The 72089-nt window shown below is 40.2% G+C and overlaps 1 protein-coding gene and 1 pseudogene across 1 annotated transcript; both read left to right on the top strand.

Moving 5' to 3' along the window:
• Window positions 1–11674: 11674 nt before the first annotated feature.
• Window positions 11675–40157, top strand: GGH (gamma-glutamyl hydrolase). The gene is made up of 9 exons (XM_004463908.4): window positions 11675–11864; window positions 16331–16445; window positions 20219–20269; window positions 27541–27625; window positions 30130–30268; window positions 31615–31721; window positions 31804–31894; window positions 38092–38229; window positions 39778–40157. Exons 1-9 carry the CDS (start codon window positions 11756–11758, stop codon window positions 39897–39899), a joined length of 957 nt encoding a protein of 318 aa, XP_004463965.1. The 5' UTR covers window positions 11675–11755; the 3' UTR covers window positions 39900–40157.
• Window positions 40158–46302: 6145 nt separating this feature from the next.
• Window positions 46303–46440, top strand: LOC131273385 (small nucleolar RNA SNORA31; annotated as a pseudogene).
• The last annotated feature ends 25649 nt before the right edge of the window (window positions 46441–72089 follow it).

The raw sequence follows: 72089 nt of genomic DNA, 5'->3' as shown, positions 1-72089 counted from the left end.
CTTGCCTCATTTTATTCTTTGGTTTTTGTATGTCATATTTTTGTCTGTCTTTTTACTCTTTTGGTTATCCTTCCTGCTATTCTTTCTTCTATACTCTCCTCCAAGCCTGTCTGTCCTGTCTTTTTCTTTGAGGTCCTAAGGCTTCCTTGAATATTTTCTGTATATGTGCATTCTTTTCTGCAAACTCTCTTAGTTTCTGTTTGTGAATATTTTATACTTACCTTTATATTTGAAGGACAATTTTGCTGGATAAAGAATTCTCAGTTGGCAATTTTCCTCTTTCAGCATCATCCTAATTATATCAAACCACTGTCTTCTTGCCTCCATGGTTTCTGAAGAGAAACCTGTGCTAAGTCTTACTGGGCATCCCTTGTATGTGATGATTTGCTTCTCCCTTGCTGCTCTGAGAATTTTCTCTTTATCTTTGACACTTGGCATTCTGAGTAGTATGTTTCTTGGTGTAAGTCTATTCATATTCATTCTGATTGGGCAACGGTGTACTTCTTGGACATATAAGTTAATTTCTTTCATAAGAGTTGGGAAATTTTCAGCTATGATTTCCTCAAATACTCCTTCTGTTCCTTTTCTCTTCTCTTCTCCTTCTGAACTCCCATAATATGTATGTTATTGCATTTTGTGTTGTCATTCAACTCTCTGAGCTCCTGCTCATTTTTTTCCATTCTTTTCTCTCACTGTTCTTTTCTCTCTTCAGTTTTAGCTGTCTGTCTTCATTATCACTTATTATTTTTTCTTTCATTTTGAGTACGCTCTTGTATGCCTCAAATGTGTTTTTGATCTCATCTTTTGTGTCTTTCATTCCCATGAGCTCTGTTACTTTTCTGTTCAGGATTTCACATTCTTCTTGATGTCATTTATCTCTTTGAACATGCTATCTTTCAACTAACTAATTTGATTTTGGAAATTTGTGTGCATCTTGCTGATTAGTTCTCTCAGATTCTGCATCTCTTCTGGGGCTTTGATATATTCCTTTTCTTGAACCATGTCTTCTATTTTCTTAGTATGGCTTATAATTTTTTGCTGATATCTAGGCATCTGATTAGGATGTAATTTACTCAGATGCTCAATTTCTTTCTCTTTTGTATCAATTTAGTGGCAGGAGGCTGTGTGTTACCAATGCTCTTTGATTCTTGGCTCAGTCTGGATTGATAGGATTGTCCTGCTGCTGCTCAAAACTGGGCACTGGGTCCAGTAATTCATTATAGAATAAATTCCTAGGGCCTTGGGGAGAGAGGCTATAGAGGCCAGAAAAAGCCTCTCCTAGTTATTTTTAATTTTCTTGCATGCACTTCTGTAGTCTGTCAGCAGATGGTGCTCTTTAGCAGCTCTCAGTTCAATGCCAGGTCAGAGTGTATTTGTTGCAACACAGACTGTATTAATGTGATAGAGCTTCCTCTCTGGAGGCTATGAACTTTGTAATTCAAACTTTCTCTGAGATAGTTCTCTAACCTTCTCTGGCAACCCCTTCCTTCCCTCCTCCCCCACCCCTTTAGAAATATTTCCACTCCCCTTTGAGTCCTCAATAGTCAATCAGTCCATTAATAGAAGAGAAGATTAGGTGGGTCATATATCTTTAGCCCCTTGCCAGCTCCAAGGCAAACAATGGTGCAGACCCACCCAGCCAGGAAGGGTTCCTGGGGCACAGCAGACCAGATTTGTGAGTCAAAAGCTGAATCATCCTTAGGCTGTGTCCCTCTGTCTCCTTTTCCTGGGGTGGTGGATCCCTGGAGCCCCTATTGTCTGTAGTGACAGTCCCAGAGACCTGAGAATTCTCAAGTGTCTTCAGTGTGGGAGATGGTGCCTGCAGCAGCTGCTGCTGGTTTCAACTCACAGTTCTGTGGTCACAATTTCCTTCCTCTGCCCCTCTCTCCTCTGGGTGGTGTCCAGCCTTTACTTGATGTATTAAACCCTGGAAGATCTTTTTCTAGGCTGTTTCAGCCTGTCCTCTAGCTATATTTTCTGGAGGAAAAGAGTCCCATGTCATTCTAGTCCACCATCTTCCCAGAAGTCTATATTAAAATATATATATATATATATATATATATATTTAAAGATACTTAGATTACACAAAATGTTTATACAAAAAAACAAGAGCCCACAAGCATTCCCCCAACTCCCACCCCTCCCCACATCACAACCTCCTTCATTAGTGTGGCATATTCATTGCAACCAATGAACACTTTTGGAGCACTGCCACCAAGCATGGACTACAATTTATACTACAGTCCATACTCTTTCCCACCCAGTTCCATAGGCCATGGTAGGATATATAATGGCCTGTATCTATCGTTGCAATGCCATTGAGGACAATTCCAAGTCCCGAAAATGCCCCCAATTACACCTCTTTTTCCCTCTCCTTGCCTTCAGCACTTCCAGTGGCCACTGTCTCCACATCAATTATACAATTTCTTCCATTGCTAGAATCACAATAAGTCCATAGTAGAATACCAGTAAGTCCATTCTAGTCTATATTTCATTTCCCAAGGGAGAGTTTTAAGTGGATTTAATGTCATCAACATATCTGAAAACCTATTTACTAACAGACTCCAGACAGATATGATCAGGTTAAAATCAGAGGGTCAGGACTTTTTCTTTCACTTAAAAAAAAAAAAACTTAAAAAAATTGTAAAATATGATAGACACACCAGTGAATACATCAAACTTACATGTAGGAAATCTAAGCAAGGACCAAGATGGCAGTGTAAGACACTCCAGTGTGCTGTCTCCTCACAGAATCTTTGGACAACTAGCAAAAACTGACAGAGCCATCTTCCTCAAAACTCTGGAAAACAGATAAAGGGTGGTAGTAACTGCATAAGTGCTAGTCTGGAAAAGACAGACTTATGAATCGTAGGAGAAGCTTATGACACTTTTTCTGGCACCTCCCCCACCTCCTCCCTGGCAAGGGGTAGAGACAGCCTGAGTTCCCATTGTGGATCCCTGGCCCTATTTCAGAGGGGGTAGACTAATCCCTATGCACAAGCTGGGGTGCCTGTATCTCCATGCCAATCTATCAGGTGGCAATGTGAAAGACTGACCCAGCAAATTCTTCTCTGGCTTGCCCTACCACAACTTGCCTTGCAGGTAGAAGCGGTTTGTAGAAAGCTAAAGCAGTAAGGAACAATTAAGTCAAAGTGGCTGGAGGCAGTTACATACCAAACAACACACTACAATTATACTGGCATTTATAATTACCGAAATGGTTACCTTTACCTCAGGTCTTTATTTCTTTATGCCACTTTGAACCACCGTCTAGTGTCCTTTCCTTTCAGACTGAAGAACTCCCTTCAGCATTGCTTGTAGAGAGGTCTATTTTATCTAAGAATGTCTTAATCTCTCTCACATTTTTTGAAAGAAAGTTTCACCAGATATAAAATTCTTGGCTGGCCCTTGTTTTTTCTGCACTTTAAGTATTTCAACCCACTGCCTTCTAGCCTCCACGGTTTCTAATGAGAAACCAGCATTCAGTCTAAATGACGCTCCCTTGTATGTAACATGTTGTTTTTCTCTTGTAGCTTCCAGAACTTTCTCCTTGTCCTTTGTATTCGATAGTATAATCAATATATGGCAAGATATATTTTTCTTCATGTTTATCCTGTTTGGTGTTCCCTGGGCTTCCTGGATGTGCCTATGCATGTCTTATGCTAAGTTTGGGAAATTCTCTGTCATTATTTCTTTGGATATTCCTTCTGCTGCTTTCTCTTTTTCCTTCTGGGACTTCCATTATGCATATATTGGTGTGCTTGACGGTGTCCCAGAAGTGTCTTAGGCTATTTTCACTACCCCCTCTCCTGAGATGGCTCCCTTGTCTGTTTGCTTGTTGTTTTTGCTCATTGTCTGCTCATTGTTTTTTGCTTGTTGTCTTTCATTGTTCGTTTTTCTTTAGGAAGCACTGGGAACCAAATCCAGGACTTCCCAAGTGGGAGGTGGGTGCCCAATTGCTTGAGCCACATCTGCTCCCTATTTTCACTTTTAATAATCCTTTTTTCTTTCTTCTTCTCAACCTGAGTCATTTCAAGTATTTAGTCTTTGAGTTCACTGATTCTTTCTTCTGCCAGCTCCAATCTTCTATTGAAATCCTCCTTGGCATCTTTCATTTCACTTATGATTTTCAACTCCAGTAGTTCTGTTTAGTTTCTTTTTACAAATATCTCTTTACTAAGACATTACTAAGACATTGCTCATTCACTGTTTTCCCATTATCCTTTAGTTCTTTCTCCGTATTTTCCTTCGACTCCTTAGATATTTTTAAGACATTGTTTAATAGGCCTTGTTTAGTATGTCCACATTCTCTTCTTTGTTGGTGTTTTCTCAATGTTTATTCTCTTCCTTTGGATGGGCCATTATTTCCTGCTTCTTTGTTTGTCTTGTATTCTTCCTGTACAATGTATATTTTAATATTTTAAAATGTTAACTCTGTGATTTATTCCCTGATATGCCCATTTCTTGATATTGTAACCAGCTGACGAAAAGATAGAGATTTTCTTGAACTTCAGCCTTTCTTTCAGGAAGATCTGCCTAATGTGAAGGCAGTATGCAGGGTTTTCCCTGTTATTCTGGGCTTCTGTCTTGTCCTGGGTTTTTGCTTGTTAGTTGCTTTGGAGTTCCCCAGTTTATAGGAGTTTGGTTGTCCCCTCTATTTTCCAGAAGATGGACCTCCCTCACCTGAGTGTGTGAAGCTGGAGGGCCTTTCCCCCAGACTTTCTGCCTCTGTAGTTTCTCATACTCCTTTGATTATCTCAAGCTGCTTTTGCTGGGAGAGCAAATTCTGGGAGGAGGGGTATGCCAGAAACGACTTTTCCAAGTCAGACTTTCTCAGTCAAAACAGGGCCAGGGCCCCACAAAGGGGATACAGACTGGCTCCAAAGTGTTCTGGGGAGAGGATCAAGCAAGGTTCCAAGAGTTTCTCCAATGGTTATCCAAAGCTGTGCTCTCCTGGCCTGCACAGCAAACGCAGCCCTTCAACTCACAGTCCCCTGCAACCCAGAGGAAGCCCTGCATCTTTTAATCTCCACCACCACCACCCCTGTCCATGGAGGGTTGAAACAATGGCTGCTGCAGCCTTTGTCTGGGCCAAATGAAACTGGCTGTCCTTAAAGCTGGGCCTCCGGCAATCTGGCAATCTGAATTTGCTTATCAAAAGCCATGATCAGTGATCAGTTGTGCCCACACCTGTCCTTGGGGAAGTGGATTTTTATGTTCCTTTCTGTCACCAGCAAGCTAGCCAGGGTCCAGACCCCATAGTGCCCTGTTGCAAGAGTGGAGAGATGGATGCCAGGAGCTGCCACATGGAAGGAGCGATTTATTGTTTGTTGTCATAATTTATCAATCTCTTCCTCCCACACTTCCATGGGTACTGTAGAGTGTTCTTCTGGCCTCTGGAGGTTCAAAATAGCCATTTCAGACAGTTCCTGCCATTTTAATCATTGTTTTGGTGGAAGGATTGAGTCCTGGAGCTCTCTTCTTCACCATCTTCCCACAATCTTCCTTGCACATTTAATCCTGTCTTGGTGACTGTTTCCTGGAGAATCCAGACTAATTTCAAGACCTCTGGTACAGAATTCTCCTAATTTTTGATATCTGAAAAACTCCTTAATTATATCTTTACTTAAGAATATTTTCACTCAAAATAAAATTCTAGGTTGGTAGATGTCTCAGTTTGCCAGGCTGCTGTGACCAATACCACACAATGTGCTGGCTTAAACAAGAATTTATTGGCGTATTCTATTCTATTCTACTCTACTCTATTCTAGTCTATTGCCACCCCCCCTCCCTGAGACAGCTTCCTCATCTGTTTGCTTATTGCCTTCTCATTGTTTTTTGCTCATGGCCTGTTTGCTTTTAATTTAGGAGGCACCAGGAACTGAACCCAGGATCTCCCATGTGGGAGGTGGCACCCAACTGCTTGAGCCACATCTGCTCCCTACTAGTTTTTTCCCTCATTGTGTGCTTGTTGTTTTTTCTTGTTGTCTGCTAATTGTTTTTATTTGATGTCTGCTCACTGTTTGTTTGTCTTCTTTAAGAGATCCCAGGAACTGAAACCAGGACCTCCCATGTGGGAAGGAGGCTCCCTACTGCTTGAGCCACATCCTCTCCTGGTTCATAGTTTTTGAGGCCAGAAATCCCTGATCAAGTTTTGGCAAGGTCATTCCTTCTCACTGAAGTATGAGCATTCTTGTACTGGTTTGCTACAGTCTTTGGCTTGCATTTCTGGCTTCCATCAGATGGCAATGTTTTTCACCTCTCCCATATCTTACCCTGACATCTGTCACAGTGGAAATTCCTCTGTTTATAAGGAACTCTAGTAATACAGATTAAGGCCTGCCTCCATATAGTTGGGCCACCCCTAAATAGGATCTTAAAAAGTCCTATTTACAAATGTGTCCACCCTTAATTGATAATATATCAAAAGGTCCTATTTACAAATGGGTTCACACCAACAAGAACATGGATTAAGATTACAAACGTGTCTTTTAATGAAGTACATAAACCAATCTACCACAGATTTTTTTTTCCTCCAGCACCTAAAGTATGTCATTCTTTTGTTCTAATCTCCATAGTTTCTGTTGAAAACTCAGATCTAAGTGTTACTACTGTTTTTCTGAATGTAATGCATCTTTTTCCACTAGAAGCTTTTAAGATTTTTTCGTGTCTTTGGTTTACAACAGTGTAATTTGGGTATGCCTAGATGTAGTTTTCCTTGTATTTATCCTACCAAGGGTTTGCTGAGCTTTTTTAATTTGTAGGTTTAAATACTTGATCAGTTTTGGACTTCTGTTATTCATTATCCCTTCAAATATTGCTTCTGACCTATTTTCCCTCTTTTTCTTTTTCTGAAACTCTAATTACATGTATGGTAGAACTTTTGATTTTGTCCCTCATGTTTCTCCTGCTCTGTTATGGGCTTTCCATTTCTGTTTTTCTCTTTGCTTCAGTTTATTTATTTATTCATTTTTAAAGATTTATTTTATTTATTCCCCCTCCCCCCTTGGCACTTGTGCTTGCTGTTTGCTCTGTGTGTCCATTTGCTGTGCATTCTTCTTTGTCTGCTTGTCCTCTCTTCTTGTCTTCATTTAAGAAGGCACCAGGAACCAATCCTGGTACTTTCAGATACGGAAGAGAGGCACTCAATTGCTTGAGCCACCTCAGCTCCTTGGTGTGTTATGTCTCTCATTGTCTTTCTTCTGTGTGTCTTTTTCTTGTTGTTGCATCATCTTGTTGTGCCAGCTCTCTGCACAGGCCAGCTCACCTTCACCAGGAGGTCCTGGGAATAGAACCTGGGACCTCCCATATGGTAGACAGGTGCCCAATTGCTTGAGCCACATCTGCTTCCCTGCTTCAGTTTAGATAGTTCTGATTTTTATTTTACTAAACAGTCATCTGAAAGTGTCTGGATTGCTCTTACACCAATCCAAATGATTTGTTTTCATATCTTGAATTTTTCTGATTCTTGATGGTCAATTTGATTCTTTCTATACAGATTCTAATTATCTGCTTCAACTCTTCACCCATTTTGCCTTTTTCTTTATTTTAAATTAACCATATTTTATTTAAAATAAAAGCCTTGTCTGCTAACTTCAGTATCTATATGCCTTCTAATTTATTTTTCCTTTTAGATTACTGCTAACTTTTCCTGCTTTTTCATATGGCAGGCACTATTTTACTGCACATTGGACACTGTGTTTAACTATAGACGCTCCAGGCAATATATTTCAAGTGAATTTCTTTCTTTCTTTTCCCAGATAGGGAGAGAAGCTAATTAATCCATCCAGGCTTTGGACTGTGTTGGACCTGGGTTGCAGATTTAGTAAGACTAGGTTCACCTCTGGTTTATCCCCATCCCTCAGGATTGGTCCTTTTGGGCTTTTGATTGATATCCTGGCTATTCCTTTTTTTTTCTCAGAATGAAATTTCTGCCTTTTGCAAGTTTTAAATGTTGTTCATCAGCATCTGACCCTTTGAAGTTTCAAAATATGGAAAATGTCTTGAATAAGATGCTGCAGGGCCCTTCCTTGTAAAAAGACAATTAGAGGTTTTACTCTGTCTTTCCCACCCAGCCCTCCCAGGCCCTGGCATCATCCCAGAATTCAGCACATGTCCCATGGGAAAACTGGCCATGTGTTTTATATTTTTCAGTATTTTTTTTTCGTGATCCCACAAAACTACAAAGAGTGGCACTGATTTCTTTTTTCCCTAGTAGTCTAGTAATCTTTCAGTTTGACTCAGATCTAGCTCTACATGTATCTATCTATCATTATTTCTCTGATTGTATAGATACAAAAATAGATATTTTGAACTTTTATAATGTCTTAATGCTTTGTATCTTACTCAACTTTTTCTAACTGGTCAGGCTATTTTGACTCTATTTTCTATACTCAGTCAATGAACTTATTTTACTTTCCCTTCCCTCTCTCCCCTTTCCTCTTCTTTTCTTTTTTTTTTTTCTTTATCATTTATATATTTGAGAAATTGTTTGTAAGGGTGATATGGCTATGACATGTGTTACCCATTGCTCACCAGGGTTAAATCAACTTATCAAGTTGTCTAGGCAAGTGTCCCCTTCCCCATTCACTACTCCATGTATGTCCCTCCTGAAGTTGTGAGCTTCATTAAAGAGGAAAATCTACCCCAATAGAGGAGGACTGTGCATTGGTCAAGGATACATAAATGACTGTGTCCCCCACTAGAATCTCCAAACAAGCTTTCAAGGTCCTTTCATTTCATAGTTGCAGTCTATGTGGTAGAATAATATGATGTTTACACTCTATTCTTTGCCCTATGTCCCCACCATGCTTAGTGTTACCATTAAAAATATATTAAATGTTCATTGTTGGGAAGCAGATTTGGCTCAATGGATAGAACATCCACCTACCACATGGGAAGTCCAGCATTCAAACACAGGGCTTCTTGATCTGTGTGGTGCCCATGCTGATGCGCGCAAGGAGTGCTGTGCTATGCTGGGGTGTCCCCCACGTAGGGGAGCCCCATGTGCAAGGAGTGCACCCCATAAGGAGAGCTGCCCCGTGTGAAAACGTGCAGCCTGCCCAGGAGTGGTGCCACACACACGGAGAGCTGATACAGCAAGACAATGCAATAAAAAGAGACACAGATTCCTGGTGCCACTGACAAGAATACAAGTGGACATAGAAGAACACAGAGTGAATAGACACAGAGAGCAGACAACTGGGGGGGGGGGGGGGGAAGAAGGGGAGATAAATAAATTAAAAATAAAATCTTAAAAAAAAATTCAGCTTTTTTTTTTTTTTTTTTTTGCTAAATTTCCCTAGTCATTTCTGTTTGGATGAAGCTCATCTTCTATTTGATTTTCCAGGAAGGGCATGTGAACATAGTATATTCTGAGTGTGTTCCATGCTCAACACTGTTTCTATAGCCTTGAAACTTGAAATACAGTATGGGTGCATACAGAATCCTTGATTAAGAATCTCCTTGTGTTAAACAAAAATGCTACCCCATTGTCACTCTGCTTTTCATGTTGCTCTTGAAAAGTCTGTGACCATCCTAATATTGTTACCCTAATATGTATTTTTTTCCTTTTGTTTCCTTTATATGTAACAATAAAGGTACATATACATACCTTTATATGTAAGTTGACCTGGTGGACCAGATGATTTTTCTTTTTCCTCAAATTCCAATAATTTTACTAGAGTTGATCTTTCCATGTCAATTTTACCAGTTTTATTTACACAACATTTTGGTTATAATGATATATAATGCATTGCTTTGTGTTTTTTCTTTTTCCAAGACTCAGTAATAAGTATATTGGACCTTCTTTGCTTGTCTTACATTTCAAGCACTTTCATTCTGACCATTTTTACATCTTCACTTACATTATTTTCATTCCCTTTGTTCTTTCCTTCCTTTACAACCCTTTAATAAATTTCTATTTGAATCTTTTCTGCCTTGGTAATTCGTCATTTTTGAGATGATTGTCTTTTCCTGTTCTGATCAACTTTTGTGTCCTTTCTGTTTTTGTACATTTCTATTTTTACTTTTTGCATTTTGGATCCTAGATTTGAAACACATACCCACATACTTAACATATATCATCTAACGCTTGCTTGAGGATATTTAATTTTAGTTAGGAGCTTAGCTTACAGCTTTCTTGCTGTGTAGTTGGATTTTAGGGGATGTGTGGTCCCTTTAAAATTCTGTATTTCGTAAGTTTGTGCCTTAGCTTTAACTTTGCTTATGGTTACAGAGAAGTTTTTTAGTTGTAATATCATCAGGTGTATCAATTTATTCCATTAACATTTGTATTTTTTCTGTCGTATTTTATGAAATTCTTATTACCATCATCAAAAAAGATACGCTCCTGTATTTTCTTATAAAAGTTTAATATTTTGCCTTGCATATTAACATCATTACTTTACCTTGAGTTTATTCTTAGGTATAATGCCAGGTAGTAATTTGTTTTTTCTCCTAGGTGGATAGTCAATTACTCCAGCATCATAAATTCCTACTTACAAACGTTGTGTGTCTATTCAATCATGTAATGTACTTAAGGCCTTTCACAATATTTCTCACCACATCCTTTGAAATTTATCTGTCACTACACCCTTCTGGATTAACATTACTTTCTTGTTAAACTAGACATATTGCATTCACTCTCCTTGAAATATGTTGAAACTTTGCCCTTGTTCTCTCCACAGGTCATGTTGTCACATCTCTGCCTTTTTTCCTTACGAAATTGTAAACTTGTGAAAAAGATATTGTCCAATCCATCTTTTCAATTCAACCTCATTTCTTAGCACTGACTTAATAGGATTTTAAATACTCTTCAAATGAATTTTATTCTGAATTTAACTTGTTCCTTAAATATGAGAATTTCTATTTAGGTTTCCTTTCCAGCAAAGAGAACATTTCCCGTCTTTTACACACCTTTCCGTCCGAATATCGAATGATTCTAAATCTCTCCTAAAAATTTAAGCAGAAACCCCAAAAATACTTTTAATGTACAGGAACCAAATTCATCATTTCTGCCTGCTTACTGGACAGACGAAGCTGTGGTAGGTGCAAAGAGGGACATATATCACGGGTTGGCATCGTTTTGGGCAAGGCTTGGACTTGCCCCTTGGCAGGACATGCCAAAAGCCTGGCTCTCCTTGAACCAGTTTCGAAATGAGGCGACCTGCATGCTCACCATCGTCGTCCTCCCGTCTTTTTCCTTCCTCTGAATTTTCGACCCCTCAAATCATAGTTTTCCTTATATCAAGCTCTGGATGGTCAAACTCGGCTGCTACCATCGCTAAAGAGATGGCCCTGGCCTCAGGCGACTGGTCGAATCACATTCCAGCCACTTTGGCTGCCGGGTTACCTGACTGGAGCTGCCAAGGACCCGGCCTCGTCGCTTCATCTTTGTTACTTAAGACCAAATCGATATTCAGGGTAAAGGGAAGGGTTAGGAGGAGCCCGTGGGAGCCACCCGGGCCGCAAACCCAGCGTTTCTAGCGGCTCAGAAGAAGCCGCCTGGCGGGACCGTGCGTGTGGCCGGGCGCAGGGTCTCGGGGAGAATGCCGAACAAACACGCCAGTACAACTAAGCGGCCCCCGGCTTCCCGCCCTGCGGCCGCCGCGCATGCGCGCAGGGCCCGCGCTTCCCATAGGCCCCCTCGGCGGAGCCCCCGCGGCGCCGCCTGCGCCGCCCAGCCTGGCCCCGCCGCCCCCGCCCCCGGGGCGCCCGCAGTGTCTTTGAACCTCGGCGGGAGGCTGGGAGCGCGATGGCGAGCCTGGGCCGGCTGCTGGGCTTGCTGGGCTTGATCCTCTGCGGAGTGGCGAGCTTCCGGCTGCCCCCATCCCCGACCCCCGGCACCAAGAAGCCCATCATTGGTAAGAGGGTGTGCGAGGACCGGGGGCGGCGCGTCATCCCTGGCCTCTCCCGCTCGGGGCTTGCGCTAGTGCTCTTCCCCCCACCACCCCGTTTCGCCCCCCTTGGAAAGATTCCTCCGAAGACGGGGCTGTGACACGTGCCTTCATTTATATTTAAAGTTACAATCGGGCCTGACACGGCCAGGGTCCTGCTAAAATGTACCAGATGCCTCCGATTTCACTTCGAGGAATCAAGCCTTTAGGTGGAAGGGAGAGGGGTGCACTGGGAAGAATCGTACGGAATTGCATTTTTCTTTTTATACATGCCAGGGATATCTACAAATTAATTTCTGAACACGAATTATATTTTTACAATTTCCCTGGCTGAGGGCATATTTCAGGATACCATGTAGTATACATATAAAAATGGAATCGACCTGATAATCAAGAAATTAAGGTATGCCTTGGACTTTTTCATCTTCGGCAGTGGAGGGCAGCAGTGGCAGGAATCATCTGTGATGGGAGCTTTCTTTCCAGCAAATTTATATTTTAAAAACAGTAAAGTCAGTTTGTATTACCCGAACAAATATCTAGGATAGGGCAGAAGAAAGCTACCCAGGGATAATCAGCCTGGGATTAAACTTTGCCAAAAGTAATTTATGGGTGGACAAATCAGACTTTTATTTTAACTGTAGTTAATTTGTCATTCACACCATTTTATTCTCCTTCCATGAAGAGAAGCACTGCGTTCTGTAACTCAGCAGAAAGTAGATGAGCGTTTTTCATATGTATGGATTGTGTAACAATAGTTGGAACTTGGAATACCTTCTTTCACAGCTATTTCATATGGTGGTTAGATTCTCCAAGGAGCCCAAAGAGCCTTTCTAAAAAATATTAATATATATTTTAATTATTAGAGAAATTGTGTTTCGGTTGGGTTTACAGAACAATCATGCATAAAATACAGAATTCCCATACACGATCCCATCACCAGTAACTTGTGTTAGTATGAAATATTTGTTACAATTGATGATAGCACATTTTTATAATTGCACTATTAACTAAAGTCCATGGTTTAACTACTCTTTGAGTAGTGTAGTTCCATGGATTTTTTAAAAAATTTAATTTTGTTACCATATATACAATCTAACATTTCTCCTTTTGTTAATGTTCAGATACATATTTCAGTACTGTTACATTCTCAATGTTGTGCTACCATCACCACCATCCATTACCAAAACATTTCCATCATTCAAAATAGGAATCCTGTACATTGTAAGCTTTGACCTCCCATTTCCTATCCCCATCCTGTCCACTGGTAGCCTGTGTTCTAGATTCTGACACTATGAGTTTGCTTATTCTTATAATTTCAAATCAGTGAGATCATAAAAATAATTGCTCTTTTATGACTGGCTTATTTCACTCAACATGATGTCCTCAAGGCTCATCCAGGTTGTTGCATGTGTCAGGACGTTTTTTTTATGGCTGAATAATATTCCCTTGTATGTCTGTACCACATTTTATTTATCCATTTATTGGTTGATGGGCACTTGGGTTGCTTCCATCTTTGGGCAGTTGTGAATAACGGTGCTGTGAAAATTGGTGTGCAATGTCTGTTCTAGTCCCTGCTTTGGGTATATACCTAATAGTGGGATTGCGTGATCATATGGTAGTTCTCTACTTAACTTTCTGAGGAACTGCCAAACTATCTTCCACAGCAAAGGGCCTTAAATTTCTTTAAAAAACTCAGAATGTAATTATGTTGGATATTGTGTGTCGAGAGGAGGAGAAAGGGAAGAAGAGAGGGGGATTCTTTTCTATTTCTGAGAATTGGGTAGTTCTGGATCAAATATAGAAAAAGGGAGTAAGCTTTTTTGGTTACCATGATCAATTAAGACCAAATTGTTAACTGAGCACCTATTTGTGTGAAGCTTTGCTTTAGGAAGTGCTGAGGACTCAAAAGACAAGGAAACCATAAACATTGTGAGATGGCTTTAGAGTTTAGGGAAAAGTTAGTATTGTAGGATGGGAAGGGGGAGCTGAGGAATGTGTGTGGGACTTACCTACTCTAATGTCTTTTCCCCATGACACGCCAAGCCCCGCCCCCTTTTTTTTGTGGCACCTCATCCCTGCCTGCCCTGTGCTGCTCCATTTGATATGACACTCCCTAATTCCTCCTCCAGCCAAACTTCCTTTTCCTCAGGGATGACGATCATTCCTACCAGTGAGGAAAAAAACAGTCTTACTGAACAAATTCATACTAATATGTGGATGTGAGCCTCTCCAGAGATACTTACATTTTATTTAAAAAGTGTTTGTAAACTCAAAGGAATTTCTTGGTTGTTTATGTATTTTGGCATAAGAAGTGTATGTTGGGGACAGCTCTTCCTGTCAGGCGACCCACAGAGACGTTGAAAGTGTTTGTGCCCCAAATGAAAGATAAGGGCACAGGTTCAGTTTCCAGCAGACATGTTTTGATTGTATACTGGATGCCAGAGTTGTGCTGGGGCTGAGGTCTCTCAAGCCTCTTTCTTAAATGGGTAGAGAGATGTTAATCAAGTAACTGCATCCATGAGGTAAAATGACTAGTGAATAGGTGTCTGAAGGAGACGTAAGTTGTTCTTTGAGGAGTTTAATGACAATTTAACCATGCTTGTCTGGGGAAGGTTTTCATAAAGAGAAACTCTGAGGTATGAGCAGAGGTAACTAGGTTTTGGAGGAGTTAAGGGGGTTAGAAGGAAAGCATGTGCCAAGTCCCAGAGCCCCCAAAAAGCCATTGTGGCTGAGCACATAGAGAGGAGGAGCAAGAAGGGAGAGGAGACTGGAGAGGTATGAGGGGCAGAGCACATGGGGTCTTGTAGAGTTGACTGAAGTTTGGGAACCCATTGAAGCGCTGGGTAAAATGGTGGCTGATCTTATTTGTTATTGCCTTCTCTCCTCACATGACTTGTCTTAGGGACAGGCCGACATCTGACTCAGGACCTTTGCGCTTGGGATTCCCCAGCTGTGGACTGCACTTCCCCCAGATATCTTGCCTGTAGCTTTTTGCTCTCTCGCCTTTTTGAGATCTTGGCTCTAATGTCATGCTTTCATGCTCTGCCTTCTTGGGAGAACTTGCCTGGCTGCCCTGTTGCAGACACCTTCCTTCCCTTCCTCCTTCCTCGCTTTACTTTTTCTACCAAGCACTTGCCACCCATCACATCGCAGATTTGATCTTTTTATCTTGTTTATTGTTTGCCCTCCTCTCTCTAGTCCCCACTGAAACTAAAGCCCAAAAGGGCTGGGATTTGTTTGTGTGTTTTTTTTTTTTTTTTGTTTATTCATGTATCTCCAGCACCTAGTGCAGTATCTGGTATACAGTATCATTCAATAATATGTATTGAATAAAAGAATGGAAGAAAGGGCGGAGGGGAGGGGATGGGGGAGAAGAGAAAGGAAATGATCAGATTTACTTCCATGTGGAGAACTGATAGTGTTGTAGAGAAATCGGGTGTGTGACATGAGGACTCCGAGAAGGAAGTTGGTTTATTTTGAAAGTTGGTTTATTTCGAAAGTTGGTTTATTTCAACCGGCAGAGCCCGCCGGCTCTTGTCCTAATAAAAACCGAGCCCCGAATAGCCTTTTTCGGACCCTTTCATACAGAGGAAATAGGATTAGGGAGACAAATTGTGCTTGTATGCAAACAGCCTTTTGTTCAGTGTTTTATCTGAGTATCAGATAGGTTATTTCCGCCAGGTAAGTTTGATTTAACACATATTCTCCACATTCCAAGCCAGCATGGATTTAGCATATCTTCCACATTCCGTCTGGGTGCAACCTTGAATACACATTCAGTCTTACATCTTTTCTGAACATTCAAAGACTGTAGGGCCTGTATTACTTATTTGGACTTTTAAGGACTACGTACATTTGGAAACAATTTTGAATTTACGCGCAGGCTATATCAATTGGAGTGGTGGAGATTTAAGAAGGATAGGAGAAGTCCTCTTCAGAGGCTGTTTTAATAGTCTGGGGTGGATATGTGGATCGAGTGCATTAAGGTAGTGCTGGTAACATTGGAGAGATGTGGATAAGAGATATTTCCACCCTTTTGCATGGTTGTCAAGGAAACAGAGGAAAGTAAAAGAGTAGCAGACTCTGGATCTGTGTGGGAAGGGATCTATCCCCTTCCAAATTCAAGGACCTCTACTCTGAGATTGAGTCTAGGTCTTAGGTTGTGTGAAGGATGCCGTTGGTATATTAAACCTGCTTTTGGGACTTGGTTTGCTTACTTGATGAGGTGAAAGAGAGGAGGCTGCTTAAAAGCTAGTCCCCCTTTCCCACCTTTCTTAAAGTCTCTGGATGTCCATGCAGGGAAAACTTCATGTTTAATTCTGAGAATTGAAAGAGTAAAGTATTGATACTTTCACTGTGACATGTTTTTAAGCAGGGAAAAAAGGAAATTGCTTGAAACTAAACTTTTTTTGTTTTTATTTTTGGTCATTTAGGAGTATTAATGCAAGAATGCCTTAGTAAGAATATGCGAAACCTTGGAAAATACTATATCGCTGCGTCCTATGTAAAGTATCTGGAGTCTGCTGGTGCAAGAGTTGTACCAGTAAGGTATGGTTCGTGTATAAAAATTACTATTCATTATCTCTAAAATTAAGACTATGATACATCATTTAAATTTAGTAGCATTGCATCTAATTTTCCCCACAAATGTAATGCTTGAAGTCTCTCATTAGATTGCTTAATGTCTGAATCTAAGTGTATCTGTAACATCATTCAAGGTATGTCGCAGGCATTAGCATCAAGAGTGAAATGGTAATTTCCTTCACCCCAGAAAAGGTGTTCCTCATCAGACAGCATGAGAGTACTGGTATAAAAGTAGCTAGGTTTATTCCACATATTAGGATCACGAAACACTTAGGTAATTAAGGAGCAATTTATTTAGAAGATGGCTCTCTTTTTTTCAGTTATATATATATTGAAAGAAAATTCACATAACTTAAAAATCAGCATTTTAATGATTTTAAAGTATACAGTTCAGTGAGTCCCCCCCAACCCCCCTTGTTAGCCAGTTTTCAGTGTATATGTCAGTGTTTAATGACATCCACAATATTATGTTGCCATCACCACCATAGAAGATGAGTCTTAAAGTACCTTTGAAATCTACTTTTAAAAGGTTGTACGGACCTAATGTAGCAGTGGTGCTTCAGTATAAAATATTGGTATCGCCGTTTTAAAAGAGCTACATAACTTTTATCATAAAATGATCCAGTGAGAATGAAATGATCCATCTAATATTTTGATTTTTAAAGAGTTGAATTCAAGAAATTCATATCTTGTCAGCCAAAATTAAAATTAGTGAATTATAGAATCTCTTAGCACCTGTTTAATCAATTATAAGTAACTTCACATGCAAAAACACAACTGTTTTCTGTATTGTAACCTGTCTTCATAAATAATTTTGCATTAAAATTCATGACAAAGAATAGTTCAAATAGAACATTAAGATAACCAAAATATAAATATTACAGACATAGACTACAAAATTATCTCATGTTTAGATTCATGAGGATTGTCTTCTTTGCTTGGTCTTTTATTTTTAATTGACCTGCCTCTACCCCAAGATGAAATTTAGGTTTGATATGCATCTTGAAAAGTTTTTAGTAACAGATCTAATTTTTCAAACTAAGTTTTATTTGGAATACAGATAACACCAGAATTTCATGGCTGAGGAAGAGGCTTCTGAGACGCTTCTGATTAGTGTTTGGACATTTTGATCATGGAAGCTTTTTATGCAATCTGTTCTTTTAGGAGGGTAATCAGTGCTAATGAGATGCTAATTTCCTAGGAGAGACAAAAGGCAGGTAGACCAGTTCAGAGACTGTTGCAGTAAGGAAGGGGTGAAGCAATGAGAGCTTGGTTGAGGGCAGTGGTGGCAGGATTGATACGTGAATGTTCTTTTAAAAAGAACCAAGATGACTTGATGACTAATAGAGTGCAGGGGCCCAGGAAGGGAGGGTACAGATGGGAGTGACAGAAATTTCAAAATTTCAAAGTTGCATGCCTTGCACAATGCTAGAATTTATGATAGAAGCACACAATGAGAATGGGACCATCAGCAGACAGCTTTATTTCCAGTGTTGAAAGATACATCTGAGTCGAGGTTGCAGACCACACTGTTTGATTCAGGACACCCAGTTTTGTGCAGGAAGGGAAGCCAGATCACTTGCAAAAATGGAATTGATTTCGGGGTTTTGGGGATGGTAAACGATTTTTATAGACATAAAAAGAAAGTTAACTCCGATTGATTGGATGAAGGTCTAGTCTGTCTTTTAGGGGCTTTATTTTGTATCAGGTCAAATGTAGTGAACGAGAGGCTGGATTGGCTGTCTGGGTCAGCTGTCTTAGTAGGGAATTTCAAATTTCAAAAGATATCAAGAAGGAGTTCAAAGAGGAAGGAGGGCCTGGGTTTTTGGGGTCTGAAGGGTCCCCCAGGACTTTTTCTGTATAATCTTATCCCCAGTTTGGGTTCCCAAAATTCATTTTAAGGTGTATTGCTAGAAATTAGAATTGCTTTCTATACAAGCAGTATAATATACTGGGGCTCAATTCCCAGACAGCCCTGGAAAAGAGTACTTAATGAGACTGAAATGATCACACTGAGAGTGTTTGTTCATTTCTGAATTTTGCATGCCGGGAGCCATCTTCTTTAGTTTAGCAGGGAAAAGGAGAAGGATGGGAACTAGACAAAATTCTGAAATTGGTAAAGTTGCCAGTGGTTGCCTTTAGCCTTCTTTCTGCTACCTTCTCTCTCGGGTGCTTAGTGCCCCTCGGTTTTTAAATTCCCACTGTGGAACTAGTGGACTGCGAGGTCCTACCTCCAGAGAAGTAGGCACGCTCACAGTCGACCGGCTGTTTTTAGTCTAAAAATGTGTGTCGTTCACATAGTGATTTAAAACACTTAAAAATATTTTAAAAACCAGAACACTTGACGTAAAATCCGAATTTCTGGTTTCTTTTTTTGAGGACAGTCACCTGGAACTGATTTTAAGTGGTGCATATACTCTCCATTGGCAACAGTGCCTGCCGCTCCTTTTCACGCTGAGTTCTCTGTCATTTGCCGTTATTACCAGACTTCAGCTGTTTTTGTTAAGGAGAGAGTGAAAAGTGTTTTTCATATCCTGTTGACAGGATCTTTTGTTTTCAAAAACGTGTGACAACATGCCATTTTATTAACATACCTGAGTTCAGAGAATGTGGACTGGCCTGATTTCCCTTCCAGGCCCCTGAGTCATTTGAGCTGGTGGCCGCTCACTCCAACAAGGCCCCTTAATACTGATAAGCTGTGCGGTAATACTGATATGTAGTAGGGGACCTCCTTTCCCTGTCACCTATAAATAAATACAAATACAAATAAGCTCAGGACTGTGTGTTAGCCTGACCCCATGATGGCTGCAGAAGGTGGGCCAACTCCCTTCTCTGGAGGGCCTAGGGATAACACACAGCCCCTGGCATGTTCTCTCCCCTGTGGTCCCAAGCATCTGTTAAACATTCACCCGAGACTGCTGAACCAAAGCCGGTACGTTTATGCCATCACCTCCGCCTTCCTTCTATTTGTTCCCTGTGAGGAGGAGCCACCGTCCTTCTCCTGTGGCAGGAAGGGAAGTGCAGGGATCAGCTCTCCCTGCTGGGCCCGCAGATGGAGACCCGCTGGCCGGAGGGGACCTGCGTGTTCTAGCATAAGCGGTCTCTTCTCTGTCAGAGTCTCTGTGTGCTGCGCTTCTGGCCCCACGTCTGCTCTTGCTCGCTGCCTTGAAGGCGGTGATGGTATCTCTCTCTGACCCATGGTTTGGCATGGCAAGATGGGCACCAACAGGCAGGGCCCCAAAATACTGTCACCAGCAATGGAAGAGCCATTTGTTTAGAACTAATGAAAGACTCAAACCAGCCTGTGCAGCGACCTGGGTGGGAGTCCCAGATCCATTCACGGTGGTGGGTGCCTATCCTGGTTTGATTATCCATGGGAAGATTCTGGGTCATGGCTGGTTGATTTCCTTTTTATTGGCACCATTGGGCAGAATGTCAGAGACACAGCAACTCATATTTCACCTCCCTTTCAATTCCTAAGGCAGGTTCTCCTGCCTATTTATTCTCCTTTTAAGACTGTGCTAAACACCATTCCAGGATCACCCGCTTCCTTGTGTGTGCTGCCAGAGGGGGTCACTATGAACTTGAAAACAGACTCGGAGTCCCATGTTGCCTGTATTTAAGAATTATTTTTCATGTGGTCTTTAAAAAATTGATGTGGTAACTTCATGTAGAGGCTTACTCTTTTTCTTATGCTTTAGAAATGGATGATTTGTAACTATTTATATTTTTTTCAGACTTGATCTTCCAAATGCAGATTATGAAAAGCTTTTCAAATCTATTAATGGGTAAGTTGGGAGCACTGGTTTGATACATTGTTTACGCATCTGCAAATAAATCTGTACTTTTGCCAAAAAACACAAATATATGTCTATGTAACTATTTTAGAGTGGTTAAACATGTTAGTTTTCTGAGTTCTTTAAAAGGAATTATTTTGTTGAGAGATGCAAAAGTCCTGCAAAGAGGAGAAGGCAGGTTAGGAAATAATATGTTACTTAAACATGCATAATTTTTAAAAATGTGTGACATAACCTTTGTTCTTTTACTGCTTGTCGTAAATGTTTGAAGCCACTTTGAATGTCATGGCATACTGCTTGCTTAAGAGATTTTGAAGGCTATTGATTGGTTATCTTGGAAGAAAATTTTCTTTCCTCTAGTTTGAACACAAAGGATATATTTTACTCACAGAAAAATACTTTTAAGCATATGAAAACATACTCAGTGTTATTCATAATGACAGGCAAGCTAATTACAGCAATTAAAACCCATTTTTCAACTACCAGGGTAGCTAAAACCAGAAAATTTGCTAATGCCCTAGGGTAAAATTGTGAGGAAACAAGTTTTCTCCTACCTAATTAATGAGAGTGTAAACTTGATAGCCTTTTTGGGGGAAATTTTGCAACATCTATTGAAATTAAAAATGCACATACTCTTTAACCCAAGAAATCCTTTAGAAGAACATTTATTTACAAATATATTCCCTCCTTGTTTGAAGATTTAGGCCCAAACATATGCATTGTGATATTATTTGTAATACTCACAATTTAAAAACCTCCCTGTAGCCCATCAGCTGGGAATTGGTTAAATATGTATATAATAAAATACTGTGAATACTAGAATAGAATCATGTGTAGGTATTTAGAAAGTTAGACTCTCTAGAGGTACTGCTTTGGATCACTGTTGTTACACAAACAGTGTGATACTGTTAGATGAAAATCAAGGCACAGAATGGTGTTTATAGTATACTCTGCAATTTTTTTTTTATTAGAGAAGTTGCAGGCTTACAGAAAAATCATGCAGAAAATAGAGATCTCCTATACACACACCAGTTTTTTAACATTTTGTTAATGTGGTGCCTTTGTTAAAACTGATGAGATAATTATTTTAATTGTACTGTAACTGCAGTTCATAGTTTACATTAGCATTTAATGTTCGTGTTGTACAGACCTATAGTTTTTTAAAAAATTTGTTCTAGCAGCACATATACCACCTAAAAATTTCCTCTTTTTACCACTTTCAGATATATAATTAATTACATTCACAATGTTAATGTTACCATCACCACTATACATTCCTGAAAGTGAGGAGATAAGCAACAGCATATTTCTACCAGGTCAGCACACACATTTTAAAGATGGTTGTTTCTGACTGGGGGTCGGGTAGGAGGGAACCCTTTTCACGTAAAACTTTCTAATCCTACTTTTCAATAAATCTGTGTTCATTTATTCTTTTGAAAAGCTATATTGAAAAATACCATTTACCTTCTGTTCTATTCTATTCAGTATGTATTTGCCCATAAACTCAATTTAATGTAGTAAAACATTTACAGTGCCTGTTAAAGATACTTTGACATGTACAAAGAAAAATGAATCCAGGCTAGAGCCTCAAAAATAAACTTTCTGAATCATTTTATCCCTCCCTACCTTCACCCCATATGCCTTCCTATTTGAAAAGCCATCCGAAGCAGTAGTAACTATGGGCAGAAACAAATGTTCCTGGGAGTCATCTTGTCTGGATTGTGCGTCTTTGTGGAAAGAAGCAGTGATTTTTAAGTGACAAGGGAGGAAGAGAACCAGCAAGATGGTGGCGGGGTAAGGTGCTCTTAGAGTCAGCGCCTCCTACAGGACAGTTAGTAAGCACCCAGAGCTATCTGGAGTCAGCTAAAGCACCTGTTTGGGGACTCCAGGAGACCAGAAGAGCATCCTTCAATGTCCTTGAAGGAGTAGAAGAAGACTGCCCATCTGCAGAGAAGACTCATAAGTAGAGTGTTCCGTGCCCCAGAGGCTGGTGCCCATCCTCTACTGGAGGCACAAACTACCTTGGGAGCTGTTCCGCAGCTGGAATTGGAAGCTCCACTTCCCCAAAATGGGGGAGGAAGAGATGGTTGGGCACCAATTTCAGCTACTGATGAGTAAATTCAGCGGGCTAAAACATAATCCAGAGAACAGCTAAAGTCTGAGCCTGTCCAAGTCAGAAAGAGGCTGGTTGCCGCCATCTTAACTCTGCGCCTGGCACGAGGGGAAGTGGGGCAAACTGAAATCACAGTGCTAGGAGGGTCCAGCTTGTTTCCATCCAGATGAAATTGCAGGTCTCGCCTAAGTCGTAGCCCCACCTCTGGGAGGGAGGAAGCTGGGGGGGCCTATGCCAGCGTCTCTGGGAAATTACTGGCCAAGCCCCAGAGGTCAGTGATTGTCCTACTTTGCAAGTGCAAGCTGCCCCAGAAGCTATTCTTTGGCTAGCTGGAATTGGAAGCTCCATTTCCCAAAAATGGGAGGAGGAGGAGACAATTGGCCACTGATTTTGGCTACAGATTAGTAGACTCGGCTGGCTAAGGAATAACCCTAGGAAGAGCTAGGGTGTAAATCTGTCCAAGTTGGAAAGAGGCCAGTAGCTGCCATTTTGACTCTGCCCCCAGCCTGAGGGGAGGCCAGGACCAAAAATCACAGTGACTTTAGAAAGTGGTTTCTTTCACCCATATTGGCCTGCAGCCCTAGCCTAGGCTTCAGCCCCACCTCTGGCAGGGAGGAGGCTGGTGGGCCCTGCACCAGCCTATCCACGTAACTGAAGGTACCTTTGGCTGGCAGACTGAACAGTTAGAAATCTACCCTCACTGCATAGATTGCTGCTCACACCTGCAGCTCCATCCCTGCCTCAGGCAGGAGAGAAAGGAGCACAGAGCCTCATCAGTCTCTGGACAACTAAAGTCTAGGCCTGCACAACTTGGGTTATTCCACACAGCTGTGACTCTGTCCTACCCCTGGCAAAGGAGAAAGTTGGGAGAAGCTTCATTGGTCCCTGGGGCATTGGGGGCAGCTTCCATAGCTTATAGCACCAACTACTACCTTGGCTCCTACTGCACAAACAGAAAGGGGGAAAGGGCAGGAAGCCTTAAACTAAAGAGAAAAACTACACCTAGATTAAATACTCTAGTAAACCAGATGCCAAGACACCAACAAAAAATTACAATCCACACCAAGAAGCAGGAAGATATGGCCCAGTAAAAGGAACAAGATAAGCCTCCAGATGACTTAAAGGAGTTGAACCACTAATCATAGATGTTCAAACAAATCTCCTTAATAAATTCAATGAGATGGCTAAAGAGATTAAGGATATTAAGAAGACATAGTATGAGGACAAAGAATTTGAAAGCATACAAAGAAGAATATCAGCTCTTATGGGAATGAAAGCTACAATAAATGAAATTTAATAAAAACATTGGAATCATATAATAGCAGATTTGAGGAGGCAGAGAAAGGATTGGTGAACTTGAAGAAATGGCCTCTGAAAGTGAACATACAAAAGACTAGATGAAGAAAAGAATGGAAAAAATTGAACAAAGTCTTAGGGAACTTACAGCAAAAGATGTGCAAACATATGTGACATGGGTGTCCCAGGACAAGTGAAGGGAAAAGGGGCAGAAGGAATATTTGAAGAAATAATGGTAGAAAATTTCCGAACTCTATTGAAGGATATAGATATCCCTGTCCAAGAAGTACAACATACTCCCATCTGAAAAAATCCAAATAGACCAACTCCAAGACATATACTAATTAGATGTCAAAGACAAAGAGAATTCTGAGAACCATGAGAGAAAAGCAATGCATAACATATAAGGATACCCAATAAGATTAAGTGCTGATTTCTCACCAGAAACCATAGAAGCAAGAAGACAGTGATATGTTATATTTAAGATACTACAAGAGGAAAACTTCCAGTCAAGAATCTTATATCCAGCAAGATTGTCTTTCAAAAATGAGGGCGAGATTAGAATATTCACAGATAAACAGAAACTGAGAGAATTTCTAACCAAGAGACCAGATTTTCAGGAAATGCTAAAGGGTGTGCTAGAGGCTGAAAAGAACAGACAGGAGAGAGAGGCCTGGAAGAGAGTCTAGAAATGAAGATTATATCAAAGTAACCAAAAGTGTCGAAAGATTCGGGAAAATAAAATATGACAGATAAAACTCAAATAGGAATAAACTTAACAATGTAACACACTTGTATTCAGAAAACTGCAATTTAATGTTAAATCAAAAAAGGCCTAAATAACTGGAAGAACATTCCATGCTCATAGATTGAAAGACTATCATAAAAATGTAAATTCTACTTAAACTGATATACAGATTCAATGCAATCCTGATAAAAATTCCTCTAGCATTTTTTTTTAATTGAAAACACGATTATCAAATTTTGAAAGGGTATGGATTCCTGAATAGCCAGAGACGTCTTAAAAGAAAAAGTGACCTCTCATCTCCAGACTTCAAACTATATTACCTAGCTATAGTGGTAAAAACAGCATGGTAGTGGCATAAAGACAGACACATAGACCAACGGAACCAAATTTATGGTTCAGACACAGACCCTCACATGTATGATCAAGTGATTTTTGACTAGCCTGTCAAACCTGCACAGCTCAGGCAGAACAGTCCATTCAACAAATGGTGCTGAAAGAACTGGATATCCATAGTCAAAAGAAGGTAAGAGGACCCCTGTCTCACACCTTATCCAAAAATTAACTCAAAATGAATCAGAAACCTAAATATTAAAAGCAAGAACCATAAAGCTTCTAGAAGAAATTATAGGAAAATATATTCAAGCCCTGGTGGTAGGTGGTGGATTCTTAAAGGCAATAAGAGGAGGACTGAGTGGACTACTGATGTTAATGTATGTAGAAGTTTTAATTAGCTTTAATGTAAAAGTGTGGAAATATATAGAGTGGATGGTAACAAATAGTAACAGCTAGTTTATAAATGGGGATGTGGCTGAAAATGGTAGTCTAGGGATGTAAATGCCAGTTGACAGAATGCTAGAGGATAATCTAGGAACTGAATAGCATAGTAAACCAAGAGAATTGTTGATGGCTCAGATGCAAGAGCGTCCTTTGTAAGCTAGAGCAAATGTACATCACTACTACAGGGTGATGGGAATGTGGAGAAGCATGGGAATAATACAATTGGAGGGACCTATGGACTGTGATTAACAGTAATAATGTAATATGCTTGCATCTAAGCCAAAGATGTACTGTGTTGATAATGGGGCAGTATGGAGAATATGTGCCAAATGTACACTATGGACATGGTAACAATCAGATGATATTATTTTATCTGTAACAAATGTTCCACCACAGTGTGGTGTGTTGATGGAGGGGTGTTGTTTGGGAATTACGCACATGTGCGTGATTGTTTAATAAGTTTACAACTTCTGTCATAAAAAATATATATATTTAAAAAACAATAATAGGGAGAGTTGGGAAAAATACACCAAATGTAAGATAAGAACTATAATTGGTAGTTAGATTTTGACAAGGTTCTTTCATAATCTGTAACAAATGTCTCATGATTGTGCAAGGTGTTGGTAGAGGTTTGATGTATGGGACCCCTTTATAATGTTATACATGTTTGCTTTGTAAGTCCACAACTTTTAGTATACACTTATTGTTTATGTATGTTCATATATAAATGATATAAAGATAATAATAATAAGGTGGGTTGGGGAAAATACTTTGATTAGTTGTAATATTTTGACAATGCTCTTTAATCATTAGTTTAAAATGTTTAACAACAATGCAAGTTATTGGTGGTAGGGTGAGTCATGAGAGTTCTTTATGATGCTATCTATGTTTTGTCAGTTCATAACTATTACTATCCAGTTATTTATGTATGTTTATATGTGAGTGATATACTTCAATAAATTTTTAAAAAATTGACAGGGGAGTCCAGCTCCCTTTCCATTTCCTCCCTCTGTCCTTAAGTGTTTACTGTTTCTGAGTCTTTTGAGCAGTATTCTAAAACTATTACCACTTCAAAAACATGGGCATTCAGGCCCTATGATACAGCTAGTTTCAGGGGAATACAGAGGTGAAAAGACAACCTTGCTTTCAAGGAGTTGACCAACGGCGGGGGCGGGGTATAGTTTAGTTTTACTTTATAAGGGCCTTTCGGGCTAAACAGGCAAAATTTGTCAGAGGCATCTTTTTAATCCTGGGTGAAGAAAAAGGAAAATTGCTAATTAGTCTTTAGCAAGCCACTTTTAATTGTAGTCTTCGTTGAGCTACTTTTAATTATAGGGTTTTCTGTATGGTTTCGTGGCAGAGTTTTACCTCAGAGTTTATATCTGTGTTTCTTACTAGAATGTGATCTTCCTAACAGCAAAGATTACTCCTCTTTGTCTCTCCAGGCTAGACTCAAGCCTGGGTCATTTAAGATGCAGAATTTTTTTTTTGAATGAACAACAGTCTCAAATGTTGGCATTTCACATTATCATGAATTAATTAAATCTAAATATTTTCAAAATTTTAATGCATTTTACTCCAATTTTCATAATCTCTTTTGAATATCCTTGATTATTTAAAAATTGGTAGGAAATTGAAAATTTAAAGTTAACTTTAAAAGTTGGTATAAAAACATGGTAAATATTTTCTATATCTCGCTTTAAAACAAAGTCAGATGTTTGGGACTACCCTATTTTTCTCTCTAGAATTTTCTAGAATTTTAGTTGCATTTGTTTTCAATTTTTTCTAATACCATGCTTATTTCTGAAGAGATCGCAGTGGTAACCTAGAATTAAATTCTCATAAGCATTTAATTCTCACCTAAATTTATTTTTATGACCAGTTTGTTCTTTGCAGTAAAATTTAAAAGTGTAGTAAAAAGTATTCTTTGTGAACTGAAATCAACTTGTGATTATGGACCTTCAATTGATTTTGGCATCATTGAACACCTTAATTTAAACTTAACAATATCTCAGTCTTCTGTTTAATTTATAGCTCTGTGTACTCTCTTCCCTCCCCCATTTACCTTTAATATAGTTACACTCAATTGCATTAAACAAACCTGATTATCAAAGATTTGGAAGGATATGCACTAAATTGTTGTTCATTAGGGTAGTTTCTAAATGGATAGGATTGTAAATATTTTGTATTTTCTTTTTTTGCCTTAGTTTTCTGATTTTCATTGATAATCTTATTACTGCTTATGCAAGAAGCAAAACATTGTTTTAAAATAAAAAGATTGTTTATTTCCTTTGGGGGTAAATAGTATCCTATTTGATGTGGTTTCAGGATCCTTTTCCCTGGAGGAGGTGTTAGCATCAAGAACTCAGGGTATGCCCGTGTGGCCAAATTATTTTATAACTTTGCCATACAGGTAAGTATCAGCAATAGCTTATTATTCCAGATGAAGTTCTGTAATTTTCCATGTGGAGAATTCTTTTCGTAAGCATGTAGTAATACTTCCTTCACTGTTATCCTACAGCCTCCTCATGCCCTTCACCTTTGGGGCTCCCACTCTTAGCAGCCAGAGGCAGCCCTCGCCTGCTTCCTGTGGACTTCACAGGGCACCCACGGAACCCTGCTTACCTGACCTCCTCTCTACATGCTGCCAGATGGGAACCAGGTCCTCTGGGTGGCTTCATAGTTCTAGTATCTCTCTCTGTCTTCTTAGGTGTTTATTATGTACTCGGTATTGCTCATACATTACTTTGCTCTCCTCTTGAAATCTCTTTTTCCTCACTCATTCAATCCTGTTTGACTTTTCCTTGCACTGTCCTAGACTCCACATTCCGCCACCTAGCAGAGCCTTGTGACAGCTTCCTTACAGAGTCTCACACTGGGCTTGCCTTTGCACCATGGCTCTTTGAGTCTGACTCTCAATTCCTCTGCTGAACTATTAACAGCAATTTTCTAATAATCTTGCTGGTCTTAGTTTCTTACCTACTCCCTTTAAATATTTCCATGAAGAGCTGCTTTGAGCATGCCAGGCACTTTTAAGTCAAGATCTTTTACATCCCACCTTTTCCAGCATTTCTTTATGCAAGGGATTGAAGCCAGTTGGTATTTCCAGCATGCATCCTGCATCCTCCTACAGTTGAATCTATTTAGTTTGTTTCCTTCTACTCATTCCCTGATTTATATCTTAACTATCTCTTAAGGCTTGGTGCTATTTCCCTTCAATAGAGGTTCCTTTGCTGACTTCATCTGGAATGTCGTTCTGCCCAGTCTTAACTCTTAGAATATTTTGTTATACAATTGTTCAGTCATTATTTACTACCAATTCTATAATATGATGAGGTCCCTGCCTTTTAAGGAGCTTCTATTTCAGAAGACAGAATATCTTGAAATTATCTGTTCATATCTCACCAAATTTCGTGGTTCTGATGTCCTTGGAGGTGTTAACTCACTGATTTTGCATGGTGCCATATGCTCAGTACTCGCTCAATGGATATCATCAAACTAGTGAATAGAATTGAAGTTTTACAATGTGAATAATGAAAAATGCATTTGGGAATATATGTGGATATTGTAAAATAGTTCCTCCTTTTCCTTTACATGTAGAGACTTGTGTATAACGAGATTGTTTAATTTTTAAACAAAAAGCTGGCTACCCAGAAGACCCAAGATTTATCAGTTGTTCTTTTTTTTTTTTTTTTTTTTTTTTACCTAACTGTTTGAATATTTCAGAGAAAGGGAAAAAGCTTAGCAACTAACTCTGAACTTCTTCTTTAGCTCCAGCACTGGGTCCCCCAAAGCTCCTATTTAAGAAGTCCTGAGAAATGATTAGTCTGTTAGATTTATTTGGTGTCTGCTCTATGTCACTTCTCTGCCAGGCCGTGTGGAGGAGCCACAACAAATAAAAGACATAGTTCTAGCAATCAGGAATCTATAGTTAGTCCAAATATTAAATATGGTACACATGGAAACAGAGAACAGTTTTGTTTTTTGTTTCTTATAAATCAGTAAGACTTGACAACATCAAAAGCTCCTAACATCTAAAAATAAAATTTGTCAGAACTGTATATAAAGTGTTAAGAATCCTACCTTGGGGCAGAAGGAAAGGAATTAATTTAATTCTCTATTTTTCTCAGTGAAGAACAGAAAACTATTCAATTTCCTCATTTAAAATAAGTGACTGTTAGATTTATAGTCTATATAAGAAAACCTCCCCTTTTAGAAAATTACTGTTAAAACTCTTTTTTGTAACTGTCAGCATATATGTGTCTAATCTTCAGTAAACTAGAAAATTCAGTCACTGGAAAACTTTTTTTTCCTAGAAAACTTATTTTCCTCTGTCATGCTGATGTTAAAGGAACTAAGTACGTTTGCCCTTTTTTAGCTGACAACTTTTACTCTGAAAATTTGCTTTTCTTTTGTGTATCCTTTTCCTTACTAACACTTCCTTTCCCTCCACATCATGACTTTAACCTGATTCAAATCTGAAGAGCTGAAGGGCTATAATGCAGCTATTACCATAATTCTTAGATCTTGGAGGAAGGACTTCATGGAGTATTCACAATTAGACCATCACTCTAAGTGCCAAGATTTGTAGAAATGTACAAATGGCATCTGTTGGGCATTGTCTTTGATATTTGCGTTTCCTGGTTTTTTCTGGTGTGTGTTGGTGGTTGACTGATGTCAGCTTCTTTCCCAGCACAGCTGGAGTTAGACACTTCGGTTGGTTAAAACTGAAGTATTGTTTTGGGGGGCTTTTGGGCTGAAGAGAGATTAAGTGGCAGCCCACTTACAGATCATGGAGAATGCTTCAGAAGTCCATGCATAAGTCAGGGGCCTGCCTTGTAATGAAAGCCAGATGTATAATTTTTGTTTATGGAAAGAATTGAATAAACTTAGTTTTCTATTTCTCTCACTGTGCAGAGTTTTAATGATGGAAGCTATTTTCCTGTGTGGGGCACATGCCTTGGATTTGAAGAGCTCTCATTTCTGGTTAGTGGAGAAATCTTGTTAACTCACACAGATACTGTTGGAACGACATTGGCACTGAACTTCACTAGTGGTAAGAATTCTGTTTTCAACCCTTTAAAAAATATTACTTACTGGGTGGGACTAGTAAGTAGCAAATATCAGGGTCAGAAATGCTCATAACATTTATTAATTTTTCAATAATTTAAACAGGCTAAATTATCACCTCTGTCATTTTTAAGAATGGTTTAAGGAATTTTGAGACTGCATTACAACTAGTGCTATCGATAACATGTGTGATTTAGAATTCTCAAATTGGACCTGGTTTTCAGTCCTGGCTTTATCATTTTGGCCTTTGGGAATCATTTAACCTCTCTCAGATTCAATTTCCTCATTTGTCAAAAAACTTAATAAGGTACTGGGTTCCGAGCGCTGTGCTAAGCACCTTAAATATGACTTCAGGAAATGTTAGCTATTAATAGCATAGTGTCAGTGCTTCCCCCTTGGCTGAGTAAGTAGATAATGATTCTTGTAGGTTACTGATCTCTGAATCTTCAGAACTGAATGCTACCAACTCTTTTGTTCTCTTAAGGGTTCTGGGAGGAAAGCAATAGGAGTCATACATAGTGCCAGTAGAATGCTTTGTAGTTTTGAAAGCTTGTTCTCACATCTCTGTAATCATTTTAAGAACCCTGTGGGGAGTATATGGATTGAATATTTAGCCTGTTTTGGTTGTATGAAACCCAGTGTGTACAAAATTAATATTTTAAGCCTACTGGGGTTCACATGAAAGCCTTTAGCAAGAATGAAGGGCCAGGCTTCAGGATGTTTAGAATCAAGGCTTTGAACACCATCAGAATTTTTTTTTTTTTATCCCTTTCCTGGTATTTGAGTCTATGTATCTGACTCCAGAGCCTTCAATACTGACCACTGAGGTATATCACTTTTGTTACCTATTTACTAAGTAAAAATTTCATGGCCTGGTTAATGGTTCTTTTCTACGTTGTTAGTATTTTTAACCGTCAAGTCCCAGATACCTTGGAAAATGTCTTGAAAGAGTCTTGATCCTTTCCAGGGAAAACAAATATATAGACCTATAGAAAATTTTACCTGTTTCCCAGAGGTGTCTAGGGAACCCAAGTTAAGATTCTCTGCTTACTTTTAAGGCTAGCCTGCTAATTCTCATACCAGAAGATTTTCACCGATTTATATTAACATTCTGGAAGAAAAGTACTTAAGTCTGGAGCATTTTGAATTTGTATGTTAAGCACATTTAGTGCTTGATTGGAATACTTCTGTGGAAAGGACGTGAATTGCTTATCATTTAGTCACTTTGAGTATTTTTTAATAGTGGCCCCTATTTGACTGCAGTAAGTGACTTCATTGGATTTTAAATTTACTTGTGCTTAAATTCTTTTTCTTGTACTTAAATTATTTCAGCTATAATGCATAGCAGGATGTTCCGAAATTTTCCTGGTGACTTGTTGCTGGCATTAGCAGTAGAACCTCTGACTGCAAATTTCCACATGTGGAGCCTCTCTCTGACGGTATCACATTAATTACACAATAAATTTCATGGGTTTTGTTTAACTACAGAAGTAATCATTTTGTTTTATTTTTATACTGTAGAATTTTACAGCAAATGAAAATTTGAAAACGTTTTTCAATATATTAAGTACAAATACAGTTAACAACATTGAATTTATTTCAACAATGGAAGGTATGTATCATTGTAGAAGGTACTTTATTTCACTTATAATTCTCTATTTATTAATTCTGAATTTATTTCTCTGTTTCCTTATGAATAAAATCATGTTATTTTAGGGCCAGCAATGGAGGCCAATGATGGACTTAGGACAATTTTGGGAGATAGAAGATGTGTTTGGTCCTGAGCCATTGTTTTAGTTTCCTAGGCTGCTTAAAGCAAATGCCATGAAATGGGTTGGCTTTTTAAAAATTTCAAATCATATAGGCTATTTATCTATCTATTTATTTGCTTTTAGGAGATACCAGGGATTGAACCTGGGACCTCATATATGGGAAGTAAGTGCTCAACCACTGAGCTACAGCTTCTCCTGGGTTGGCTTTTAACAATGAGAATTTATTAGCTTACAAGTTGAGGTTGTGAGAATACCCAATCAAGGTATCAAAGATGCTTTCTCCCTGAAGACTGGCTGCTGGCAATGCTGGACTCTGCTACATGGCAAGGCATGTGTCAGTGTGTGCTGGTCTCTCTCTTCTCTTCTGGGTTTCATTGCTTTCCTACTCTGCTTCTGTGACATTCTCTCTCTCTCTATGCATTCCCTTATTAAAAAGACTCCCTTAAGAGGATTAAGACCCACTCTGGGCCATGCCTTAACTTAGTAACCTCATTCTATTTACAATAGGTTTACACCCACAGGAATGGATTAGATTTGAAAACATAATTTTCTGGTGTACATACAATTACAAACCACCACTACCATTTTCTAGAATGGATTGGTGAAGAGGAAAAGTAAAGAGAAAGGGATGGTAGGGAGAGAGGGAAATGAAGAAATAAATGGAGAAAGTAACTTCTCTTCCTAGCGGTGTGGCTGGAAAAGTACCTTCACAGATACTTCTCCAGACACCAACAAAATATGTAGTTGACATATAAAAAACGTCTTCTCATTACATTGATGAACAGGAAGAAAATAAGGATACTAAGGCCAAAGGCTCCAAGAGTTGGTTGGAGGTGTAGTTAAGCTAGCATTGTTTTTGAATCAGGAGAACTGGCAAAAAAGCTCAGCCTGGTCCCCCCCTCCCATGGAGAGTGCCCCATGGAGCAGGTCTTAAAACACTATACCCCTGGGTTACAGTGAGTTAAAAATACACCACAGAGCTGTGAGGGGAATTGCCTGTCTTGAACCTTGGCACTAAGAGAGGCGTGGTTTTAATAATTCTGTGAGCATTCATAATCACAGCCTAGCATCTAGATGTGCCTTGCTCTCTATTAACTGGGTAGTCTTGATAAATCCAAAGTAAAGAATTTTGTTTAAAGTTAGGTCTGAGAGTGGTAGTGTCTGCATGGCATGGCAGAAGCAAGTATAAATAATTTTCTCTGGAGGCACCTGTGTTCATCCCAGACTTCAAGGAATTTCCACATGTAAGGTTTTAAAGAAGATGAGCAGTTCACAGCCAAGGAAATCACTAATGCACAAGGAAGCGGAGTACCATGAATGAGAACCTGCATAAACAATAGACACAGGAGGAGAATCTGCACAAACCTTAGCTACTCGAATTATGAGGCATAGAAAATATTATAATTATATGTATATATAATTTATTTATTAGAGAAGTTGCAGGCTTACAGAAAAATCTTGCTGAATATATATATATATATCCCCTATTATTAAAATTTTGTATCAGTGTGGTACCTTTGTTACAACTGATGAAAGAATATAATAATTGTACTATTATAGGCCATAGTTTATATTATTTTTTATATTTTATATATATATATAATTATATATATATATATATAATTATTTTTCCCCCATATGCTACCCTATTATTAGCACCTTATGTTAGTGTGGTATATTTGTTATAATTTATGAAAACATTTTTGTATTGTACTATTAACTATAGTCCATATTTTATAACAGGATTCATTGTGTTATACAGTTCTATGGTTTTTCTTTTAATTTTCATTCTAGTAACATATATATGACCTAAAACTTCCCCTTTAAATCACATTAACATATATAATTCAGTGCTATTATTTACATACACAATGTTGTGCTATCATCATCACCATCCATTTCCAAAATTTTGTGCAATTTAAGCACTAACTCCCCATTCCCTACCCCCAATACATCCACTGGTGACCCAAATTCTAGATTGTTACTCTGTGATTTTGCTTATTTTTAATTATTTCATATCAGTGAGTCATAAATTATTTGTCTTTTAGTGTCTGGCTTATTTCACCCAACATGATGTCTTCAAGATTCTTCCGTGTTGTCACATGTATCAGAACTTTATTCCTTTTTAATGTTGAATAATATTACATTGTATGTATATACCACCTTTTGTTTATTCATTATCAGTTGATAATGAATTGGGTTGCTTACATCTTTTGGTGATTGTGAATAATGTTGCTCTGAACATTGACGTGCCAATACCTGAGTCCCTGCTTTCAATTATTTTGAGTATATACCTACCTAGTAATGGGATTGTTGTATTATATGGTAATTCTCTTTGTAACTTTCTGAGGAACTGTCAAACTGTTTGCCACAGTGGATGTATCATTTTACATTCCCTCCAACAATGAATGAGTATTCCTATTTCTCCATATCCTCTCCAACACTTAAAATTTTCTGTTTTTTTTTTTTTAATAGTAGCCATTAAGTGGGAATGAAATGGTATATCCTTGCAGTTTTGGTTTGCATTTCCCAAATAGCTAATGATGTTGAGCTTCTTTTCATGTGCTTTTTAGCCATTTGTTTATCTTTTTTGAGAAGTGTTTGTTCTTGTCTTTGCTCATTTATTAATTGGGGTATTTATCTTTTGTTGTTGATTTTTATGTTATATATGCTGGATAGTAAACCTTTATTGGATATGTGTTTCTCCCATTCTATAGATTGCTTTTTACTTTCATGATGAAGTCCTCTGATGCACAAACATTTTAAATTTTCTGAGGTCCCATTTATTTTTTCTTTTGTTGCTCATGTTTTTGGTGTAAAGACTAAGAAGCCATCGCCTAACACAAGATCTTAAAGATACATCTCTATTTTCTTCTAAGAGTTGTATGGTTTTAGCTCTGATAGTTATGTCCTTGATTTGTTTTGAGTTGATTTTTTTATATAATATGAGGTAGGAACCCAACTTCATTTTGCTACATATGGATATCCAGTTTCCCGAGCACCATTTGTGGAAGAGAGTGTTCTTTTCCAATTAAGTGGACTTGGCACCCTGTCAAAAATTGGCTGACCATCAATGTGAGAGTTTCTGAGCTTTCAGTTTGTAAAGTCCATTGGTCTTTATGTCTGTCCTTGTCCCAGCATTATACTGTTTTGAATATAGTAGCTTTTCAATAAATTTTAAAATTGGGAAGTGAGTCCTCCAAATTCATTGTTCTTTTTAAGATGTTTTTACCTATTCAGGACCCCTTACTCTTTCATAGATAATTGATAATTGGCTTTTCCATTTCTGCAAAGAAGGTTGTTAGAATTTCATTGGGATTGCATTGAATCTGTAAATTGCTTTGGGTAGAATGACATCTTAACAATATTTGTCTTCCAGTTCATGAACATGCACTGACCTTCCGTGTATTTATGTCTTTGATGTCTTTTAGGACTGTTTTGTAGTTTTCCTTGTTTAAGTCCTTTACATCCATGGTTAAATTTATTCCTGGATATTTGATTCTTTCACTTGCTATTGTAAATGAATTTTTTTCTTAATTTCCTCTTCAGTTTGTTCATTACTAGTGTATAGAAATGCTACTGAGTTTTGCATGTTGGTCTTGTACCCCACTGCTTTGCTGAATTCATTTATTACCTCTAGTAGCTTTTGGATTTTTCAGGATCTTCACTCTATAGGATCATGTCTTCTGCAAGCAGGGAAAGTTTTACTTCCTTTTCAATTTGGATGCCTTTATTTCTTTTTCCTGTGTAATTGCTGTAGCTTAAACTTTCAGTGCAATGTTCACTAATATTGGTGCTCATGGGAATCCTTGTCTTGTTCCTGATCTTAGAGAGAAAGCCTTCAATCTTTCACAGTTGAATATGATATTATCTTGGATTTTTTATATATGCTCTTTTTAATTTTGAGCAAGTTTACTTCTACTCCTAATTTTCTAAGTATTTTTAACCAAAAGGGGTATTGAATTTTGTCAAATGTTTTTTCTGTGTCAAGATGATCATACGGTTTTTTCCCCCTACATTCCTTTTAAGTGATGTATTCCATTAATTGATTTTCTTATGTCAAACCACCCTTGCATACCTGGAATAAATTCCACTTTGGATCATGGTATATAATTCTTTTAATGAATTGGCATTGTTTTGCCAGTGTTTTGTTTTTTGTGTCTATATTTATAAAGGATATTGGTCTCATTTTCTTTTCTTGTGGTATCTTCATCTGGCTTTAGTATTAGGATGATGTTGGCCTCATAGAATGAGTGAAGAAGTGTTCAAGAGTGTTAGCAGGATTGGTGTTAATTCTTGGAAATGTGGATAAACTTGCCAGTAAAGCCATCTGGTCCTGGGCTTTTATTTCTTGGGAGATTTTGAAGACTTATTCAGTCTCTTTACTAGTTATTAGTTTGTTGAGATTTTCTATTTCTTCTTGAGTCAGTGTAGATAGTTTGTGTGTTTCTAGGAATTTGTCCATTTCATCTGGATTATCTAACTTATTGACGTACATTCATTCACAGTACCCTCTTTATAATCCTTTTTATTTCCTTGGGGTCATTTCTGATATTAGTTATTTGCATCCTCTCTCTTTTTTCTGTGTTAGTCTAGCTAAAGTGTTGTCACTATTATTGACCATTTCATAATTTCAAAGAATCCACTTTTGGTTTCATTGATTGTCTCTTGTTTTTGTTTTTGTTTTCCTGTATTTCATTTTTCTCCACTCTAATTTTTGTTATTTTCTTCATTCTCCTTCTTTGGATTTAGTTTGCTCTTTTTTTTCTAGATTCTCTAGTTGTGAGGCTAGGTCTCTTATTTGAGAATTTCTTCTTTTTTTAATGTAAGCATTGGGAATTATAAATTTTTCCATTCAACACTGTCTTTGCTACTTCCCACAAGTTTATTAAGCTATGTTTTCGGTTTCATTTGTCTTAAAATATTTTCTGATTTCTCTTGTGATTTCTTCTTTGACCCCTGCTTGAAGTACATTGTTTAATTTCCACGTATTTGTGAATTTTCCAATTTTCCCTGTTATTGATTTCCAGCTTCATTCCATTGTACCCAGAGAAGACACAGTGTATGATTTCAATACTTATATACTTACTGATACTTTTTTTGACTTAACATATGGTCTGTCCTGTAGAATGATCCATTTGTACCAGAGAAGAATGTATTTTGCTCCTGTTGGATGAAGTACTCTTTATGTATCTGTTAGGTCTAGTTGGTTTGGAGTATCGTTCAAATCTTCTGTTTCCTTATTGATCTTCTGTCTAGATGGTCTATCCATTATTGAAGGTAGTGTATTGACATTTCCTATTAATGTAGAGCTGTCTACATCTCCCTTCAAATCTGTCAATATTTGCTTCATATATTTTTTCGTTCTGCCATTAGGTGCATATATATCTATAATTATGTTTTCTTGTTGAATTGACCCCTTTATCAGTGTCTAGAGACCTATATAAAGTATACAAGTAATTGAATTATGTTACTAAGCATCTTTCATACCAGCTTTTAAATTCTTTGGAACTGTTGTGAAAATTGGCACCTTGAATTCATGAAATCACTCGACAGACTGAGAAGAGACAATTTAGACTGAGACAAGCTGGCTCACATCAAGGGATGTCACAAGTCCTGGTGTAGTTCATTTTCCTGTGACTGAGCCGTTACGGGAGGGGAGAACAGATGGGATGAAATAGGGGAAGAGGGACCCAGAATGAAGGAAACTGTGTCACTAATGAAATGTATACTTGACTGTTGAACTGGTTTATATTCCAGGGCTCACATATTTTGCCCTTCTGTGAGTATCTGGAAAAGTGAATCATATTACAAGTTATAAAAGGTTAAAAATCAATGAAATTTTTTATTGGGACTTTTCACATTGTGTGTAACCTGGAATTCTTTAGCCTGTGTCTGAGAAAATACTTAGAGTTTTACTTTGTCTGACACAATGAGTTATAAAAATAATGTCTTATGTAAGGTGTGAAACAACTTAATTTTAAGTAATACCTTAGATTATTCTTAACTACTTACTAGATGTGTGTTCTTCCTGTAGCATATGAATATCCAATATATGGTGTCCAGTGGCATCCAGAGAAAGCACCTTATGAGTGGGAGAGAAAAAAAGGCATTTCCCATTCACCTAATGCTGTGAAGACTGCATTTTATTTAGCAGATTTCTTTGTTGGTGAAGGTAATGTGGCATACCATTTTATCATTCTAGTATATACGTTTTGAAGACAATTGTTCTCATCTAAACTTTTATATATTCTTTTGCTCTGTAAATGTTTTGTAAGTTCTACAAGTTTAACTTTAAAAAAAGAAGTCAAAATTTAAATAATATGAAAGCCCTGAATTTGAGCTATTGGGTATTCATGAAAAACCAGGACAATTATTTGACTTATAGTCTCGTATACTCTAAAGTGGGCCAGATTTTTGAAGAATAGCATAAAGAATATTGAGTTCTTTTTTGTTCCTTTCTTGAATATTTTAAAATTTAGATTTACTACCATCACTCTTCAAGAATTATACTTTAATTTAAAAATCCTTTGAGAATTAGATGTTATTTTTTCAAGATAGCTACAGAAATGGAGCTTATACCCATCAGTCTCCAAGTTTAAGGCTGCCTGTATGTAGGCACTGACACACTGGAAAATGTTAGTAACTGTTGCCTGCTTTATGGAGAACACAAACATTTTCATGTCATATTGTGTTTGTGGGTAAAATTGAGAATTTGGTTGTGGGGGCTTATTTTTTGGTTAAATGATAATGGTGTAAGAGAGGGGTACAGATATAACTTGCAAGGGATAAGGCATCCTTTGGGAAGCCATGACTGAACACTTCAGTGAGCCTTGTTTTAATCCCACTGCCAAGCCTGCCCTAAGTTTTTAATTTACATCAACCCTCCTGCTTGTTCTCTGAAGTAAAGTACTTCCTACTGAGTTCACTCTTGTCACCCCCAAATCAAAATGGACAAAATTTTAAAACCTACATAACAAATATCTTGTATGTAGTATTTAGTTCAGAAACATTTTCATGTTTAGGAGTGCTTATGAGTGAAAAAATTCTCTGTGAATGAAACGGCAATGGGGCAGAGCAGAATTTGCTGTAGGAGCATCACAGGGTCCTTCCCTCTCAAAATGTCGAAAGAGCCTTTATTTCCTTTATTTTGGCTTTGGAATAAAGTCCACGGTCTCACCCCTGCCCACATCTACATTTTAAGCTCACTGAACTCGCCACTGTGGCCTCGTTAGGCCGCCTTGGTTTTCCTATTTCTCTTGCATCTCTAGAAAGTGACTTTGACCTCACTTCTCCACCTGCCTCAGTGCTGCCAGTTTCTCCGTCCTCCTTATTCTTGTGGCAGCTCAGTGGAGATATCCTATAAGCAAACAGTACAAAAGGTGCAGTTTTGCGTTTGTTGCTAAACTAAATTTCTCGAGCATTAGGCCGTTGTCCTGTTTCTATTTCCAGCTCCAAGCTCTGTGCAGAGTAGTCACTTATTAAGTGTGCAGTTGAATGGGGAAGCCAGCACCGCAGTTGATCTGGTGCAGGCCAAGTAGAGCTGCTGTAGCAGAGAGTGGCTGTGCCGTAAGTTCGATGGGAGAAATGTCATAAAGCATTTCTTTTGGTGGTATTTTCCCACCTAATAATGTTCATAGAAAGAAATATTGTAAAGTGACCTTTTGAAAATTTTATCCCTCTATTTGTTTTTTTTATAATTAACACTTAATTATTCTTGCAGCTCGGAAAAACAATCATCACTTTGATTCTCAGGAGGAAGAGAAGAAAGCACTGATTTATCAGTTCCGTCCGATTTATACTGGAAATATTTCTTCATTTCAGCAAAGTTATATGTTTGATTGAAATCATATGTGTTACTAGAACAGCTTTGGATAATTCCATGAATTCAACTGTTATAATACCTTGCTATTCATCGCAATAATAGAAAGCCACAGAGATTCCCTTTCTGTGAACATGACTGCTTCTATGTTCAGTATGTGACTATTTTTTAAAAATCACATTTGATAATCAAACAGCAAGGGAGATAAATATTTGGAGTGTATTTCATGTATTTCAAAGAGCATCTGAAGATTGGAAAAAATTAAATTTATTGAAATACAACATTTTATTTTTCTAATTCATTGAGTCTAGAAATAAACACCACCCCCTCCCCACTCACCCATCCCTGCTGAAAACTATCACCAGTTCACACCGATGTCTCCCTTCTTTGAGGCGCAGAGGTATTTATTGCATAGTGATGTTTCCTTTTCTGCTCTTTTTGGTGCCACAGTGAGACTGTATTTGTCCTGAAAACAGAGTGTGTGTCTTGAACAAATATTTCCCACAATGCAGGTCCTCAATAATTACTTGCGACTGCTTGTGAATGAACACTTTTTCCCCCCATCCAAAATAAAGCTGTCGTACATTTATGGGGGTCCATTTTGATACATTTCTCAATCTGTACTTCCCCCTCTACCATTCACCACCCGATACATCCTCAGAAACTCTGAAAGTTAGGTCTTCCCTGAGGAAAACCAAGCTGCTGGAACAGGGAGAGGGCCTTTGGAGCTGGTAGCTGATGTTTATCTCTTGTTCTTGGTCTTCCAGAGGTGCTGCTAGAGAAGTGGAAACAGAGTGACGAGGAAAGTGCTGAGTGTTAGAGGAGATGTTGAATGATTTTATGTGCCAATCTGAAGTAATCCTTAGGCCATCAGGACAGAGTATAGAAACTGAAGGGATTATATAATACATGTAGTCAGCCAAGAAAGAACTTTAATACAACTGTGTCAGATTTTGTTTCTCTCAGTGTACGTGGAGATTCTTTGTGGAGTCTTTTTTTAAATGTGCCCTTCCTGGCTGATAATTTCATATCTCCGACAGTTCTTGCTCACAATGGCAGGGCTTTCTGGACCTGTTTCCTTGACTCTGCATTTCCCTAATAACAATATTTAACACTGGCTTCCCCTTACTCCTAAAGGTCCTTACTGTGCTACTTTGGTGATGACCACAAATGCCAGAAAATGTTAACAGTCATTCATTTTCTGCTCATGTGAAATTTGTGGTGTTCCAATCATGTTTATCTTTGAATGTGCTATGCTGTAATCAGTGCATTTCAAGAATGGGATCGCTTTCCATGTTGACACACTCCTGGCATTCCATGTACAGCCACCAAGGGGCCTGTGGGCAAGTGAGAAGAACTGTCCCGTTGAGGCAAGCAGTGCCCCTATAAGGAGTGTCCTGTTGTCCCTGTATCCGTGGAAGCAAGAGAGGGCATGAATTAGAAGTGTCTGTTGCTGTTTTTGAGCAATGGTGTAGATAGCTCTCAGATAGACAATGGCCACCTCCAGAGGGCTGCCTGAGGGGCAGGGCAGGCTGGCGGCTGAGAAAGTCCACCGTGGTCATCTCTCTTACAAAAGCCCGGTGTGTGGTGACGGAGTCCTGCAGGAGCAGGCTGTTTCCGGAACCTGCAGGGTGGAGGGTCTGGACATCGGTCTGGCGAGACTGCAGCAGAATTGGTGTTTGCTCAAGGTAGAACTGTGGGTTTCTAGTACTGAACTTGGAAGCCCTGGGAGTTCTCCCAGGGGCTAAGAGCCGCAGCGCTTCACTGAGAACTGCAGGTCATGGGGTGGAGTCTCCAAGCCCTGTGTTTCCCAAAGCATGAACCCCAATCCTGTGTGCCCTGAACCCCCACAGCCTACGTGTCACAGACCTACATACCCCAAGTCCACATTCTCCGGGGCCTCTGTTTCCCGAGCCCAGCACTCCCTGAAATCCGGCATTGCCCTACCCCTCCAGTCGCAGACTAACTCCGGGAGTGGGAGAATTTAGGTGGGAGGTGCAGAGGGGCCAAGGAGTGCAGGTTCAATTTTCTGGTCCCCCCCCCCCTTTTATTGAGTTTGGAGGAGCATTCCGGCTGACTTGGGTAGAGCCTAGGAAGAGAGGAGAGGCAAATCTGGTGAGAGAGTCCGATTTACCTAAACGCCCTGGGATAGCAAACTTGTTCTGGGAGAAGGTGGAGTCAGAAAATTAACCAGCCCCCTTGTAGCACACCTAAGGGAGAGGGACAGTAGGACGTGCTTTACAGGCTTCCAATAGCATATTTAGGGTTCCTGGCAAGGAGTGAGTACTCTCAAGAAATTAGGAGTCATTATTTTCTCAGGTGAGTTGGTTCACCACGGACCCTATTTGAATTTCTTCCAGGAGCCCTCATGCAGCCTTCCTGCTGCCTTGGGAGAGAAGGAAGTGAGAAAGGGCCAGGACTCCTAAGCAGTTTATTCAATTGCAAAGAGGATTCTTTGCCTGAGGCCTTGTCTGGTCTTTTTTGTTGGTTTGTTTTCTTGTTTTTGCTTCCTTTTTATCCCCCTCACCACCCTTTTTTTTTTTTCTTTTTCTTTTTTCTCCCTTCTCTTTTTCTTGCCCTACTTTTTTCTTCTTCTTTCTCCTTTGTTTTTTTTCTTTTTTCTTTTTTTATATTAGTGCTGCAGAGAACATTTCTATGTGCTGTGCTTCCTCATCCTCAGTTTTTTCTGTGTGTACTGATTTTGGCTCTTTACATCATTCTCTCCTCCATCACTTGTTTTTCTTACATTCCGCCTCTCTCTGTTTAGCCCCCAATATTTCTGACTTTTTATCTTTAATACCTCTAATCTGTTTTCTATCTTTTATTCACTCATTATATTATTGTCCTCTCTTTTCTTTTTCCCTCTTTCCTAATCACACTGACCTTTTAATTCATAGTATATTCCTCCCCATATTCAGTTTAATATCTTATTATAGGTACTCCACTTTTTTATGGTTATAACTATACACAGCTTCCATGAGTTCTATATCCATTCTCCTAGATCTCACATGGTTCTTCTGCTAACATTCACTATCAATACTACTATTATATTTTTCTTTTCTTACCCCTTTTGCTTTCTCTGGACCTGATATTTTCCTTCAAGGGATCTTAGCCAACAACAAGGAAATAGAATAAGAAGAAAAAAGTGACAAAGAGAAGACTTAACACACACATAAAAACAACAACTAATTAAACCCCAAGACCAGAATAAGAATATAAGCAACAGAATAAACCCAACAAGATAAAATGATGACCAGACAGCAACAACAAACTGCAGACCATACCAATAATCAGGAAAACATGGGCCAATACAATGAACAAACTAAAAACCAGGAAGAGAAGTGGAACATTGACCAGTAATTAAAGCTCTCAAAACATGTATCATGGGCCAATTCAGTGAAGTGAAGGAAGAGATTAAGCATATTAAGAAAACCCTTGGAGAGCAGAGGGCTGCCTGACGCAAGTTGTGGTGCCTGTGGAGGGGGTGGGGTGACCACTTGGTTGCCAGAGCCTGGAGGTGTGAAGGGTAAAAGATGTGTGTTCACACTCTGCCCCCTTGATGCAGACTGGATATAGTACCATAGTTGGAAGAAGGGCAGACAAGAGCCAACACATGGACCCATGGATGTAGTGGCTGAAGCCCATGGGGAATTGGTGGACTAGTGGTAGCCCAGAGCCCTAAACTTGTCCTGTGCCCATCATGAATGTCAAAAGCAATGTGTCAGTACCATTCCAGCAGCCCGGTCTCATGCAGTCCCATTAAAGGAAGGCTGTGTTTGCCAGGTGGGCCTCCTGGAACTGGGCCTGGCCACAGGGATAATACTATGGATAATACTATGGCTGTGAGTCCCAGAGTTGCTCAGGGCATCTGGTTGACCCCACCTGTGGAGCAGAGGGAGGTGCCTTGAAGGGGAGAAGTGGGAGTCAGTGCCAACGCAGATCACTGCTAAGCCAAGAGGGTGCTGCTCACGTGGCTCAGCCAGCTCTGGCCTTTCAGCCCCCAGAGGGGTACTTAGAAAATGTCGAGGGAGGCCCTTCCATGGCCAGGACCCACATAGGACCAGGTCCAGGCGTGGGATGCCCTGAATGGTTCCATGCATCAGAGAGGGCCTGAGATAATTTTGACGAGGCCACTCCAAAACGTGGGGACCTCTGATGTGCAAAGTCTGGAGCAGGGGCCCAAGTGCCTGGGAGTTAGAGTGATGATGCCTAGCTCAGCAGGAGCCCAGGGACAACTACTGCTTGGAGAAGTCAACGTTCAGAAGTATTTAATGGTCTGTTCCTGAATACAAGCGTGGAGGCCACAACTGTACCGTGTTCGTGGCAGATGCCTCTTAGAGTCCCACACTGTGCATTGAGCCAGCTCATAATCCCAGTCGGCTCCTACTGTTACAGGCGTTGGTTTACAAGCTGGAACTTAATTGCCACTATTCCTGTCTAGAGTGCTGCTTCCCAAACTTGTATGTGCCCAAGAGTCACCTGGGGATCGTATTAAAATGCGTATTCAGTAGTCTGGTTGGAACCTGAAATCGTGGCATTTCTAACCAGCTCTAGTTGATGCTGATGATTCCAGCCGTTGGACCAAGCTTTGAGTACCAGAAGGGAACCAGAGGTGAAAAAACAAAGTGTGCGTAAGGGAACTTGGGTGGGTCAGGGGAAGGAAAAGGAAGAAAGAACCAAAGGAAGGAGGATTAGGTAAGTGTCAACCTCTTGAAAGCTGATTGTGGTGTCTAAATGTTCTTGGATGACAATAGCCAAAGTTCTTACCTCCACCGTTTTCCATTCTCTTACCTGTGGGACAGTCTCATATTGAATGGGGATGTTGGACTTAAAGGCAGGAAGCACCCCTTCCCTCAGTTCTCCTCCCTTTTTTGCAATAATCAAACATCCCTATCTACATGCTGGGTCTTTCTGTCTTTACTAATAGGTAAAGTAAGAAAATACACCATTTAACACCAACTAGGAATGTAGGAAGAATTAATGGGAAAAGGTCTTTTGCTCTTTAGAAACAGAAGCTGTGTTATTTAACTTGGATTTTTATCCCACTTAACACGTCTTTTTAAAAATAAAATTTTATTGAAATATTCATATATGAACATAATTGCCTTGTAAAAGTGGTTAACTTACAAAACAGGCACATCATCATACAGGGCTCCCACACTTCACCTCATTATCAACACCTTGCATTGTTGTGAAACATTTGTTACAGCTATGAAAGAGACTCATCAAAATATTTCTACTAACAATAGCCCATATCTCATATTTGATGTATTTTTCCCACAACCCACCCAATTATTAATACCCTCTATTAGTATTATATTTTTGTTACAATTAATGAGAGAACTTCTCATTTGTTAACAGATCTTTTCTAAAACAAATGAAACCTTTACTTCAACATTACATTCTCATTCTAATAGTGTAAAATCAGCCGGAATATTTTGCAGTAACGAATCAGCAACAGTAGATGTCAGGAGAGAACCAGCTAACCTAATGTTTAAATGGTTATTCAACCAGTTCGAAGAGGTTTGCTAGACACCTAAAGAAAATTTAATAGTACAATGTTCATATTTATTTAAATAATAATGGATTTACAACCATAGATTGATAACAAATACTAGATATTTTCTACTCTGATCCTTGATGAGGCCTTGAAGGGCTTGATAAAAAGAAAGGAAACAATGTAAGCATCTATTTATTTATTTATTAAACCCCGCCCCCTCCCATGGCTCCCACATCTGCCTGCTCGTTGTTTCTGCTCATTGTCTGCTCGCTGCTTGTCTTTTTTAGGAGGCACCAGGACCTGAAACTGGGACCCTCCATGTGGGAGGCAGACACCCAAGTGCTTGAGCCACTCATGCTCCCCTGTAAGCATCTTTTTAAGGCCAGGCACTTCCATGTGCATAAGTGTGCACGCTGTGTACAAACCCCAACAGCCTTTCCCCAGCTGCCTACCTATGTAATTTCCAGGCTACAGGGTTTTTTTTTCCCCTCCCTGGGTGAGTAAAGAGCCAGCACCTCACATAGAAAGAGATGTTGCTCGGGAGGCCTGCAGAGAAGGCACCTACTCAATCAAGAAGTAGTCTTTGAACTTTTACTGCAAGCAAAATATGGTTAGAAGAAGCACGTTAAACAAACATTGATGTAGTTTGGAGTTTTTCCTACAGGTTAAAGTTTCTCTTCCTGATGTACTCTAAATTTTGTCATGGTTCCCTCTTTGAGTTTAAAGAAAAGTGCCTAATCATTTGTTTTCCTATTGAACCTATTCCTTTTTGCATAAATTAGGCATGCTTTAGGCTTCCAATTCTCTGACATTTATTGCAACTCCTCCAAAGGTTAATTTCCAGCCGGTCTGTTTTTTTTCTCTAGGTTATTTGGTGCCTCTTTACTAGTCTCCACCCAGGGACAAAGGAGCTAACAATATATGCAATGCATCTCTGAGAGACCTGGGGCAGTTAATGTCTGCTGCTAAGGTTTCCACTACAGATGCAAGGAAAAGAAGGTCCTTGCGCTTTCTGTCTCTCTGGTTGTGGCAACCAAGATCAGGGGGAATAAGGAAATTCTAAAAACACGGGGAAGGGGAAATAAGCTTTGCAACTCAGAAATAAACTTGAAAACAGCAAAAAAAAATGTGCAAAATTTTTGATATAATTAAAGCACACTTAAATATTGCTTTTTATGTAAAAGAGAATGGTTGAGCCTAATTTTGAGTGTCAACAAATACAATTTTGTGTCCTGATTCTCTCACCTTTAGGAAAAGCATACTTCCGTGTAGCTCCATGGCCATCCTAGCTGGCTGATCCTTGCTCTGTGGGAGGATCGGATGACCCAGCCAGATACTGACCTTGTCAGGTAGGCTTGGCCAGTGTGGGAGGTGGGTCTGGGTTCAGAGCTGAGGCAGTGAGGCAGAGCCAAGCCAAAGTACACAGGGGGGCATCGGGAAGGGCAAAACAAGTGCGGGAGCAATGCAGTAACTGGGAAGTGAAACCTAGAATTAGGGACTGCACTGAAGAAAGACTGAAGTGCAGGCAGATTCCTACAGCCAGGACAGGATGCCGCCCCGATCTCCAGTAGGAGAGTGCAGCTCACCTGTTGGGTATTTACAGGCTCGTGATTTGGGGCATGTCTGTCTCTCTCAAAGATATGGAGTCACTATTGTTTTCAACTACTGCAAGATATTCCAGCCCTAAGAGCTACCAATTTGTACCTACTCTGGGCACGTGGGATGGGACTCTTAACACCAGCACAGGGTAATGCTTTAACCCTTCTTCTCCCAGTGCCCAGGTAGCAGGCTGCCTGTACAGGTCTCCCGTGTTAGAAATGCACTGGGCTCCTCAGCCCTCTTCATGTCACACTTCCCTCTCTCCGTCTTCTTTCTTTTTTCCCCCTTGTGGGTAGTTATCCAGTTGTTTTTTTCCCCTCTTATTCAGCCCCTTTGGGTTTATGGGCCTTGGAGTCATTAGCTTGGCTTTTTGATTCACTAAGTGTTCTAGTTTGCTTTGCTGCCGAAAGCAGATACCGTAAAATGCATTGACTTTATCTATGGGAATTTATTAGCTTATCCTCTTAGTTTTGAAGCCGTGAGAGTGAGGCTTTCTTCCTGAAACTGGCTGCTGGCGACCCTGGACTCTGCTGCCGCATGGCAAGGCACACGGTGGGGTCTGCTGGTCTCTCCCTTCTCTTCCAGCTTTTGTCACTCTTGGCTTCTTGCTACAGTGGTTTTCTCTCTCTCTCTCTCTGTATTCACCCCTTTTATTTATTTATTTTTAAGATTTATTTATCCAGCCCACCTCATGGTTTTGCGCTTGCTGTCTGCTTTCTGTGTCCATTCGCTGTGTGTTCTTCTGTGTCTGCTTGTCATCTCTTCAGGCAGTACAGGGAAACAATCCTGGGACCTCCCGGAGTGGGAGAGAGGTGCTCAATCTCCTGTGCCACCTCAGCCCCCTGGTCTGCTCTGTCTCTTACTGTCTCTCCTCTGGGTCTCTTTTGGTTGTGTCATCTTGCTGTGCCACATCTTGCTGTCCATGCGAGCCAGTGTGCCATGCAAGTCAGCACTCCACGTGGGCCAGCTCGCCATGTGAGCCAGCTTGCCTTCACCAGGAGGCCCCGGGAACTGAACCTTGGACCTCCCTTGTGGTAGACAGGAGCCCAATCGCTTAAGCCACAACTGCTTCCACATCATATTTATAGAGGACTCCAGCAAGAGGATCAAGACCCACCTTGGGCCATACCTTAACTGAAGCATCCTAACCAAAAGGTCCTACTTACAATAGGTTTACACCCGTAGGGATGGATTAGCTTCATGAACGTGATTTTCTGGGGCCCATACAGTTTCAAACCACTACACTGAGTGGTGAAAAAAGGCTCCTGCCTAGGCTTAGCCCCCACTACGTGAATGTATGCTGCCAGGGAGTCCGTGTACTGGAGTGGAACTTCCCCAAGCTTAGGGTAGACTGCCCGGCCCTGGGTTTTCTGGGTGAGTCTAATTCAGGGGGAGTGGTAAGAGGCCCCACCTTGGTCTCGTGTTTAAACTATTATCTCAAATGCAACTTTACAGAGAGGAAGGGATCACTGTGTTTAAATCCTTTCCCAATTCTGGCATGCATAGGGAAGGAAGATTGAAGCACTGGGCTTGCTCGGAGCCCCTAATATCTGCAAGGGACGATCAGATAAAGGTCCTCGCCACTTTTTGAATGGGCTTGTGCTTATGACCATGCTCAGGAGGAGTTGCACCTGGACCTGCAGGCCCCTGGCTTGCGCAGGTCTGCCAGGCCCCACCCTGCTCCCCATGACCTCTGCCATCAGAAAGGGGTTCTGGGTCCAGGTTAACTCACCACATCCAGATTGAGTGAGTCTTTAACTCAGGGATGTCAGTCAGTGTTTCGAGCTTTTGTTGTGGAATAACTCTCCCATTTTACTTTATAAAGCAGCTCATGGCACTGTGGGCCAGGGTAGTCTTTCCATTCTGGATGGGCAGACACCCAAGGGCCCTGCCTGAGAGCCGGATCCAGAGGAAGCCCGGAAAGTGCTGAATGTAATTCTGCACCTGTGAACCTGGCCTTTGTCCAGGTGCTGGGGCAGCAAGACACTTGGCCCTCTCAAAACATCATCGGGGGGATGCTAAGGATATGAGGGGGCTCGAGTCTGGCTCATCGTTTGGCAGCCTGGGCCTCCCATGCTAGACCAGGTGACTGTCAAATTGCCTTCAGAGATCCCCATCCTCCTGGGAATCCTTCCTTCCTTTTTTAAATAGGAGGTACCTGGAATTGAGCCCAGGACCTCGTACATGAGAAACAGGCACTCAACTACTTGAGCTACGTCTACTCCCCAGTAAGAGTTGGTTTTTTCATTTGTTTGTTGGTTTTCTTTTCAGGATGTACTGGGGATTGAACCTGGGACCAAGCAGGTGCTCAGCCACTTGAGCTACATTGGCTCCCCGTCCTTTCTCTTCTTATCTGCCTTCCCGTATCATGAGATTTATGTGACACCTTCACAAAAGTGGTAGCATTTATCTCCTGGAGTGCACTACTGTCCCTTTCCCCTTTCTCAGTGATTATTCCCTTTTCTCAGTGGTGAAAGCTGATGCCTCCATAGGTGGCCACGATCTCAGCCTTCAGATCCATTGGCTCACTGCTCCTCGTTCACGGGCCAAAGTCTCATCAGAGCTTATCACTGTTGGCATTGCCTTTGAAAGGAACTATGGGTTTACATCCACTACTACCTCACTTCCTCTGATGACACAGGCTGCTGGTTGGTCCTTTCAGATGCCTCCAAACAGCAGAGAATTAACCATCAGCCCTGCTTGTTAATTCAGCGCCTTCCCAAGACACCATTGCATCAGACACACAGTCTTACCACTGTCAACCAAGCTGGCCTCTGGGAGTTGGGAACATGGTCTGGATGGGCAGTTTTTTCTTCTTCTCGCAGTACACATGCTTTAGTTCCCTAAAGGCTGCCAATGCAAAATACCAGAAATGTGTCAGCTTTTACAATAGGGATTTATAGTTCCAAGGTTGTGAAAATGTCCAAATGAAGGCATCATCCAAAGATGCTGTCTTGCCAAGTTGTAGCTGTGGGTGATCAAGCAAACAGCTCCTCTCTCCTCTCTCCCTTCTGGGCCTTGCTTCAGCTTTGACTGCTCCAGCCTTGGCCTCTCTCTCAGCCTCTCAGGGCTTCTCTGTCTTTCTGAGCCTGCAGGCGATCCTGGAGTGCTTTTTCACACGGCAGGGTCAAATGGTGGCTCTTCCTCTCCTCTCCTCCATTATATAAAATTCCATTAAAGGACTAAGACCCATCTCAGGTCCCACAATCTAAGGCCCTTAACTGAAGCAATCTGATCAAAAGATCCCTTAACTGAATCTAACCGAAAGGTCCCATATGCAATCGGCTTACACAAACAGGAATGGGTTAACTTTAGAACATAATTTTCTGGGGTCCACAAAGGACTCAAAGTAGGACAACACATAATATCTATTATTTAAAAAAATTATTAGAGAAGTTGTAGGCTTACAGAAAAATCATGCAGAAATACAGAGTGCCCATCTATCTCCCCTCATGCACACAGTTTTCCTTACTATTAATATTTAGTATTGGACTGGTACCTTTGTTACGTTGATGAAACAGTATTATTGTAACTGTACTATTAGCTATCATTCATAGTTTACATTTAGATTCATTGTGTTGTACAGTGCTATGGTGGTGGTGTTTTTTTTAAAATGTTATTCTATATGCAACCTAAAATTTCTCCTTTTAACCACTTTCAAATATATAATACAGTGTTTTGTTATATTCACAATGTTGTGCTACCATCACCACCATCCACTGCAAGAACTTTTCCAGCTCTGTACCAATTAAGCATTAACTCACCATTCCTTACCCTCACCCTGGCCCCTGGTCACCTGTATTCTAGTTTCTGTGTCGATGATTTTGCTTATGCTAATTATTTCCTATCTGTGGGATCAGATAATATTTGTCCTTTTGTGTCTGCCTTTTTTCACTCAACATGTTGTCACAAGGTTCTGGATGGCAATTTTTTTGACAATAATAATTCAGTGTTTAACATTTTTCTGCTTTTTCATGTTTTGGACCATTTCCTTGGCTAGATTCTCCAAAAATGGGATTACAGAGAGACTTGGTTCTTGATTCAAACTGCAAAGTTATTTCTCAAAATGGTCAAAATATTTTTACAGAATATCAAGCAATAAATATCACACTAATTTTACCAGTCTCTTAGTGTTATAACTGAACCTTTCGTTCATTCTAAGTTAGTAAGTGAAGAAAGGCACGTCATAGTGTCTTTCATTTATTATTATTATTATTGAATGAGTTTGAGATTTGTTCTATCTATATTGTGAATAACTATTCATCCCCATTGCTTTTTCTTAGATTTTTCTTACTTGGTTCTTTACACAATATTTTTAAACCATTATTTGTCATATTTATAGAAAACATTTTTTTAGTCTCATGTTTGCCTTTATATATACTTTTCCTTTTATATAAAGGGCTTGGTTTTCTTTCCATGTAGCCAAATTTTTAGCTTTTTAAAAATTTTTATTTCTTTCTTTAAGCCTAGACATTCCTTCTTTCCCTTTGTTTTCTATTTTTTTTCTAATTTTCTAAGGTATGACTTTTTAACTCTGTAATCCAATGAAAGTTCATTTTAGACTGTCATAAATTTAAAAAAATATATAAATTTATTTCTCATTAGTACAAGGAAATTCCACACTGACAGGAAGATAGAAACTTGTTCTTTCATACATTAGTGGAGCCAAATTAGCTTGTCCACTGTCTTATATGATTTTTTTGTTCATAATTGACAACTGGTTATTCTAATATCACTGTCAAATAATCTTTTCCTTCCAGTTGTTCAAAATGCTGTCTATAGAATATATTAAATTATGATAAATCCTATGTTCTGATTTGTACCATCTCTTTTTAAAAAAATATTTGTTTTATTTATTGCCTCTCCCTTGTTGTTTTTCACTTGCTGTGTCTGTTCATCTTCCTTGTTGCTTTAGGAGACACTGGGAGCCAAACCTGGGGCTGCTGATGTGGGAGGAAGGTGCCTAATCCCTTGAGCCACGTCCGCTCCCTCCTTTGTTGTGTCTCTCATTGTTTTTCCTCCACACAGCTCTTGTTGCACCATTGTGTTGTGTTAGCTTGCCATGCCTGCCTGTCGCGTCAGCTCTCTGTCTTTTTTAGGAGGCACTGGGAACCTGTGCTCCCTGCTTTGCTGTGTCTCTCATTACGTTTTTTCTTCTTGTGTCCCTTGTGTCAGCTTGCCATGTCTGCCCATTGCACCAGCTCTCTGTCTTCTTTAGGAGGCACCAGGATCTGAACCAGCAACTTCCCATATGGTAGGTGGGAGCCCAGTTGCCTGAGCCACATCTACTTCCCTCTACCATCTATTTTGATTCATTAGTTTATGCTAGTCATATGCCAATACTACTAGCTTAATTATAATATATTTTTTAAGGGGTCAATACCCTTTTATTGTTTTTCTTTTAAATAATTTGCTTTAACATATTTCCCTGTTTATATGTTAAGATGAATTTTAGGATTTGGCTGAGTCCTCAAAATCCTGTCCCTCCCTTCCCCCACCCAGTGTAGATTTTATTGGAAATACAATAAAACTATAAATTAATTTGAATAAACTGATGTCTTTACAATGCTTAACTTTTCTCATATAACAATATATTATACGATGTTTTTTCTCTCTCTTAGTTCAGGAAAGTAGTTTCATATACATTTCTCATTAGTATTATTCTTATTTATTTTTGTCTGTTGTTATTTCCCAATGGGATTTATTTATTATTTACTATTTTGAATGGGAAGTTTTAAACCTGCCTGCCTTGGACTCATCAGAATAGTATCTTCTTTAAATATTTTAACAGTTTTTTGGGAGGATGGTAGTGCTGGCTTCCTGGCCTTCCATTGATTTTCGTATATGACTTTTGTTCCCACCCTTTTTTTAGCCATTTGGTTAATTCTAGCAACTTTTTAATTGCTTCCTAAGGGCTCAGTATGATTATTAATCCATATTTCCTTTTTGTGTATATGGGCATGATCCATATTCTTTGTGATGGTTTTTTTCCAGAAAAAAAAGAATCAAATGTGCACATTAAATTAATGAAGGTTGAGTCAGTCTGATATTGAAATGGTGCAATTAAAATGGCATAGTTAAGGTGTGCAGACTTCTGCTTTGCATAAATGAAAACATTCCAAGAGGTGATAGAGTAAGGCAATTACAGTGTGTAATTTTCAGGAAGGCATTATCCCAAACCAGCTATTTACAGGACCAGATGTGTATGGGTTGTTGCTCTGCTACTACAATTAAGGTTTTTACTCTTCTTTGCTTTCAAATGGAAAGAGCTGACAAACTATGGAGTGTCTTCTGTGCCCCTGAAACCGCACCATAAAGAATGAACTGATGCTGAGCTATGAAAGTGTGTCAAGGTGTTCCCATTTCAGGTCTCAACTCTCTTGAGGGCCCCCAGAATTCTATGACCTTGCTGGGACTCTGGCTTGGGTCATTTTAACATGTTTCCATTCTAAAGTCTAGCTGCTAATTTTTTTTTTGTTGTTCTTCCTTTTTTATTTTTTTTTCGATTATTTTTCTTTAGCTGCTAATTTTGATTTTTTTTCCTCTGTAGGATTTCCTGATCCATTATGATATAAAGTCTTTTAACTTTGCTTTTCATTAAGGAACCTTATTTTTTTTTTAACTTTTTATTTTGAAATAATGTTCCTCTTACAGCAACTTGCAATAATTGTGCCAAGAATTTCTGTATACCCATATGCATTGAACAGAATAGCAACCCAGGGTCAAGGAACAGAAAATGTTCAAGGACAGTGGGTGATGCAGAGGGGAGAGAAACTCAGGGTTACTAGATTCCAGAAAGTATCATCGCAGCTAAGTGGGAACTCAGGGCTAGAGGCTGGAAACTTCCTGAACCAGTCTTCCATCATTGTATATTTATTACTTTAATTTCCATCATCTTGTTGGAGAAGTTGAGCCAGTTGTCTTGTAGAATGTCCCACATTCACATTCTCCTTTTGCCTGTTTATTTCCTCATGGTGTCATTTAAATTTTCCTCTGCCAGCTTCATTTTCTATAAACTGGAAATTAGTGCTCCAGGTTTGACTGGGAGCTGGTTTGATTTTCTGACAGAAATACTGTATATTAACGCCTGGTGAGTACCTGGCCCTGCATCACGTCGGCATGGACATACTGTCCGTTTTTCCCACTTTGAAATGGGGAAAAGAGATTGATCAGCAGGCCCAGGGGTGACAGCTTGATCCTCCACTGTGAAGACCTGGACCAACTAACTCCCCTGATGGTTTCGTCCCCTGGTGACCACAGAACCCAGTCACTTCTATCCACTGCTGCCACTCCTGCACTGGTCCAAGCAACCATGACCTCTCACCTGGATCAGGACAACAGTCTCCTCCCTGGGGGCCCTGTTTCTGCTTTTGCTCCCCTGCAGTCTCTTCCTCAACACAGGATCCGTTTTTTCTGACCATTTGCCCAAAAGTCTCCAACTGTTTCCGAACACTCAGAATAACAGCCCACTGGCTTCTGAACTTCAGGCTTTTGAAGCCGCAGGGATCTTGCCAATGTTCCAACCTCTTCAGCTTCTTTCCAACATTTCCAACCTTTCTAACCTTCCCAACCTCCTTCCAACCTCTCCAACCTTTTTCCAACCTCTTTCCCGACTTCCCAACTTCTCCAGTCTCTCCAAATTTTTCCAACCTTTTCAACCTCTTTCCAACCTTTCCAACCTCTCCAATCTCTTCGCCCTCCTCTCCTTCTATCTCACCCTCCCTCATTGACACTGACCTCCTGTCTCTAAGCCTCCAAGCTCGTGTACACCTCATGCCCCTTCCACTTTGTACTGCCCTCCATCTGAAATGCTCCTTCCCAGAGAGCTGCTTGGCTCTTGCCCCTACTTCTATCTGGTCCTCACTTAGATGTCACCTCAGTGAGATCTTTTTCACCACTCTACATAAGAGTGGTATGGCCTCTCTCCTTCCCCTGCTTTATCTCTGTAGCACAGAAAACTGGCACTATTTTATTTTCTTGCCCATACAATTATTTCCTGCCTCCTTATCTAGATTATAGTTTACAGGGGCAGAGTCTTCATTTTGTCTGCTTCCCCAGGCCTGGTGCCTACAGCTCTGCTTGCGTGTGGTTGGTGCCCCTTAAGTAACTAATGAATAACTGTGTCCAGTGATAGAGAAACTCCTGGCTAGGCTGAACTTGAGCGCTCAGTAAACCATGAGTCTGCACTTCAGCTTTGAAATTGTAGTATTCTTAAAGGAAATTTTGACTACTCCTAACTTTTGCTATATGCACTTACTTTACAACTTAACCCTCAGAGTAGGATTTGACTCCACTGTGGAAGACAGTGTCCATATGGCCTCTTTCATGAAATAAATAAATCCTGGCAGTACAAGGGTCTTTAGAACCCTTTGACCACCATCAGTAAGTGTTGATGTCCGTGGTTCAAAGCTTCAAATATACTGAAAAAGAAAAATAAAAGAGACAGGGTTCATAGTCTCGATTTATGTGAGGCTTTCTGTTTCCCACTTAAAATTCAGCATCATACACAGGAAAAACAAGCCTGACTCCAATTCTGCAAAGCACTGAACAAGTGGTATAGGTCTTTAATTGAAGATGATTTTTTTAAAATTTAATGAGATTATGGAGTAGGGGCTGTTGCATTGTCAAAAATACAGTATAATTTTTTTTTGTTATACACAAAGCTAATTTTTAAGACCCTTATTAACAGATGCTTGCAGTTGTTGACTTATTTGAAAAAATCAACTGTAAACTTTTATTTCAAAATAAAAATTAGTTCTTAAAAATTGCAACTTGACCAGATATGAAACGATTTAAAAACCTTCAAAGGTGTATTGAGAAAAACCAGGCTTTTTAAAAAAACATGTTTTTCATTACCAAAAGAAACATCTATGGGTAAAAAGAATAAAAACCCTGTGCCACATAGATATGCACATAGTTCTAGTTATCTGGTAAATGGGCAATAAGCAAGCACTCAAGATCCTCAGCTCTAATCTTTTGCTCATTTCTTACTGCTGGAATTTCACGTTCATTTCTCCTTGTTGGATGACTAAACCGGAGGATCGTAGAGATGGGAGCCAGCACTTAGCCCTGCCCTGCTCAGCCTCCCAAGCCGATGAATCCTCAGCTGGTGGACTGGCTGCTTCTATCTTCTTTGCCGTGTGGTGGTTTGGGTTTTTCTGGGCATCTGCATCAGTAGTCAAAGTTACCAGCAGTACCAGCATTGAGGTGGCTGCTGCCCTTGGGTCTCATCTCCTCAGTTTTCCCTCTCACCTTTATTGCTGTCCTCTCTTGGCTGTCTTTGGCGTGGAGGGCCCCCGCGAAATCGTGGTCTATAACCCTGGTACATACCATCTCCCTGGTCTACCTTGTTTTCCCGCACCCTGGTTGTCAGCACCTTCCATCACTTCTTGCACAGGAGGGTTGGAATTCTGCAGTCAACACCCACAGGGGCTCCTCTTATAGGAAGGTGGGAACCACCTCCTGCAGTAGGGCTGCTGATGTTGGGCCTGGCCTGGGGGAGCACTCTCTGCACTCTCGCTATTCTGGAGTTTTCCCTGGTAATTGTGTGGTTAATGTCTGTCATGGTTAGGCTCTGCTGCATGTCTCCTGCCCTGCGCTGGGATCCACCAGCGCTTCCACAGGGTTTGCTGCCTCTGCCCCTTTTCTCCTTCAACAGCATCAAACTCAGTCTCCACCTCCTACACAGCAAAGGTCCTTCCTGGGGTTATTCTTTAAGGCAAGTTGATGTACAAACACATCTTCCTTGGTGTCATCCCTGTTGATGACACTGCAGCAGGCTAGATAGGGAGCCAGAGGGATCTGGAACCTGGCAAGAAGTCCACGTGTCATTGGGTGTCCCCAGGATGGCTGCTGGAGGGCCCCCACAAGATTCCTCCATCTGGAATGAAATTTCCTCCCGAAGCCAGGAGGAGCCCGGAATATTCTCCAGGGGCTTTATTATTGGGCCCTCCTGAGGGGTTGATGGGTGGGGTGTTCAATCAAAGCAGCAACAGCTGGGACCCCTCCATGTGTCATTAGAAAAGGGGTGGAATAATTAATGGCTTACAAAGCAAGCGGGAAGACGTCCTGCTCTCTTGCACTCTCTTCCTTTGCCCTGTCCCAGCGCTGGCCCTGGTGCGAGTCGCGTGCCTGTTCCTGCCCTCTGCACCCTGCTCTCGCCGCTTTTCCCCTGCCATGAGCACCATGCAAGCAAAACCTGGGCACTTGTCATCTATCGTGGGAAATTGTAGTCTGTGAATCAGCCGGCTTTATCACTTCTCAGTCCCTTCCTCCCTACCTGGGACCCATGATCTGTGATCTGTTATTTTCTTCACTTTTCTTCCCTCCCTACCTTAATAAATTCCTGGCCTAACTAACCCCACGTGCCCTTGAAATTCGTTTCTGCAGCATAGTCGAGAACCTGAATAAAATCCGGTTACCCAGGGGCGTGGGGCTAACTAGAACGGCGGCGGAGGAGGGGCTGCTCAGGGCTCTCTGGGGCTCCCTCTCCACTCCCGCTACCAGTGGGACTCACAATATGATTTTCTAAAAAGCCTCTCTAGCTGTCATTCCTTCTTAAAAAGCTCCTGAGATGACTCTAATCTCCTTTCCTTTCTGCCTCTCCAAGCCCTCATCTTCAGTTGCCCTCTTTCTCCTTCTCTTTCCCATTGCCTCAGTCTTCTTTTTCCCATGGCTCTCCAGGACATTTCTTAAACAGATCAGTTTAGCTTTACTTCAGTTTCTCACGCAGCAGGAACCCCAGTTCCGCACCTAGCGCGACAAAGGCCTCCCGGATGCAGGCTGAGATTGCTTCCATTCTAACCTTGGTTTTGCCACAACGTGAATTCTCACCCAGCTGCTGGGACAGCCTCCTTTACTTGGTGGCCACTACCATATTGAACTAACTCCTAAAAAGTGGAGAGAGCAAACATTTGGAAAATCCTCTTCCCACAATTAAGCGTGCAACAGGATATGCCTTTGCCACTCCTGTCTAATTATGGTTTATTTGCTTAATATTAAAATGTTCTCACATATACATAAGCCATCTGCTTTTCCCTCGGATTCACTGAGCCCTGATGCGTTAAGCATCTGTAAAGCTATTTCACTTCAAGCTGTTTAAAGATGGGAATGTGGTAATGTAAATACGGATTGGAAAGCTTGAGCTGTTCTTCAGATTTTTCAGTTATGCCGTTTTTGCTGTACCATTATTTTGGATAAGTCTACCTTAGATACAATTCCACTGTATCCCCAAAGTCCTAATTTGCTATTTATATCCCACAGGACAAATTTAATGGTCTTAGTTAATACCTCCATGATGTATGCTTAATTTTATGGTACCCCTATTTTTTCGCTGTTTACTTCCCTGAACTTTAGCCTAGCCAAATAAATAGTAGGAAAACAGAGTCTATGAATGAAAATGCCACTTTCCTTAGTAAAAGGAACCTAGAATCCCAATGTTGATATCTGAAAGATTATCTCCAGATGGCGAGTGGGGGAGCGAACGTAGACAGCACAATTCCTACACTTTTCTCCGTTTCAAGGCGTTGCTTCTGCTCCTTGAATGTTCTGACTCACACAAGGAGCTGAGACTCTTCTCTAGCTAGCCCTGTAGGTTTAAGACTGGAACATTTCATCAATCAATCGATTAATTAATCAACATGAATTTTCCTGAATAGTTTAATATATATATGGATCAAAATCCAAAATGTATAAAAGGAAAGTATTAAAGGTCTCCTTCCTTTGTTTATATCCTCCAGCTACTCATCCTTCTTGCCAGAGATGACAAGTGTTACTGATTCTTTCGTATCTTTTAGAGTCCTTCTATACTTAGACATATCTGTGATTCCCTTTTCCCCTTTTTTACCAGCACACTCCTGAACCTGGCTCTTTCACTTATTCCAAATTGGAAACCCACCAGTACACACATTTCCTCATTCTTTTCTGATGGCTGTATAATGACCCATTGTCTAGCTGTGCTGTAATTTATTTAGCCAATTTTCTACTGAGAGGTAATTGGATTGCTTCTAATCTCTCCATACTATCAAAATGCTTCATTGATAACATGAATAACTTTTTGCACATATCTATGGAATAATTTTCTAGACATAGAATTGCTGAGTCAAAAGATATATGTATCTTTACTGGTAATAAATAGTGTAAAATTTCACTAATAATATTCCAGTTAACACTCCCTCAAGCAATGCATGTATTTAAACAGGAGTTTAAGGGTTTTTAATGTTGGAGTTTTGATATTGGAGTTTGATGCTGAAGTCTTAAGCTGGAGCCCTGAGAAGTAAGCACACAGGGAAAAGAGAAGCCAGCCCCAGGAAGAGAGGAACCTTGAGCCCAGAGAGAAGCAAGACCTGGCAAGAGAGAAATCCAGGAAGCCTGAACCATGGTAGATGTCGGCAGCCATCTTGCTCCAACACATGGAAAGAGACTTTGGTGAGGGAAGTAACCCATGCTTTACAGCCTTGTATCTGTATATTCACCTCAAATAAATACCCTTTATAAAAGCCAAAAAAAAAAAAAAACAAAAACAAAACCCAAAAAACCCAAACCAAACCAAACCAAACCAAAACAGGAGTTTACAAAAGGGTTTTTGCAGTAGTCAAAGGAAATAAACACAATGAATTGGTGATAGATAATATGGTTTATGAGTTATGGCTTATTCTTTTTTTTTTCACTATTGAGATTTTTCTTTTAATATGTCATGAGATAGCTTTTAAAAGTATTTTTGTTTTTAAATTTTTTTCTATTTTTGTTTTTTATTTTGTGTTTTATGTATTTGCTTTATTTTTATTTCTTGAGATATCTTGATGGTATATTTTTCAAAGTACTTTTTCAGCTACATCTTCCAAACATTCTAGGAGATTTTGCTAGTTTTTCCAATATAATAAAAAGTGCTGAATATGGTTCTGTCCACTCTCTCTTTTTGAAAGCAATGTAATACTAATGATTCTAATGGTCATACCTTCTTATCTAGTAAAGAGAAACAATTACAAATACCAGAAGCCCAGTTTTGAAACATTTGTGACTTACTTCAGAACTGAATCAGCATTTTGTGGGTTTAAAAAAAGGCAGCAGTTTGAACTCATGACTGGCTGATGAGAAACACATTTCTGTTGCAGGAAGCAGAAAGAGGGGGCGTGGTGCTGCCTTTCTCCATTGGCCCCAAAGTGATCAGCTAACAAAGGCAGACCTCAAAAACAAATGTGCAATGGCTGTTTAAAAAATATTACTGCAATCTGACAACGAAGTAAACAGTAATTCGACACCTGCCTTTCCCCCCCACAAGCCAAGTATATATATATATGAACAGGAAAATAACTCTTGCCTATATTTGTGTAGCTTCTAAAATCGTGCTGATGTCAAAGTCTTTGGGAAATCCCAACGTTCATATGACCTCTTCCTTCCAACTTCTGCAATTACTCTGCTGCCACCTCCACCCCATCCTGTTTGACCACCAGCTCCATGGACTGGTCCATTTAGCATCTGGGTGAAATGCTCCTGGTGTTGGCTAAACTGCTGTAGTAATTGAGGATTCTCTCGATCTATCCATGGCAGCAATGCTGGGAGCAGGGAAGGATGCAACTCAGAAGAAGCTTCTGATGTGCTGTAGGTAGATGTTGGGCTAGTAGCCCACTGGTGTCTCTCTGGCTTTTCTGCAGGTTTCTCTTGCACCAGCAGGTGCAGATTCAAAAGATGCTGGTGTTGTTGCTGGAGTGGCGGACATATGTGTAGAGGTGGGAGTCAAAGTTGGGGGGTAGGAGGTGGGGCCTGAGCCGCAGCTGCTGCTGTGGAGGAAGTAACTGCAGCAATGGTGGCAGGATGTGATTGCTGAGTTATAGTTGGTGCTGGAGTTGTCGCTGTAACCACCACAGAGTTTTTCTCATCAGTTTATGTTCTTTGAGACAGTTTCATCATGAAGGATTTTACCTGCATAAATTAATTTGTGACTTGCTATGGGAAAAGTGTCTTTCCCCTTTTCAGATTGTCTTCTCTTTCAGTGCTTTCACCTCAGATAGCTGTGAAAGATGGAACCCGATACTTTTTAAAAAAGATTTATTTACCCCCCTCCCTACCTTGTTATTTGAGCTTGCTGTCTCCTCTCTGTGTCCATTCCTTGTGTGCTCATCTTCTTTTTAGGAGGCACCAGGAACTGCACCTGGGACCTCCCCTGTGGGAGGAAGGCACCCAGTGTCTTGAGCCACCTCTGCTCCCCACTTGTGTCTCTTTGTTGCATCAGCTCACTGCACCAGCCCATCATGTCAGCTTGCTGTCTTGCTGGCACCGGGAACTGAACCTGGGACCTCCCACATGGTAGGCAGGTACTCAAACCCTTGAGCCACATCTGTTTCCCTGATACTTCTTTTTGAAATTAGCACCTCCTACTAGCCAGGTTGAACAGCCGCCTCTTCTTTAGTTTGTGATCAGCAGAGGAATGCTTTGCTTCCTAGCTCACAACTTGATTGTACAGGGCAAGCTGCTCTCTAGCAGCCACTGCCTCCCTCCCTCCCACCTCACTAAACCAGAAGACACCAACACAGGGATGCCTTAGGTAATGCAACTCAAGGAAGAGAAAATGACTCAGACTTTTTTTTAGCATAGTATTCTTCCCATTCTCATCCTTCTAAACCCAACACCTAGTCCAGCCAGAACTGATGCTAGAAGCTGAGTATAAGAAGAAGGTGTGGGTTGCAAAGAGATTAGGGAGAACTAGGGCTCAAGGAAAGGTGGTAAGAGAGAAGGGCTGAAGGCAAGAAGATGTCTCTACTGAGTAGGAGGTGTTACGGTGTTTCTAGAGAATATTACAGATGGCATCATGTACCCTCCTTGTTGACCCTATCTGGTTTTTGTCGGATGTGTGAAAAGATTCAGATTAAGATAGCCACTGTTATTCTGTGAGAGCTTAAAGTGTGAGGGCAATTTCATTTCCTCCCTATCCTCTATTTTTCTTAAATATTGGTAAAATCATAATAAAACAAATACTCATTACCATGAAAAAAAAATACTAAACAAACCTCTTTGTAATAAAAGTTTGTCATGGCAGAGTTTGCTAGGCATTCACTAAGTCCTATTTCCTTTTCTTTCTGGACCAGAGCTAGATTCCATTTTTCCTCTTTCCTTGCTGCTCCTTGGGGTCCTGTGACTCAGTTCTCATCTGTGGGATTTTGGTAAAAGCAATGTGCACCACCTCCAGGCCTGGTCCCTCACAAAACCCCCGTGCACTTGCCATACTCTTTCTACTTTTGTACAGCTTGGAATGAAAGTCTTCAAGACTCTAGGGGATGGCAAAGCAAGACTACAGAAGGGGCCTGGGTTCCTGAACTCCTCTTGGGAGAGAACCGCTCAGGAAAGTCCTTCCTGCTCTCATTACCTAAATGTCAATCTCTTTGGATTGGTCTGTGCTGGCAGGTTGCTGTAACATCCAATGCTGCTGGGTAAGAAGGGCTGGAGTTCATCTTCATGCTGTAGCTTTCCTTACCTTTAAATAAAAATTCTGCCTTTAATTACTAGACGGGTGACCTCCTCCCAGCCCTGAGGCAGGTACCAGGAAAACTCCAGCCTCCACCCTGCCCTGAAGGATCGGTCTTTAACCCCTGCCTGAAGAGATTAATCATGTCTCACCAGGTTAAAAATGCAAAGGAATGCCCTGAGGTCAGTAGCTTGTGAGGCATTTCTAATCTTTCTCCTTACCCACCCTTACCACCCCTCTTCACTCCAAGACCTATTAGTAGATGAAAATCACAAGTCCTCAAAAATGAAATACAAAGTGTAACCCACAAGGAAGCACGCACTACTCTGAAAGAACTGCATGAGTTTTCCAATTTATATAAATAGAAGTCAGGGGAATATGTGTGGGAATGGATACTAAGGCTATGGGATAATGGTGGAAGGAACATAAAGTTGGATCAGGCTGAATTTATTGATATGGGACCGCTAAGCAGAATTCTGTATTCAGTGATAAAGCTTGAGGGGTTGGAAAGGGCTCTAACAGTTTGTTCTGGTGGCTGACTCAAACAGGGACCAGAAGATGGCCTGGCATGTCTGAGGTTGAGATGCCCAATTTACCCTGGTACACAGTAGAAGAGGGAATTCAAAGGCTTAGGGAGATTGGAATGTGAGGATGGATTGACCATTTGAGGCCTGCCCACCCACCCCAGGAATGTCCAGAGGACACACCTTTAACCAGGACTATGAGGAATAAATTTGTATGGCAAACTCCATCTTCCCTGAAGAGCTCTGTGGTTGCTTTCCTTTGTAGTCCAGATATTACTGTAGCGAGGGCTGTGATGGAATTAAAATCCTTTAACATTATAGGGATGATACACTCTCTGGCTGGTAAAAGTCAAGTACTGGCAGTTACTCACCAAAGACAAAGTGGGCCTGGCTACAGCAATGAAATGCTGATTCAAAGCAGTGCTCAAAATAGTTGGAGTTGCAGAGAGTTATGGCCTTGACTAATAGATCATGGCGTACCTAAAAGTGAAATAGATGGGCAGTCTACTAAATTTCTTCTGGATGTGTGTAAGCAGAAGAGTTCTAGGTCAAGTAAATAAAACTATAACTTGACTTACAGACACAGAGAATCATGGCCCCATAATCAATTCCCAGACTTGAGACAGTTCACAAACCCAGAGCCCCTTGAATGAGGAGGCCAGGTCTCTTTGGGGGAACTGCCAAAAATATGTGCTATTCATCTTCCAGCTTTCCCCAAGGGGACCTATGGCCTTTTACCAGAATAACTGTGCATTGGGGAAAAGGAACTGATCAGACATTTTAGGGATTACTAACCACTGGCTCAGGAGTGACATTAACTCCAGGAGACCCAAAACATTGCTGTCGTGCACTAGTCAGAGTAAGGGCTAATGGAGGTCAAGTGATTGATGGAGTTTTAGCTCAGGTCCTTCTCACAGTGGGTCCAGGGGGTCCCCAGACCCAACCTGTGGTAATTTCTCCAGTTCTAAAATGCGTAATTGGAATAGACATACTCAGTAACTGGCAGAATCCCTATTTAGGGATAATGCTCAGTCTCTTTGCTCAGCCACTCCTAGCATTGCCCAATGGGTTCGTGAACAAACTGGCCATGGAAGTAGGGATAGAGGTTCTGCATGGGCTTAGCAACACGGACATCCCCTCACCAAGGCTGATTTGGCTACAGCCACTGCTGAGTGCCCAATCTGCCAGCAGCAGAGACCCACACTCAGCCCCTGATATGGGACCATTCCCTGAGGGGATCAGCCTGCTACCTGGTGGCAGGTTGATTACATTGGATCACTTTCACCATAGAAGGGCCCTGTGATTTGTTTTTTATTTATTTATTTATTTTATTTTTTAAAATTTCCTCTTTCACTTTATTTATTTATTTTTAAAAGATTTATTTATTTATTTTTCTCCCCTTCTCCCCTGCCCCCGTTGTCTGTTCTCTGTGTCTATTTGCTGCGTCGTCTTCTTTGTCCGCTTCTGTTGTTGTCAGCGGCACGGGAATCTGTATTTCTTTTTGTTGCATCATCTTGTGTCAGCTCTCCTTGTGGGCAGCACCATTCTTAGGCAGGCTGCACTTTCTTTCGCACTGGGCGGCTCTCCTTTTGGGGCACACTCCTTGTGCGTGGGGCTCCCCTACGTGGGGGCACCCCTGCGTGGCAGTGCACTCCTTGCATGTATCAGCACTGCCCATGGGCCAGCTCCACACAGGTCAAAGAAGCCCGGGTTTGAACTGAGGACCTCCCATGTGGTAGATGGACGCCCTAACCACTGGGCCAAGTCCGCTTCCCTTGTTTTTTTTTTTTAAAGAGTAATTTAATTTATTTATTTCTCCCCCTCCCCCCCACACACACTCCCCATGGTCTGCTCTCTGTGTCTATTCCCTGTGTGTTCTTCTGTGTCCGCTTGCATTGTCAAGCAGCATCAGGAAACTGCATCTCTTTTTTGTTGCATCATCTTGTTGCATCAGCTCTTCGTGTGTGCAGCACCACTCCTGGGTGGGCTGTGCTTTTTTCATGCAAGGAGGCTCTCCTGGCAGGGTGTACTACTTGTGTATGAGGCACCCCTACGTGGGGGTGCCCCTACGTGGCACAGCACTCCTTGCGTGCAGCAGCACTGTGCGTGGACCAGCTTACCACATGGGTCAGGAGACCCTGGGTATCAAACCCTGGACCCTCCATATGGTAGGCAGACGCTCTATCAGTTGAGCCACATCCACTTCCTCCTGTGATTTGTTTTAACTGGAATAGACACATACTCTGGATATGGGTTTGCAACGCAATGCTTATTCCAAAACTACCATCTGTGGACTTACTGAATGTCTTCTCTACTGCCATGGCATTCCACACAGCATTACGTCTGATCAAGGAACCCATTTCACAGCAAATGATGTGTGAGAATGGGTACATGCCCTTGGAATTCACAGGTCTTACCATGTTCCCATCATCCTGCAGTAGCTGAAGTGATAATACAGTGGAATGGCCTTGTGAAGATTCAATTACATCACCACCTAGGTGGCAATACCTTGCAGGGCTGGGTCAATGTTCTCCAGGAGGCTGTGTATGCTCTAAATCAGTGTCCATTCTATGGTGCTATTTCTCCCATAGCCAGGATTCATGAGTTCGGGAATCAAGGGGTGGAAATGGGAGTGTCACCATTCACTATTACCTCTAGTGATCCACTAGGAAAATTTTTGCTTCCTGTCCCTGCAACCTTAAGTTCTGCTGGTCTACAGTTCTTGGTTCCAAAGGGAGGAGTGCTGTCACCAGGGAACACAACAATGATCCCATTGAACTGGAAGTAAAGATTGCTACGTGGCCACTTTGGGCTCCTCTTACCCCTGAAGCAACAGGTAGAGAAGGGAATTACTGTACTGGCTGGGGTGATTGATACTGACTATCAAGGGGAAATAGGACTGCATCTACATAATGAGTGTAAAGAAGAGCTTGCTTGGAATACAGGAAATCCTGTAGGGCATCTTCTAGTCCTGCCATGCCCTGTGATATTCCATGGAAAATTGCAACAACCCAATCCAAGCAGGACTAACAATGGCCCAGAATCTTCAGGAATGAAAGTTTGGGTCACCCCACCAGGCAAAGAACAATGGCCAGCTGAAGTGTTTGCTGAGGGTTACAGAAACATGGAATGGGTAGTGGAAGAAAGTAGTGATAAATATGAAATTCGACCACATGACCAGTTACAGAAATGAGGACTGAATAGTCATGAATCTTTCTTCCTTGTTTTGTTGTGAGTATGACTGTATATGTACATAAAATGAATATCTTTGTTTTCTTCCCTAACCCTTTCCCTTATCATATGACGAGTTGTATTAGGTTCATGTCATAATATTTAAGGATGTCAAATTTAAGAGTGACTATTATCCAAGGGCTTGCACCTTATTCTGTAGGGAATTAATATACTTCTGGTTGTAAGCAGGAGAGTTGAATATTGTTAGGTGAAAAAAATATATATATATATATACATATATATGTATATAATACAAGGGGGTCAGGTAATTCTTGAAACCTCTTAAAATTAAAAAAAATATAGAAGTATATTCTGTGTGTTAGAATACACTTCAGTATGTATTAAACTCTACCAGTGGCCTCCAGAACTTGGACCCTAAGGGGTCCAAATGAGCAAAGGCTACATGAAGGATTTGTTGACCTATGGCGTGGGCAGGGGAACAGGAGATATAGAAAGGTTGAAAGGGATGGAATAAATAAGGGAAGACTAAAATTTTAAGGGGCTTATCCATCTTGCAGGTGCTGCGTTATCTACTTGTGGTGGACTGAACTTTGTACTCCAATTTAGGCATGTTGTTGGTCTTGATCTGCATTCCTGTGGTGGGAACCCTTTGTAAATAAGATGTCTTGAAGATGTTATTTTAGTTAAGGTGTGGCCTAACTGAATGAGGTTTTCCTTTATAAGCAGTATTTCGATAGTCTTTTATAAGCAGAAGAAATTCAAACAGAAACAGATAGAAGACCACAAGGAGAATCTGGAAACCAGAAGTCAACAGAACCTGGAAGAGAAAGGAGAAGACATTGCCACGTGATGGGAAGTCAAGGAACCACAAGGACTGCCAGCCTGCGAGAATGCTACCAACCCCAGGAAAAAAACAACTTTTCCCACATCTAAAACGTGAGACAATAAGTTCCCGTTGTTATGCCAACCCATGACAATTGTCATGACAACTGGGAAACAAGACACTATTTTACATGTATTCTGTCACTTAATCTTTGAATCTTTTTTTTTTATTGACTTTGTAATAATATTACATTAAAAAAATATATATATATGAGGTCCCATTCAACCCCACCACCCCCACCCCACCTCTCCCCCCCCCCCCATCAACACTCATTCCCATCATCATGACACATCCATTGCATTTGGTAAGTACATCTTTGGGCACCTCTGCACCTCATGGTCAATGGTCCACATCATGGCCCATACTCTCCCCCATTCCATCCAGTGGGCCCTGTGAGGATTTACTATGTCCGGTGATTGCCCCTGAAGCACCATCCAGGGCAGCTCCATGTCCCAAAGACGCCTCCACCTCTCATCTCTTCCTGCCTTTCCCCATACCCATCAGCCACCATGTCCACTTTTCCCAATCCAATGCCACCTCTTCTATATGGACATTGGATTGGTTGTGTCCATTGCACCTCTATGTCAAGAGGAGGCTCAGATTCCACATGGATGCTGGATGCAATCCTCCCACTTTCAGTTGTAATCACTCTAGGCTCCATGGTGTGGTGGTTGTCCTTCTTCAACTCCATCTTAGCTGAGTGTGGTGAGTCCAATGAATCAGATTGTAGGTGTTGGAGTCTGTTGAGGCTCAGGACCTGGCTATCACATTGTCAGTCCAGAGATTCAAATCCCCTAAATATATCTTAAACCCCAACACTAACTGCACCTCCAGCACATTAGCATGAAAATCTTTGAATCTTTATAACATGGAATAGATGTCAGCCTCCTTTTACAGGTAAGAAACTTGGACTCTGAGAAAATTCACTGACTCCAAGAGATTGGAGTTAATAGTTGTGGAATTAAATAACTAATTCACTAAAATAACATGGAGATAGTAATCCACAATTATGAGAAATGTAGAAGGATGACAGACGAGAAGAAGAAAGGGCAGAGAAGAAAGGAAAAAGGCCACAGTAATGGGGTATGGAACATGGTGTTACCCTAAGTGACATTTCTCCTCTAGCTATCCACTCTTTCCACTAGAGATATTTGCTCTGTAACAATGCCTGGAACCCAAGGAAATTGCTTCATTGTTTTTTATTCCCCAGGATACTTTGTCCCTTAAGGAATTGTTCAATTAAAGAGCTCTAAGAGGATTGCATTAACTGAAGATCTCCAGTCTTCTTTTATTTCTCATCAACAAAATGATAAAGACAGACACCGTTACTGCTGATATTTCAGGCTATATAAGTCTTCATTAGAGCTCTTTAACATAATCATTAAGAAGACATCAGCTTTGGGGAAAATACTTTTTGAAAGAAAACTTAATGAAATACATAATCTGGAAGCAGAAATGTCTTTGATGATTGAATTTCCATTTCTAACATATTGACTAATGTCAAGGGTGATTATCTGTCACAGTGAGCTGAACAAGCACATATTTGGTAGGGATTGGTATAGTGGATATTCTCAAAGGATTAAAATGACAAAGTCAGGAAGGGATAAAATTGAATTTAATTTCTGCTTAAGTAAGAGGAATAGTGCAGCACCAACAATATTTGCCAGGAATTCTGAGTTTTAAAGATGTACGCATTTCCTTGTGTTTTCTGTTTTTTGCTACCTAAGGAGGTAGCACTGGAGGTAATTAGACTTACCCATTGCCAATTAAGGCCTAATACTTACTGAAATCTCCAACAGAACACTGTTGGAGAGCAGTCAAATTCGACTGTCTGTGGCAAGGGATTGCTGGCTATAGAGCAGTGACCGGAATATGAGGAAACTCTTTCCTAGAGAAGAGGGAACTTTCATACTTATGCATATGAGAGGAATTCCTAGGGCCACAAGTGCATGCCCAGGAAAAAAAATGCATGTGCTGAAAGCATCAGGGAGGCTCATACACTTTGGCCTGGTGCTCTTCTTCAAACTCATTGTTTGGATAAACTCTGAAGGAGAGAACTTGCACAGGTCAATCTGCAAAGACTGAGAAAGGTGTTTTTATTTATTTATTTGTTAGTGCCTGACATTCAAGGAAAGCTCTGTCATTATACTAGCTGGAGACAATCTTAAGGAACAAATGCCTCCTAGACTAAACTGCAGTGATAACAGGTTAAAATTGTAAAATGTCTAGGTTTCAACAAAAGGTTACAAATCAAAAAAAAAAAAAAAAAAGGAGGTGATGGCCCAGGTAAAGGAGATTAAAGCATTAGAAACCATCAGTGAAGAGGATTAGACCTGGGACATACTAGACAAAGACTTAAAAAAAGATCCTATATATGCTCAAAGAGCTAAAGGAAAATATGGATAAAGAAAGAAAATCAGGAAAACAATAGTTGAACACAAGAGAATATCAATAGAGAGATGGAAATTATGAAAAGAAACCAGAGTTAAAGACCACAGTAACAGAAATGTAAAATTCCCCAGAAGGGTTCAACAGCAGATTGGAGCTAACTGAAGAGTCAGTGAACTTGAAGTTAAGACAATTGAAGTGATCTATTCTGAGAAGGAGAAGGAGGACAGAGTGAAGAAAAGTGAGCAGAGCCTGAGGAACTTGTGAGACACCATTGAACATACCAATAGACACATTATGGGAGTCTCAAAAGGAGAAGGAAGAGAGAAAGAGGAAGTTAGAATATTCAAGAAATATGGTTGGAAACTTTCCAAATTTAACAAAAACATGAGTATATACATCCAAAATGCTCAGTGAGCTCCTAACTGGATAAACCTAAATAGACCCATGCCATGGCACATTAAAATCAAACTATTGAATGCCAAAAATAAAGAGAATTCTGAAAGTCACAAGAAAGAAGTAACATGTCATATGCAGGGAGCCTCAGTAAGAGTAAGTGCTGATTTCTCATTGGAAACCATGGAAGCAAGAAGGCAGTGACATGATGTATTTAAAGTGTTGAAAGCAAAAAACTGCCAACCAAGAATTAAATATCTGGCAAAACTGTCTTTCCAAAATGAGAGAAAGACTGAGACATTCCTAAATACACACCAGCTGAGGGAATTTGTCTTCACTAGGCTAGTACTACAACAGATGCTAAAGAGAGTTCTGCAGGTTCAAAGGAAAGGACATTAGACAATAGACAGAAGCTGCTTGAAGAAATAAACGTCTCCAGGAAAAGGCAAATGTAAATGCTGGTACATTGTATTTTGGGGTTTGTAACTCTACTTTTTATTTCCTGCAGGATCTAAAAGGCAAATGTATAAAATGTAATGAAAAATCAGTAGTTTGGGACTCATAATGTCTAAACATGTAATTTTTTGCAAGAACCACATAAAGGTGGGAGATGAAGGAGTGAAGGGACGTATTAGTTTGTGTATATTATTAATATATATAAATATATATTATATTATACCCGTGGTAACTACAAAGAAACTATTAGAGAATATGCACTCTCACAGATGCAGAAATTAGAGTTGCCAGGGATGGGGGCAGAGGGAAAGGAGAGTTAATGCAAAATGGGTATAGGGTTTCTGCTTGGGCAGTTGGGAAAGTTATAGTAATGGAAAATGGTTAAGGTACTGCAGCATAGTGAATGTGATTAATCACATTAAGTGTTGTGCTTGGGGGTAGTTGAGATGGGAAAGTTTTTGTTGTATATATGTGCCCACAATTAAAGATAGTAACTAAAGAGACGACAATTAAAGGCAATACTTGATCCTGGATGCAATCTAATAAGATAGGAGAGAAATCTCAAAAGCACATTATTAAGACCTATGAAAAATCTGGAATATAGACTATAAGCTTTTTATCAATGTTAAATTTCTTGAACTTGATAATTATACTTCAAGTGGCTATATAAGTGAATATCCTTATTCTTAGGAAGTGCATTTGGCAGTGCTCAAGGAGTGTGATGTTTACAACCTATACTCAAATGTCCAGAAAATGGATTGATAAATAGAAATAGATGGGTAGACAGATAGATTGACAGATAGACAGATCTATGGATGGATAGAATGATATGGCAAATGTGGCAAAATGTTAAAATTGATGATTCTAGGTATCTGCTGCATGTGTATGTAGGGGTATGTTGGAGTTCTCTGCATGGGGTTTATATTACTTTGTAACTGTCATGTAAGTTTGAAAGTATTTAAAAATAACAGGTTTAAAATTTTTAAAAAGTTTGAAGACCATTGACCTAGAGGGTATTTTGCTCATTAAGTTTACTTTTATAAACCAGCTATGAAGTAGTGTTTGTTTAAGTTAAACAGTTTCCTTAAAAAGCAGTAGAGGAGAAACATTTTCTTGCTGGTCAAAGCGACACATTGTACCACATTTTGACAATGATGTAGGCAATTTGGAGAAGACTCAAAGGTGTTAGAAATAGTGAGGGAATCCCAAATCATATAGCATGAGAAACTTGAAGCAAACTGGAGTTTGTTTTTTGTCAGCTTAGAGAAACTCAAGGGGTACATGTTAATTAGTGTTTTTAAAAGCATGTGCTATCTTACTATTTCTATCTGAAAGTTGTACAGAGATAAATTTTGGCTGAAAATGTGAATGAACTTTCTAAAATTCAGAATTCTGTAAAGATAGATTGGGTTATGTAAGATTAGATGAATTTCTTGTGAAGGAGTTTGAAGTCAAATACAGTTGATCATTTGGTGGAAGTCTAGAGATGGTTCAAGCAATTATTAAGATAAATAAATTAATCTTGCTAATATATGTTGATTTTCAAGCTTGATGCATCAGCTACCATTTTCCTTACAGGGAAATATAGGAATCCCTACCTTTTGATGTAGGTGGCAGTGTATTTTCTTCATGAGAACAATAGACAAATCTCAGTTAAATTATAGAAGACTTAAGTCAGAGCCCAAGATATGTTATACATAGCAAATAAACCTTCTATGACTCTGCTTCCTTTTTTTTTTTTTAGGTACCAGGGGCTGGGGATTGAACCCAGGACCTCACATGTAGGAAGCCAGTGCTCACCACTGAGGCATGTCA

The sequence above is a fragment of the Dasypus novemcinctus genome, chromosome 14, assembly GCF_030445035.2.
Source record: "Dasypus novemcinctus isolate mDasNov1 chromosome 14, mDasNov1.1.hap2, whole genome shotgun sequence".
Lineage (NCBI taxonomy): Eukaryota > Metazoa > Chordata > Mammalia > Cingulata > Dasypodidae > Dasypus > Dasypus novemcinctus.
Note: the sequence above shows the minus strand (reverse complement) of the source record. Positions and strands in the feature narration are given on the sequence as shown.

Bases quoted from the DNA above. Each gene is read 5' to 3' on its own strand.
- GGH (XM_004463908.4), top strand. From the start codon at position 11,756: ATGGCGAGCCTGGGCCGGCTGCTGGGCTTGCTGGGCTTGATCCTCTGC. The intron at 16,446-20,218 runs GTATGGTTCGTG...TATTTTTTTCAG, and splicing joins GCAAGAGTTGTACCAGTAAG to ACTTGATCTTCCAAATGCAG. The intron at 31,895-38,091 runs GTATGTATCATT...TTCTTCCTGTAG, and splicing joins ATTTATTTCAACAATGGAAG to CATATGAATATCCAATATAT.